Source organism: Bos grunniens, chromosome X, assembly GCF_055505025.1.
Source record: "Bos grunniens cultivar Pamir isolate PY7600 chromosome X, Bosgru_T2T1.0, whole genome shotgun sequence".
In the NCBI taxonomy this organism is placed as follows: domain Eukaryota; kingdom Metazoa; phylum Chordata; class Mammalia; order Artiodactyla; family Bovidae; genus Bos; species Bos grunniens.
In genome coordinates this window covers 38,496,926-38,561,000 of record NC_141194.1, presented here as the reverse complement: position 1 = coordinate 38,561,000, position 64,075 = coordinate 38,496,926, and the positions used below count along the sequence as shown (strand labels likewise).

Genomic DNA, 64,075 nt, shown 5'->3' with positions numbered 1-64,075 from the left:
GCAAGGAGTCTGACATGACTAAAGTGACTTATCACACACACACACATATATATATCTGAATCACTTTGCTGTACAGCAGAAATTAACACAACACTGTAAATCAACTATACTTCAATAAAATTAATAATAATAATAAAGAGTAGAAAAGGAAAAAGACCCCTAAAATCAGGGTGTCTGAACGAGGAGATGAAGACCTTTCACCAGAATGAGTAAGACCCAGGCCTTAGATAGTTGGCATTCAGACACAAGGCTGGTTACTCAGTCCTGGTTGCCCATAGGCTGCAGTGACACCTTTGCTTTTGAGTCCCAGTTCCATCAAACCAATGCAGTAAAGAGCCCGAGGGAAACTCTGACTTTGAGTCCCTAGGGCTCTCCCTGGTTCTCCTGGGGTCCGTCTAACTACAGGACCATAAGGCATCAGTCATCATAAGATCACGCCATCAGCCTGCCTGTAACACACTTGCTGCAAAGACGCAGTGGGAAACTGACCTTCAGTTCAGGCCATGGAAAAATTCCAGGATCAGGGTTCAAGTGGATTTCTCACATACAATACATAGTGTGATGAGTGTCTTTGCTTAAGGTGCTTGGACACTATGATTTATAAGAAATATATATTTCATCGTTTAGATGACCAAAGTACATTTCTCATATCTATTTGGTTTCATCCACAGTTCCTGGCCTACAGCTCCCAAAACTCTTAGAATTTCTTGAGTGATAAGAGCAATGGGAGCATCTTTTGTTAATATTTGGTCTCTTGTCCTCAGTTCCCAAAATCCCTTAAAGCCATAAAGGCAAAATGGGTGCCTTGTTACTCATAATAAACCCTTCTCCATCACAACTAAGATTATGTTAATGAGGTGACTTTTGGAAAGCACCAAAAGTTGGGGGCTGCCAGGGGAACCAATGATGTGATTGGATGGTTGATCTTGTGAAAAAGAAATCTTTAGAAGGGGAGGTGGAGCGTGAGCACATGATAAAAAGATTTACACCCACATGGAAATCCATAGTCCTGAGGGTGGGGCTGTGTTGGAAACCATGTGGGTGGAGATCAAAGGCTAGGGGAACAGAAGTCATATTGTTGTCGGAGCGTGTTACAGGCTGCCAGACCAGATGGGTGTAACTGATGAAAGGTTTCTGACAGACCACACAACTGGCCTGGAGTCGAGACACCTACTGATGGCGGGGGAGGGTAGTGCGCGAACCAGCTGGACAGCTGCTCAGAGTCACCATCAGCTGGAAGCAGAGTCTGAACAAACTCTTGACTTACCTTACTGACAGTTTCACCTCCTGTTAAGACTGAGCATTGACAAGGAGAATTGCTACTCTTGAGTTAATTCAAACCAAGAAGGAGGAACTGTTTGGTGAGGGAGCAGGACGAGACCTTGGGAGGTGAGTCGGTCTTCTCAGAATAAGTGCGTGCATAGTCGCTCAGTCGTGTCTGACTCTTTGAGAGCCTTATGGACTGTAGCCTGCTAGGCTTCTCTGTCCATTGGATTTTTCCAGGCAAGAATACTGGAGTGGGTTGCCATTTCCTCCTCCAGGGGATCTTCCCGACCTGGGGATCAAACCGGCATCTCCTGCATTAAAGGTGGATTCTTAAGAGCCATGGGGAATGGGCTGCTCAGACTTTAAAAGGCTTGGAGCCGTGATTCTCAGGCTTGAGGGTCATAGACAACATCAAGGGCTGATACAACCCCCACCTCCAACCCACCAGGCTCTGCCTCCAAGATTCTGATTGGGTCTGTTGGGAGCAGGGGTCACGAATCTCTGTTCTCATTGTGAGGGTGGGGGGCAGAGGGCTCTTTGAGGGAAACAGAGGTTTTCCTCAACTCACAGCTTGAGATGCCACAGCAGCCACGCCGAAGGTTGGAAGGATGCAAAAATGAAATTCCACATCAACCACAACAAAGGAGCTTAAGGAAGATAAAATGATGGACTTGACTAAGCTGCTGCTATGCCAGGAGCCCTGGGGACCTCAGTTTTGTTGCTCATGCCGAAGAGATGGTGGATAGCCAATGAGGAGCATAAAAACAATTGCAGGGGACAGTACGAGTGGTGTCAGGAAGGCTAAAGAGCGAACTGAGGCTGAAACCATGCCAGGGCATCCACAAGGACTTTCTAAGTTAAATTCTGGGTAGGAGGGTAAAGAGAAAAAGATGTCTGCTCGTGGCTTCGGGTGTCCCATGAACTGCCATTCACTCACGACAGAGGAAGTGAGTTGCACCCCTTTTTCTCTTTGGTGAATGACAATGACCATTATTAGGCACCTCTCTGTGCAGATATTGCCTCATTTAATCCTCAGAACAACTTTACAAGGTAGGCATTAAAAAAAAAAGGTTTCAGCTGTGCTGCATGGCATGTGGGCTCTTACTTCCACCAACCAGGGATTGAACCTATACCCCCTTCATTGGAAGGCAGATTTTTAACCACTGGACCACCAGGGAATTCCCAAGGTAGGCAGTTTTTGTATCAGTTGGCTTTCTTCTCTTTGGTCCTGGGTGCTGTAGCCTAGATGCTGCTCTGTGCTCTGGCATGGGGCCAGCCAGCTGCTTAGTCCGTTCTCTTTTCCAAGGCTGATTCTCCTCAGGAAGCACCTCAACACCTGGGGGTGAATTCTCCAACCTCCTGGGCTGCTCTGGCATGGGGAGCACTGGGCTGGACCCAACTAAGCTCAGTGAGATTTTCTTTCACCTGCTGTTTCTGGTCTTACCTTGGGTTCCCTGCAAAGCAGACTCGAGATAAGGGTTTCGGTGCGAGTTGTTTATTCAGTGCAAGGTGAGTCCAAGAAGCACAGAAATGAGACAAGGAAGGAGGGAAAGCCAGTGATGGGCATTTCAAAGAGCAGTTTTCCACTGTGGGCAGGGGGGCGCAGTCCCATTGGTGACCTTCTCAGAGACTGTCTGATATGTGGCTCAATATGGTTCCATTCAGAAGTGAGCATGCGTGCATGCTAAGTCTCTCAGTTGTGTCCAACTCTTTGTGACCCCATGGGCTGTAGCCCACCAGACTCCTCTGTCCATGGAATTCCCCAGGCAAGAAGAACAAGAAGAACACCCAGGACTGATCTCCTTTCGAATGGACTGGTTGGATCTCCTTGCAGTCCAAGGGACTCTCAAGAGTCCAGCACTTCCACGTCTGGATATTTATCTAAAGGAAATGCAAAACTGGGTCTCAAAGCGGTACTGATCTCTTTTACCCATGTTCACTGCAGTATTATTCATAATAGCCAAGATAGGGAAGCAACCTAAGTGTCCATCAGTGGAAAGTGAAGTGAAGTCGCTCGGTTGTGTCTGATTCTTTGCGACCCCATGGACTGTAGCCTACCAGGCTCCTACATCCATGGGATTTCCCAGGCAAGAATACTGGAGTGGGTTGCCATTTCCTTCTCCAGGAGATCTTCCCCACCCAGGGATGGAACCAGTGTCTCCCAAATTGTAGACAAACGCTTTACCATCTGAGCCACCAGGAAGTCCATCAATGAATGAATGGATAAAAAAGATGTGGCATATATGCATATAATGGAACATTATCTAGCCAGAAAAAAGAAGGAAATCTTGCCATTGGTGACAACATGCACCTTGAGGGCATTATGCTAAGCGAAATAAGACAGACAGAGAAAGACAAATACCACTGGTATCCTGTATAAGTGGAATCTGAAGGGGAAAAAAAGCCTAACTCTTACAAATAGGGTAGAGAAGTAGTTGCCAGGGGCTAGGAAGAAGGGTGATGGGAAGAGGCTGGTAAAAGGATCCCAACTTTCAGTTATAAGATGAATAAAGTTGGAGGGTCTGATATAAAGCATGGTCACTATGGTTGGTAACACTGACAGTGTGGTTGAGGTTTGGGGGAAGGATGGAACTCAGATGTTTTCACCAATATAAAAAAGAGGAAGAGATAGATATGTGAGATGATGGGTATGTTAATTCAAAGTTTGTTTGTCAGTATACTCAATAACCTCAGATATGCAGATGACACCACCCTTATGGCAGAAAGTGAAGAGGAACTAAAGAGCCTCTTGATGAAAGTGAAAGTGGAGAGTGAAAAAGTTGGCTTAAAGCTCAACATTCAGAAAACGAAGATCATGGCATCTGGTCCCATCACTTCATGGGAAATAGATGGGAAACAGTGGAAACAGTGGCAGACTTTATTTTTTTGGGCTCCAAAATCACTGCAGATGGTGACTGCAGCCATGAAATTAAAAGACGCTTACTCCTTGGAAGGAAAGTTATGACCAACCTAGATAGCATATTCAAAAGCAGAGACATTACTTTGCCAACAAAGGTCCGTCTAGTCAAGGCTATGGTTTTTCCTGTGGTCATGTATGGATGTGAGAGTTGGACTGTGAAGAAGGCTGAGCGCTGAAGAATTGATGCTTTTGAACTGTGGTGTTGGAGAAGACTCTTGAGAGTCCCTTGGACTGCAGGGAGATCCAACCAGTCCATTCTGAAGGAAATCAGCCCTGGGTTTTCTTTGGAGGGAATGATGCTGAAGCTGAAACTCCAGTACTTTGGCCACCTCATGCGAAGAGCTGACTCATTGGAAAAGACTCTGATGCTGGGAGGGATTGGGGGCAGGAGGAGAAGGGGACGACAGAGGATGAGATGGCTGGATGGCATCACTGACTCGATGGACATGAGTTTGAGTGAACTCCGGGAGTTTGTGATGGACAGGGAGGCCTGGCGTGCTGCGATTCATGGGGTTGCAAAGAGTCGGACACGACTGAGCGACTGAACTGAACTGATACTCAATAATGGGCTTCCCAGGTGGCCCTAATGCTAAAGATCCCACCTGCCAATGTAGAAGATGTAGGAGAAACGGGTTTGATCCCTGGGTGGGGAAGATCCCCTGGAGGAGGGCATGGCAATCCACTCCAGTATTCTTGCCTGGACAATTCCATGGACAGAGGAACCTGGGGTGTGCTACAGTCCATGGGGTCACAAAGGGTCAGACACGACTGAGTACACATGCATCTGCACACGCACATAGTTAATAATAAAGCTGAAATTAAAAAATAAAAAGGACACTGCCCTGGGACGGGGTTTGCCGTGACCAATTCACTCTCTGAATACCCCTGGGCAAATTATTCAGCCTCTCCGATCTCCAAATCTCTTACCCTTCAAATGAGCCGAGACCGGGCCCTCATGTCTAAGGCCATTCCAGCTCCACAAGTCTATGATTTTATGTGATGTTCAGAGCGATACCGATACTGAGCAGGACCCTGTGGGGCTCTGGGGCACAAAAGCCTTTCTGTGTCCCCCATTTCTTGATTACAGGAAATAGGCTTCATTCAACCTCCGTGACCTTCCAGGAGTTCCAACAGGCAGGTTCAAACAGATGCTAATTAGGGAAGGGAGGAGATGTGGAGATAAGGGAGGAGCAGCCAGGAAATAATAATGTAGTCTTTGGGGCAGGGTCCTGGTTCCCCCAGAAGGCATACACACAATAGCTTTTTGCAGATACTGAAGCTCCCACCAGGTGGGAGAAGTTAAAGGTATGCTGCTCCCAGGCACGTACACCCTAGACCAGTTGGAACCAGAGGCTGATAATGCTGATTCTCAATTACCTCACCACCAACTAATCAGAAGAATGTCCATGAGCAGATCACGCCCTTCTCTTTGAACCATTACTATAAAACTCCTTACTACCCCCTCCAGGTGGGGACACGCAGGTTTTGAGGACATTAACCTGCTGTGGCCTCCCCGCTTCCTCTCAAAGCGATAAGGCTATTCTTTTCTGCTTCACGGTGTCCTTCACAAAGGCTGGAGTGGCTTCAGGATTGCATATAATTCAAACGGCATGTGAGGCTCAGCGGTGCAGAACCCTGACCCGGAATGGGCCTCAGACAACGCCCGTCAGAAGGACAATTACCCTGGTGGCCTGTCTACAGCCTAGTGTGGCTCTCAGCTTTGTAGGCTCAGAAACTCAGTCTCACCATGGTCCATGCTAGTCAGCTCTGGAACCAAGTTAAAGCAAGGCTGCTAGAAGGAGCCAGAAGGTTAAAGCCATCATTTGCAGTCAGAAACTGCTGCCATTCGCTAGCCCGGGCCCTGCAGGTCATAGGACTGCCTCATTGACTAGGGCTGGCAGGGTGGCCCAGTCTCCAGGAAGGGGAAGGATTGCCAGGATTGTGAGTTTACTGGGAGCAGGCTGGGATAGCCCGTCCATAAGGCTCCACGGGTCAGAGGTGACGCCATGTCCTTCACTGATCGATAGTGCTTGAGTGGGTAACCCAACTCCAGTTTCTGCCTCAGATCCCCTCAGGGTTCAAACAGCAAAGGGTGGGCAACACCCACATTTGGATAATCTGCCTGCTTGCCTGCTCAGTTGCTTAAGTCATGTCCGACTCTTTGGGACCCCATGGACTGGAGCCTGTTAGGCTCCTCTGTCCATGGGGTTCTCCAGGCAGGAATACTGGAGTGGGTTGCCAGTTTCTCCTCCAGGTGGGATCATTTAAGAAAGGCTTATTTCAAAGGTGCTGTTTGCAGAGGAATGGGCTTGAAGCATCCTTCAGCCCAAAGCTACTGAATAGTTAGCAAAACCTAGTTGGAGAAGGAACCTCATGAGGAGCACTGAGGGATCCTTGGTGGCAGTGGGAAAGCAGGGGAAAGAAGTAAGTTGACCCCACTCCCCTACCCCCAACCACCTTCTGGGGCTGCTTATTGGCTCAACTCCATCAAAGCACATTGGAAGCCATATAGATCAGCCTGCTGGGGCCAGCACCAGCAAGGCAGGGAAGAGAATGACTCCAGAGAGAAAAAAGCCAGGCGTCCACCCGACCCCACCCCCCACCCCCAGCTTGATGGACACATACTAATTTCCTAACGACTTAAATCAGACTGCTGCCAAGTCTCACTGGCCTGGGCATTCCACTCCTTCAAGGTGACCTCGCTCTGACACATTCAGTGTTGATGGTTTAGATTGCTTCCTAAATACCGGAGTGGGTTGCCATTTCTTTCTCCAGGGGATCTTTCCGACCCAGGGATGGAAACCAGGTCTCCCACATTGCAGGCAGATTCTTTACCATCTGAGCCACCAGGAAGACAGGCTTCCTGTGGGCAAACTTATTTCCCTTATTTTCAATTCTGGTGCAAGGTGTCACTTTCCAGCCCAAGTAACAGAATGGAGAGAGAACGCTTAACAAGGGGGCATTTGAAAAGGTCTGGAGAACATCAGGGGCTGTGGGGCAGTGAGTTAGTGGTGAAACCAAGTGAAGCTGTGAGCCTTCCAAGGCTGCAGTGGCTCCGAATAGCTTTCCCCCCATGTAGGAGTGCACCCTGTGCCACCGGCTTTTTTTTTTTTAACTTTTTGACAATGATGAATTGATGCCAATTTGGTTTCATTTCTATCTATTGGACTGTTCTGAAGCAAATCCCAAACATCCTATTACTTATATGTAACTATCTGTGTGTGTGTGTGTGTGTGTGAGTGTTAGTTGCTCAGTCGTGTCTGACTCTTTGCGACTCCATGGACTATAGTCCACCAGGCTCCTCTGTCCATGAGATTCTCTAGGCAAGACTTCTGCAGTGGGTTGCCATGCCCTTCTCCAGGGGATCTCTGTACGTATCTCTAAAAGATAAGGGCTCTTTTCCTAATGTAACTATATTGTTTAACAATTACCTGTTAATATTTTCAAGTATCCAGTTAGTGTTCCAAGTTTAATTGCTTCATACATCTCAAAGTTTTTTTTTTTTTTTTAAGTTTAGATTGGTGAGAGAAGGCTTAACAACTTCCCTTGACTACATTACATGCTGGCTATGATCCTGGGTCCTCCTGCCTCTCAGAGTCAAGAGTCTTGAATGTGTAGTCCACAGCAGCTGACTCAATTTCCTTTTCTTTTATTTACTTCTCATCTCACTGACATCTAGTCCCATGCACTGCCACATCTCTGAAACTGCTTGGTCCAAGCTCAAAGTTGACCCTCTTTGCCAAAGCCAAGCTTCCCTTTTCTCTCCTTCTCGTGTGTATTTTGACCCTAGTTTAGAGTCTGGTCTTAGTTCAAGGATGGGAGAAAATGACGACTTGATCTGGTCCAAGGTTGTTTTTAGTTTGGTTTCCTTCCAAAGCAGCAACCAAACTATACAAAGGATCAAAGCAAGATGCTGATACCAGTGGGTGGGTGGTTCCCTGCACCTCCGTGGGGGCTCCCAAGTCATGGGGACCCTTGGATGCGTAGGGAGAGTGAATGGAGAAGGGAAGAGAACCAGTAAAGTGACTCACTACAGTGGGCAATTGGAGTTCAGTCCCCTCTGGGCCCTCGAAGAACCTGTGTGAGATCCAGCTCAGAACTGAGAAGGCTGAGGGATTTACCTGATGGTTGCTGCTCCCTACAACCACCTCCCCAAATTTGGGGGTTTCAGCTTCTACCTTCCAACCTGTGCCTGTACTTGGCTAAACATTCTCCTATGGGTCCAGAGAAAGTCCCAGGACACGGGGAGACAGGCACTCAAGGCAGAGGCTGGCCACGTGCCCAGAGGCTCCCAGCCACAGGTGTGCTCAGAGAAGGTATAAAGAGAGGGGCATCGACAGTGTGGGCAGCACCTGTCTCTCTTCCCCTCCTTCAAAATCTCTCTTCCCACCGCCTCTGTGAACCACTCTCTTCTGGTTTCCCATCTAGCTGACTGTTTCTTCCCAGCACACTTTTCAGATTTCTCTCTTCCCCCCAACTTCTAAATGTGAAACTGGTACCCAGCTGAGCCTGGTTAGACCCTCACTCCACACTTCTCCCTGAGGGAACTCAAACCCTAACCTTATATCTAGGGCTGCAATCCTCACTTCTTTGCTGCTGACTCCCAAATCCATGTCCGAAGTACAGAACTCTTTCAGTTACAGTCCAACCCTTCACAACGAATTTCTCCACTTAGCATCTCTGTTTTGGGATACTTCACAGGCTTTTCAACTTATATGCCAGACTGAACTGATTAACTGCCACCCTCGCTTCCAGCAAACCTGTTCCTCCTCTGTATTTCTGGTCTCTGTGAATGGCACCATCATCCCTTCAGTCTCCCAAGCCTGAAATTCAAAACCCATTTGTGGAGTCCACGTGGATCGCAGCTGGAGGGCAAGGGGCTGAAAGCCAGCGGTGGTCAGGAGCACCCTTTTCCAGGTGTGGGGGTCTTGGGCTACTTGACTTCCTCCTGTGGATGTGGACTTGCACGTGGCGAGATGGACACACCCCCTCCCACGCCCCACTCTGAGTTTCGGACTCCGATTCTGATGACTCTCTTGTCACAGATAGAGAGTTGCAGGAGGTGTTTTCCTGAGGGCTTCTGAAGCCAGGCCTCAACATGGTGCTAGATGGGCTGAAGAAGGCCTTGAACACTGTGAATGGCCTGAAGCAGTGTTTGGCTGAAAGTAAAAAAAAAAAAAAAAATTAAAGAATTAAATTAGAAAAACAAACCAAAAACCCATTCGTGTCAGACACTGTTGGTTGCCTGACCCAAACTGCATTCCTGATAATGAATCACATCATGGGAACAGGGGCCATAGTTCTGGCTGATGAGCTGTAAGCAGGCATCTCTGCTGTGGATTCCTGGGAAGGTTTTTGTCTTCCTGATACACGCGTTGCCCTTTCCCCTTCTTCCTGCTGGAATGTAGATGAAAAGGCAAGAGCAGTTGCAGTCATGTTGTAACCATGAGGGAAGGGCCAAGAGAGTTAGAGTCTAAGATGCTCACGTTCTTAGACTGATATTTGCTTACCTCCTCTCTTCTTGTGGTGTGAGCAAAATCCATTTTATTTGTTGAAGCCTCTGTAGTCAGGGGTTTTTTTGATACATGTAGCACTGCACAGATGTACCACTTGGATTCTCCCTTTAACACGGAGGCGCTCATTTCTGCATCTGTTGAGAGTATTGAGTGCCGGACGTCACCCAGTCTAAATATTTCATAATTTCCATAATTTCTTCCAAGATTCCACTGTCTGATTTAGCCTTCTTTCTTTCTGTAGTTTACTTATCTGAGTTTCTCACTGGGCTGTAAGTTTCTGAAGGACAAGACCATGTCTTCCGGGACTTTGTCCCTTTGGAATCTCACACAGGGGCCGGCACATAGCCCACTTCTGTGTTTCATGATCTTTCACGCTCCAGATTATTTTCTTCAGTGTGTGTCCAGTTTGCCAAATGACTTTTTCAAAGTGTGACTTTCAGAAGTGAGCTGAATGTTTCAGGAGTGGTCTTGATAAGAGTAGGGTGGTGTGGGACCATCCCTTCCCTTTTTAGAGACATTTCCATCTGTAACTATACCGTAGGAGCCTAGTTCTTTTTAATTTTTCCAGTCACTGTATCCTACTCTTTACTCAGACTGAGCTCATTGTTCATTATGGTCTTTTTTTTTTTTTAATCTGAGATGTTGCTAAACCACATTGCTCACATCCTGTACCCCGACTTTTGCTTTCTGGAACAAGGATAGAGCTTTAGATTTTTTAGATTTTTAGATTTTTAGATTTTAGATTTTTTAGATTTTTTCCTATTTAATGTCACCATTCGCACCAGTCCTGATGCGAATGCACCAGTCCTACTTTACACCAGAACTGAACCTGACTTTTATATTGTTACTTTAATATTTTGATTAATTTACTACAATTTCTGAAAATCACCTCAATACCTTTATGGAAGAGGAGGAGAAGGCATATATTAATAAATTAATAAATAAGTGAATACCATCTTGATAGACTCGCTTTATTGTTACAGTCTGTTGAAACATAATTGAAGTCCAAGTAAATTATCTGCTTGGTAGATTAACTACTCTACCAGCTTGCGGGCAACCAGGAATTTGATGGGTGTGTGTTTTCTACCGGTCCACCTGCTCCATGCATAAAATTGTTGAACAGGACTGAAGAAAGAGGCCTGGAGGGGAATCTGAAAGTGTATCAGCTACTTTGGATTTTATGAGACTTAACTGAAGCTTCCGTCCCTCCTGCCCCTGGGCCCCACCACCTGGTTCCAGCAGGGCTGCCTATAAGTGAGGGCAAGAGATGGTCAGAGGGGGGCCCAGAGAGGCTTGTGTGTATCACTTCTTGTCCTCATACCAAATCCAAATCATTTCTTTTTGGATGACCTCCTCTTGAATACACTCAGTACCTTCTGGAAAGCAGGCTGGTTCTTGGGCCCAGACACGAGTTATTGCTAGGCTGCGAGGATGGGGTGGCCCTCATCACTTCTGCTCCACAGGCGCTCCCTGGCTGGCCTGTTCTCTTGGTTACAATGCAGCGATGCTGGGCATACTTTTTATGACTGTGTGTTTTCTCTTTCTTCCAGCATTAAAATTTTATTCACCACATGTCAACTTGCTTATTAAGAAGTTCCCAGGTGCTCTTACCTCAGCTGCGTGCCTGCCATCAGCTCTGGCCGCTATTGTTTTCTCATCTATTACGCATTGTACGTGCTGAACCGCCTCACTTGGGTCTCAGAAAATGCGCAGCAGGCAGAGGAAAAGGTCTCAGCATGCAACATACCCAACTTTCCTGGGAGTGTGGGGTGGTACCCACTTACCCCATCTCTTTTCTTTCCACCCCTCCCCCCAGACGAATTGGGCTGCCCCCCCCAACTCATGTTCACCCCCAGCTTCGGCCCCTTTTCCAGTAACTCACTCCCTACGTTAATTTGTCTTCCACTCCAGTGGGCAAACCTCAGGGTTAACCCCCCTACTCCTTTTCACATCGGGGGCTGACCTTTACCTCCCTCCCCTGCCCTTCCTCCTCTGAAAGAAGGAGCGCTTAAGCTTTTTCGTGCTACGCACCCCTGTGTCCTGCTTAACCGGAATTGGGAATTACTGCAGGCTCTCCTTAAAACGCAGATTCAGATTCAGTAGGTCTGGGTGGGGCCGAGATTTGCATTTCTAACGAACTCCCGGGCGCTGCTGCTGCTCCCTGGACCACATTTTGAGTTGCCAGGTCTAGGGGGATTTCAAGATTGTAGGTGGTGGGGGATAGGGTGGATGGAATGACGCTGCACTTGAAGCCTGCTCCCTCTTCGCCCCACCACCCCAAGCGCCAGGGAAAACCTGCGCCCACATTTGATGCATAAACAGAACCCGGCAGGCGCAGAGCATCACAGGTGCGCATCCGGGCCGGCTCCGGCCCCGCCGCAATTCATCAGCTCCCAACAAATGCTTCTTTATAATCAGGAAATAGAAACCCTCTCTGGCCGAGCGGAGAAGGCTGAGCGCGCTCCTCCCACCTTTCCGGGCCGCTGCGCAAGGGGCGGACTCCAGGCGGGGTGGCTTCATAAACCAGAGGAAAAGAGACGAAACAATTAAACCTAGCGAGTCAGGATTGCTCCAAGGAACAGGCTTTCAAAGGCAGGGGAGTCTGGCTTTTTTCCAGGTTGTGGGATCAGCCAAAGGGCGCGGGCCTCCTTCCCTCAGCGTGACAGGTGCGCCGGAGGCAGGCTCTGGGATCCAGGCTTGCCCATGGCCCAGCGTCCCGTTAGAGTGAAAAAGGACCCGCGTCTGGTAGGGTAACCCACCGTGCGATCCCCACGTAATAGGAAAACACAGAGAAAAGCCATATTCCTTTCAGTCCAACCATGGAGCTGTGCCTGCTCCCTGACTCTTCATAGTATAGTTGTAGAATCACACCTTCTGGAGATGTCCTGCCCTGTTCAACCATCTTCCTTCCGTACTTTCTTCCTCCCTCCATTCTGTCCTTTCTATTTTGAGGCCCTTCCCTTTAACCTAAACAGTTATTTTGCTCATTGAATCCAGAGCTAGATACCTGACATGCTAAGTTGCTCAGTCGTGTCTGACTCTTTGCAACCCCATGGACTGTAGACCACCAAGCTCCTCTGTCCATGGGATTCTCCAGGCAAGAATACTGGAGTGGGTTGCCATTCCCTTCTTCAGGGAGTCTTTCCGACCCAGGGATTGAACTCATGGTTCTTGCATCTCTTACATCTCCTGCATTGGCAGGCAGGTTCTTATATTTTTAAAGTCAGATAGATGCCATGGGGTCCCAATTTCCTACCTAATTACAGGCACTAGTCACAGATTTGAGTGGTTAAAAAAATTTTTTTTAAAGAAAGACAGAAATTGTCTTAAAGCAGTGTTCTCCAAGTGTGGCCCCAGGAGCAGCAGCATCAACATGGCCTGGGAACTTGTTAGAGACACAGGTAGGTTCTCTGATCCTTACCCCAGGCCTGCTGAATCTAGCCGCCTTGTGGTGGGGCTGGGCCCTCTCTGTTTTAAGGAGTCCTCCAGGTGGAAGTTTGAGAAGCACTCCTCTAAAGAAAGAAATAGGGAGCCCAGACCCAAGGTCTCCATAATGGATGGGGAAGAGAGCTGGAGAGCAGAGGGGAATCAACATGCTGCCTTCTGGGATGGTTGGGCAGGGGGACTTGGGTCTCCAAGATGTCCTGTGCAGACTAGCCTGCTACTGCTGCTGCTAAGCCACTTCAGTCGTGTCCGACTCTGTGTGACCCCATAGACGGCAGCCCACCAGGCTCCTCTGTCCATGGGATTTTCCAGGCAAGAGTACTGGAGTGGGGTGCCATCGCCTTCTCCAGCAGACTAGCCTGGGTTGTAGCAAATGGGCAGAAGCTGCAGAAAGGCCACTGCTTCAAAGGAGCCATTCCTTATGTTCAATTTTGTCACCCATGCTCCCACACTAACTGCCAGGAAACTCGACTGTCTACTTTGTGCTAATAAGCTGCCTTGGTTCTTCTAACATGCCGAACATAATAAGAGCATGGAGGGATGAAATATCTGGAGTAGTTAAGTAATCAAGGCAGGAGTAATTAGGTAGACTAAACCCCAACAGAAATAATCCATCTTTTAGAAAGAAATGACATTTTGAAAAATTTAGAAATCTTCATCAAGCTATTATGCGGCTGAAATATATAAGCACTTTGCATTCTGTTTTCTTTCTCTGCAACACGCAACACATGTGAGAGTAATTAAGGGATTTCACTCTGTCCTGAGCACTTCATCTCAATGATGGTGGCTCTGGACACTGGAGACTAATATAAATAACTCATCAATTTCCTAAGTGTCTATAGGTTTAAAGAGAATATGATTTTGTATCCAGGTATGGCAAAGAGTTTTGCTAAATGTTACAAGCTTTTAGGAGGTTTGCATTGTGGTATGAGGAGGGGAAGCAAAACATGTCCTATTTCAGAAGTTTCCACAAACCGTGAGGGCTCCTTTTCTTCTCTTGTTCCTCCTGCTTCATCACTTGATGTTTGTGATTAACCTGCTCGGTGAAATATGGGCACTCTTGCCCTGGAATGTGGGAGAAGATTTTAGCAGATTATATCCTCCTGTGAAAAATGGCCTTTGTCATCAGTGACCGCGAGAGGACACCGCGGTGTGCGCAGATGTATGGATTAGCAAGGGGCACCCGTGGTGCCGTAAAAGATAAGAGAGTGCTGGGCTCAGTTCTGAGAGTCCATCTGCGTGTCCTTGAACTCAGTGCTTGAGAATAGGGGAGCCTCGGTTTCCTCATCTGTACAATAAGCAAGGGAGGGGGTCCACTCAAAGTCTTTTGGGTGCCTTTCAGTCTTGATTTTACAAAGATGAATTGCAGGCATTCAAGAAATCTCTCCAAAATTGCCCGAAAAGGAAAAAATCACAGGAACGTAGTCTCTTGCTTCTCATGGGAGTCTGGGTGTGGGGTTGTCGGGATGGCGCACCCTCCCACCTCTTTCAGAAGCTTCCCCATGCATTTTCTTGGCTGGGCTTTCACTGTTCCTCCCACAAGTTTGACATCGCTGCACAAAGATCCACCTGGCCTTAGGAAGCTGATGTGGTGCGGAGCACACATTCCCAGGCATGGCTTGGAGCAGCTGAAGTGTAACTTCCCCTGATGTTCTACAGGAATTTGGAGTGGAACACGCCAGGGGCTGTGGACCTGGATTCGCCACTTTGGGGTGCCATGTCCACCCCTCCCCCCAGCTCTGGGGGTCACCGGAGGTCAGAGATCCTTCTCCCAAGGTGCCTTTTCGCAGCTGGACTCTCCCTGGTGACAGGGGCAGAGGCATCTCGCTGAATCCCACACCAACCGTCGACACGTCTGGTAATGTTCACAAGAGACCTAGTGGTCTCAGCCCACTTTTCAGCAAGATTTAATAGCACAAGACGACTGTGAGGCCTCAAGCTACCGGGAAGAGAAGTGTTTGCAAACCTGTGGTTTGGAGAAAGCTGCGCTCAAAACAACTATTCAGATTTTAATTTACAGCCTGCGGATTTGCAGGGAAGAAGATTTCTGGTAAAATGACAATTAATGGGATTTTATCCCCAAGCCTAATTCATTTCTTGCCTTTTAACTCCTTTGCCGCTGTCTCTTCGGGCCACTACCTTGGCTGGCAGGATCATTTCACCCATGAATGAGGTCATGCATTCATTCATTCATTCAACAAACATCTACGAAGCAGAGACCATGTACAGGCATTGAACTAGGTTCTGGGAGTGATGGATGAATAAGACTTCCATCTCTGCCCTTGAGGAATGGGGTGCCTAGTGGGGAGAGATGAGCATTATAAGCACAAGGTTCATACTAGAAGCATGGTGGGTGCCACAGGTGGAGAGAGGAGTCTTGGTTGCAAATCTGTAGTTCAATGACCAAATCCCAGCCCCCAGATTGGTTTTCCTTGGACTGTGGAGCCTTAACAAAAATGTAGCCAGCATTTGGATATACTGAACGATTTCCCAAAATAGATCACGACTTTGGCTTCTCTTGAATCATCTGAAGATCGGGCTATTGGGGGCTTGTGTTTGGAGACAACAAGAGCGTAAGTGGCGCTGAGTACTGGCTGCCCCCTTTTGATGGGACTTGCACTTGTCCAGCTAGTTAGAGTGACCAGGATGCCCGCACCGTGCATCTGTGCCCTTTATCAGGCCATCTCCCCCCGGCAGCCGGCAGTGTTCGAATGGAGAGGCAGAGAGGGATGAATCCCTTCACTAGGTAGGGCAGTATCTATGTGTCATCGTCCCAGGTGCTTGACTCAGGTCCACAAGCTCCTCCGTGACCTGGCCTCTTTTTTTCTGGCTGTTTCTAGTAGTCGCTCCCAAGCACCCGAATCTTCTGTCTCCTATGCCCACTGGCACTTCTGGGAATGGACCCTGCTGTTTTGTATCCCAGAAACTGTGCTGTCTACTTGGCTAGCCTGCAGCCACATGTGCATATTTAAGTTACAGTGAATCGAAACAAAATAAAGTAAAATTTCATTCCTCAGCCTCACTAGCCACATTTCGAGCGTTCATTTGTGACTGCCTACCATTTGGGATGGCACAGATACAGAATATTTTCATCATTGAAGAAAATTCTAATGGACAGCATGGTTCTGGAGCTTTGCTTCAGTTGATATGCTCTCTCCTTTGAATGAAATCCAATGCCTTGTGGGCTAGAGGACACCCTTCTTTGAAGAGACCATCTAAGTGTCCTCTCTTCTTGGAAGTCTCCCCAGGTATCTCCTTCTAGGTGGACTTGCCCAAAGCCACCTCTCTGTTTCTGATATTTCCCCCTTCCATATTTATCACAGTGCAAAAAATACCTGATTCTGACACCTGCAAACTTCCTGTGGGTAGAGGCTATGTTATTCATGGCTTGTTTGATCTGGAACTTAGCCCAGAGGTAGTTCCACGGGGCCATGCTAGATGTCCCATGAATGTTTCAGGAGTGACTGAGTGGGTGTCTGGCATTTCAGGCAGTGGGCAGTGCTGCAACCTATGGCAGAAGCAAGAGCCAGGGGACAGAGGGAGTGAGACGGCACAGGGTCTTCGCTGATCAGTCTGGTGGTCAAGAGCTTGGGGGCAGGGTTGCTGGGGCTCAGACTCAGCCACCTCCAAAGGAACACTTGACGTCCCAGACCTGTCAGCCAGGTGAGGATGCCTGAGAACTTTTTTTTACAGGCTCAGCCTCGGGTGGAACTCACATTCACAGCAATTTCCAAGTCGAGCGAGCTCTTTCTGCAAACCTCTCAGAAGTCAGTGTCTTGCAACATTGAGCAATGACCAGTCAGCCTTGTGGGGATGAACTCAGAGTCCTTATTTATCAACTCATCTTTTTTTTTTTTCCTTCCCTTCTCTGTTTCCTAGTCTGTCTCATGGGCTCCTTCCTGCCAACCCGTTGACCCTCACTAGCCACCAAACACAGGCAATTTATACCACCACTGTTTACACCTCAGGGTAGCTGGGCTTTTAAGGCCAAAGAATTATGACAAATAGCACAAAAACAGAAACAGCTATTAAAAATAGGATTTTACAATTATAAATAATTAGGAACAGTAGGATGGGCCACTGTGGCTCTGCTTCGTGTGGGCAGGGGTTGAGTTATTTTCTTCATGGGAAGGGATTCCAATGTTGCATTCTAGACCTCAGATCAGGAAAGGTGATGATGGTGGCTGATATGTCAAGGCAGAAAGCTTGAAAGATGAGTGTGTGTGTATGTGTGTGTGTGTGTGTGTGTGTACTTGGGCATACTTTGGGGCTTTTTCATCCTGAAACGACCAATTTTCTCAAATTTGGCCAGAGATACAAAGAAATAGGCATTTCTATTAAAATGCAATATATGTGGACCTCCCTGGTGGTTCAGTGGTTAAGGATCCACCTGCCATTGGAGGGGACACAGTTCGATACCTAGACCAGGAAGATTCTACATGCTGTGGTGCAATTAAGCCCCTTTGCTACAACTACTGAGACCGAGCTCTAGAGACTGCAAGCTGCAGCTACTGAAGCCTGTAGGCTCTCGGATCTGAGTGCCACAAATACTGGAGCCCATGCACCTAGAGCCTGTGCTCGGCAACAAGAGAGGCCGCCACAATGGGAAGCCCTGTGCATTTCAGCTAGAGCGTAGCCCCCACTCTCTGCAACTAGAGAAAGCCCACGCATAGCAACAAAGACCCAGTGCAGCCAAAATAAATAAATAAAATGCACTGTCTGTTGTTTTCAACTGGGTTCCCTAGAAATGGAGTTTGAGCTAAAGATAGGTAGGCTGAAGGTTTTGTTTTTTTTAATCAAGATGGCTTTATCGAACCATGGTTTATATACTGTAAAATTCACCTGTTTGAAGCATATGTTTCAAAGATATTTTTGGTAAATTTAACCAGTTGTGCAACCATTACCACGATCTAACTTTAAAACATTTCTAATCACCCCAAGAAGACCCCTTATGTCCCCTAGTGGTCATTGTCCATTTTCACCCCCAGCCCCAGGCAATCATTAATCTACTTTCTGTCTCTATACATTGGCCTTTTCTGGATATTTCACATGAAAAGGATTACACAGTATGTGGTTTTCACATCTGGTTTCTTTTATTACGTATAATGTTTTCAAGCATCATCCATGTTGTAACATGTATCCATGCTTTGTTCCTTTTCATAGCTGAATAATATTCCATTGTGTGGATATACCACATTTTATTTATCTGTTCCTCTGTTTATAGACATTTGGGCTGTTTCCATTTTTTGGCTATTATGAATAATGCTTCTGTGAACACTTGTGCACAAGTCTTTGTGTGGATAGACATAAGTTTTCATTTTCTCTTGGGTATTTACCAAGGAGTTGAATTGCTGGCTTATGTGGTAAATTTACATTTAACTCTTTAAGAAACTGCCAAATTGTTTTTTGAAGTGGCCGCACCATTTCCATTTCTACCAGCAGACTGTGAGAGTCCCAGTGGCTTCATATCCTCACCAACACTTGCTAGTGTCTGTATTTTTGATTCCAGCCGTCCTAGTGGGTGTGAAGTGGTGTCTCATTGTCGGTTTGATTTGCACTTCCCTAGTGACTAATGCTGTTGAACATCTTTTCATATGGCTTATTAGACATTTGTATATCTTCTTCAGGCTTCCCTTGTGACTCAGCTGGTAAAGAATCCACCCACAATGCGGGAGACCTGGGTTCAATCCCTGGGTTGGGAAGAGTCCCTGGAGAAGGGAACGGCTACCTACTCCAGGATTCTGGACTAGAGAATTCCATGGAGTGTATAGTCCATGGGGTTGCAAAGAATTGGACATGACTGAGTCACTTTCACTTTCGCTTTTTTGATGAAACTGCTATTCAAATGTGTTGGATCATTAAAAAAAAAAAGTGGGCTCTTTGTTTTCCTATTACTGAGTTTTAAGAGTTGAAAATAATATATTTTGTATGCAAGATATATGATTTGCAAATATTTTCTCCCAGTCTGTGGCTTGTCTTTTTATTTACTTAATGGTGTCTTTAGAATTGCAGATGTTTTAAAATCTGATGTAGTCCAATTTACAATTTTTAAAATTTTATGCCTCTCGTGTCATATTTAAAAAAAGACTAATTGAAGTTTACAAAGATTTTGTCATATGTTTTCTTCTAAAAAAGTTTTATAATTTTAGGTCTAACATTTAGATCTACGATCTATTTTGAGTTAATTTTTGTGTATGGATGGTAAGATATAAGGATCTAAATTCATCTTTTTGCATGGGTATCCAGTAGTCCCAGCATCATTTATTGAAAAGATTGTCCTTTCCCACTGAATAATCTTGGTACCTATGTTGAAAGTTAATTGACCATAAATATAAGGATTTTTTCCTGGACTTTCACTTCTGCTCCATTGGTTCAGTTCTGCTCCATGTATCCATGTATACTGGCATATCCTGACGCCAGTAATCCACTATTTTGATTACTATAGCTTTGTAAAAGTGAAAGTGTTAGTTGCTCAGTTGTGTCTGACTCTTTGCAGCACTATGGACTGTAGCTTTCCAGGCTCCTCTGTCCATGAAATTCTCCAGGCAAGAATACTGGAGTGGGTAACCATTCCCTTCTCCAGGGGATCTTCCTGACCTAGGGATTGAACCTGGGTCTCCTGCATTGCAGGCAGATTTTTATGGTCTGAGCCACCGTAGCTTTGTAGTGTATTTTAAATCAAAAAGTGTAAGTCCTCCCACTTCATTCTTTTCAAAATTGTTTTGGCTGTTCTGATTCCTTTACATCTTCATATACATACTAGGACTGACTTGTTAGTTGCTGCACGCAATAGATTTATTGATAGTGTCTTGGGAGAGGCACCTGCAAGGAAGTGAGGGATGCAGGATGGTGAAGCAGTTGCAACTGAGGCCTCAGCCGATATGGGGGCATTGGAGCTGGGGTGGCCCTTCAGAATTGTCCCAAATTGAGGTGAGGGGGCCAGGCCTTTGTACCCCTGTATCAGGTGTGCCACTAGTCTGACACTGGCTACTGCAAGAAATCTAAGATCTTGGTGGCTTAACAGTTACATCAGTAAAGGGTTACTTCCTGTTCATGTCATAGTCTAGTGCAGGTTGGGGCTCTGCCCCAGGCAGTCATTCAGGGAACTCACTGTAGTAGATGCTAATAGGTATTTTCTCAATTTCCCCTTTATCAGTCTGGTATGCCCATCTTGCACCTGTTGTAAAAGTTGGATGCTGATAGCTATTTGCCCTGAGTCGACAGGCAGATACTCCCCCCAAGAAATTCCCGAGAGGGCAGGCAACCCCTGGAGGTAGCCCGTAGCCAATGACTGACTCTGACCCAGAGGACAGATGCCTGGCTCCATGGCCTCAAGTGGACACAGCTCCATGGAGACAGTCATCTTCCTGAGTTCCCTGGGGGATCAGAGCTAACCCTCAACCCAAACTACCTGTTTGCTGAGATTCTTCCTTTAACTTATCCTGCTTCTCTCTTTATAGGTTTCACCTGGGAGCATTCTGTCACATAGTCCCTTGCATCAGAATCCCCATGTCAAGCTCTGCCTTTAGGGAACCTGACCTAGCTTCTAACATGCTTTAGCACTGCCATCTTCAAAATGTGCCTTCAAGGCCATTCTGGCATCATCCAGCAAGCAGATAGGAGCGAGGGAGAGAGAGAGAAGGCACTCTCCTTCTTCAGTACCTCATCCCTTTTGCTCACAGTTGATTGTTGGAAGCTAGTCTCTCATCAAGATAAAAAGGGGTTTCAAAATTAGTTTAACTGCATGCCCAGAAGAGGAAACAGTTTTGGTGAGCATCTGGCCCATCTCTGCCCCAAGGCGTGTGTCTGAAGCCATTCCAGAGTGAAATCTCAGATCCAGACGATACTGTGAGAGCAGGTCACAAGGCAGAACACGGTGACTTTCTCTGTGAGTGGAACAGCCACGGGGGCTCTCACGTCCTTGAGTAATCTTCTCTTGTTGGCCTTCCCAGCTCTTCTTTAGGGGCGGCAAGCATGATGGAATCACCTCCCCCGCACCTAGCCCAATGCGTGGCACATAGAAGGAAGTTAATAGACGTTTGGTGAATAAAACTGCTGTTCATCAAGGCAGTAAGCAACCACAAAGGTTTGGCTCCCACGAAAGTTTCTCTCTTGGCTTTGTCTCTCTCCTGAGGTTGTCTCAGTGACCTCTCTCCCCAGTGCTGGGCTACACATTCCTAGTCTGTTTTGGTCTCTCTGCCAGCTCATTAGTTTCTGAGTCTGGATGTTTCTTGGCTTGATAATCAACAGCCCCCTTGGCTGGGGGCCTGCCTGGCTCTCATTAGCAGCTGTAGTCCTTGTGGAGATCACAGGGAACCCCCCTAGAAGTCATATTTGTAAATATCTGCTGGAATGATAACAAGGCCATGCAGACGTCAATGGGAACACAGTAATTAAAAACATCGCCTGGTCACCAGTGGTGGCTTGTCCTTAATGAATTGCATTAAGACAAATACAGAGGACATGGAGGTTTGCTTTGAGAGCTAGCATGGGGAGGAGTCCATTCTTCTTGCAAGCCAGGGGCTTTGGGGTTAAATCTGGCGTTATCTTCTCAGGATCTTGTACTTCATTTTATTAAAACCTCTGCGAATATTGTCTTATTCATCAGAGACAACTTGCCCTACGTTCCTGATGGCGGGTACCATGATTTGCATCTTGGAAATCAGCTCCCAGATGCCTAACCATTGGCCAAATGCTTGGAATGCCATTTTTGAAATTCCTGATAGAAGAGTTCCTACTGCCCTAGAGATGTCTCTTCTGCATATTCTTAGAAGCAGAACAAAAAAACAAGAACACTTGAAAAAAAAAAAAAAGAGGGGAGCAGCTTTCCCCGATTGCCAAGTGAAATACAGCTTTGTTATTGAAGTCTCTTGCTCCGCCTTTGGAAAAGCTGGGATTACATGTTCTTTTCTCCAGTGTCTTAAAAGAAAAGTAAGACGTTGGCTTCAAATTAATCCACCAAACTTTGAACTCAAATGAGGTTCCTTTCTAGAATACCACACTAGAGAATAACAGAGAAGGCTGCTGGAAGCTGGAGTGGGGAGGAATGTGCTGTCCTGTTTCTCAAACTGGGGTTCCCCGGATGGCCTCCACTGGCCCCACCAGCGGTGACTCACTCTCTGGATGCCTTGCTGGACCACATTGGGTGTCTCACAGCCAACACACCACTTGGAGTTCCCGAGGAGAATTCAGATTTGTTGTTCCCACTTGGCCACCTTCACGGGATGGCTTCTGACTCAGGGGGCATTCGATAAAGACTTGTCCATGGGGTCGCAAAGAGTTGGACACGACTGGCAACTAAGCACACAGCATAGACCACTCTGGCTGTAATTTTGAACAAACACATCTGCCTGAAGGGGGTTTGGAGCAGAGAAAGAGGAGAAAGAAGATTCTGTAAAGTTGCATGGTCGTGGTTCTTGTCTGAAGGCTATTTGATTCATGATTATCTTATTTGGTGGCTTACAGGTACCTCCTGCTTGCTCTAAAGAAAGCTCATCCATGGACCACCCCCCAAAAGGAAAAACTGGGTGGACAAACCTCTCTTTTGTTTGTTGAAGCAGCGGGGTGTGGGACTCGGGCCCGGGGCATGTGGATAGGGAATGCCGGTTGGAATCCCCGTCTGGCCTCATTTAACATCCTGTGAATGTCCTGCCAGCCTTTTTGTCCCCAGCAACGCCTGTGCCCATCACCCTCCAACAATAGAGTGGCTGTGGAAAGGGACAGGGCTCCACGAGGCTTCAGGAAGACTGGGAGGAGGAGGAGAGTGCAGACCAGCACGTAGGGAAGGATGCTGCATATCACCCACTCTCAGTTCCAGCCCCTCTCCTCCTACCCAGTGGCAGGGTGGCAAGGTTCTTAATGATAATTTTTAAAAGTGTCAGGCCTCTGCTCATTTGCAAATCTCTGTGTCTCATTTGCATACCAGATCCAGGAGGCCCCGACTCTGCATATGGAAAATGGAACACAGTATAAATAAGATAAATGGATTAGGTCAGTTGACTGCAACTGTAGCTGCGGCCAACCCACAGGCACAGTGTGCATGAACTACAGGGGAGGTTTGTCAATCAGGCAATTTATTCCCACCCTAGAAGTGGAAAAGCAGGATGTGCACGCACGCTCGTAGACTCACTGAGAATTCCCGCTGGGAAATAGGTCATCAGACAGTCCCTGCACGTTGCTGGCAGGGCCTGCCAGTCCCCTGTGGAGGCGAAGGGAAGCTTGGGGAGACCACCTAAGGACCGCCACCACTGTCCAGGACTACCGTCAGGAAGAAGGTTTGTGTCTGCAGATTGCGGGCAGTCCATTGAAAGCCAGCCTCCCTGAACTTGCTGACTTAGCCAGAGAGCAGAGTTGCTGGAAAGAGGGGGTTGGGGACCTTTCAGGTCTTCTCCATGTGCTTGTCCTTGGAGAAGATAAGAAGACAAGAAGATTGTTGGAGCCCCGACCATCCTAGGACAGTGGTCTAGGCCAGCCAGCCTGGGGACACAGGAAGTCTCAGCTCCTTTTCAGCTGGCGGAAAAAAAAAAAAAAAAATTCACCCTGGCAGCCGGCCACTGGCTCCGGCCTGCCTACCTCTCAGCCCCTTCTCAGCCTGACACGTGAGTCCCCGAGGCTGACCTCCACCCTTTCCGGACACGGGCCATCCATCATGGCAATGCCATCCAGGACAGTAGCAGGCGACTCGTCCTTTTGATCAGCACAACTCCGGAAGGGAGGTTCAGGCGACGGACTGCTGTAGGGGGATTAATATGATGGGATGTGCGCACCTTTTGCAATTAGTTAATGGCTTGGCTGTGTGGAGTAGGCTTCTTTGGCCTTCTGTCTTGGGATTAAAGACCTCACATGACAGCTGGAAACTTAAAATCACTCAGGAAAAGAAAACAAGCCAGGGGTGGGGGGGGGGAGGAGTGGGTAAAACGGTCCCGCTTGAGAGGAGGGGGTGGATTGGGGCAGCAACGGGGAGGAGAAATGACCTGGGGTCAGCAAGGAGGGAAGGAGTTTGATCATGCAAGTGTCCTCGATAGGGTTCTGTGAGCTGGGATTTCACAATAGACAGGTGTGTTTGTGAGCACAAGCATATTTGGGTGTGTATGTCTATGCATATGAGATTGTAAGTGTGTGCGTGTATATATGGGCATGTCAGTGCATGTGTGAGTGTGTGTGTCTTTGTGTGTTCATATCTGCACAGGAGCGAGCATGGGGTGTGTAGCGTGTGGGGTGTGTATGGTTTATGTTCATGCATGGGATGTGTTTCTGAGTGGTGTATATATAACGTGTGTGAATGTGTCTGGGTCTTGGACTGCCAAGGCCAGACAGGTTCTGGCTCAGGGTTGAACCCACTCCATCTTCCGGGGCCCTCTGCTAGCTGCTCTCTTAGCCTAGAGCCCCTCGTTGTCTACACCGGGCCTGCCTCCCTCTCTCAGACACCTGGGGCTCAGTCCGCTGCCCTCTGCCTGTGGTGGGGGATCCTCCTTTCCCCACCCAGGCTGGGCTACGGGATGAGTCACAATCTCTCCCCTTCTTTCTTCTCATTACTAGTAGGAAGACTCGCAGAAACCTCTGATGTCAGGGTTTCAGAGCTGATCACCATGGAGTTGGCGAGGGGAGATAGGGGAGGAGGGGTGGGTGACTACCCTGTGGCCAAAGAGAGGGATATTCCTGATCGGGGGTGGTAGCTCAGAAATGACACGAGTGGGCACTTCAGAAAGGCTCAGGGTTTCTCAGGATCGTAAGAAAAACTGGGCGCCTTTGAGGCCCGATTGCACAGGATGCCCTTGATGGAGGGGTTTAACCTGTGGCCTTTCCTGCGTTGGGACTGAGGCTGCCAATAGCCTGGAGCGCATCGTAATTGTCCCGGGGCAAAGATACTGGAAGGACCTCTCTAGGCCATGTAGAATCAAGGTTCAGTGATAAGGGGGTCTCCTGTGGCTCGCTGGCTCTGCTCCTTCTGTGAGGGCCGGTGGGCACAGCTGCTCTGTGCCAGCGGCATGGGTAGGATCTCTGCCCTTGGAGATTTTCTCACTGGAAGGGGCTGTGGGGGAGGAAACATACTTTTCCTGCTACCCTCTTAGGTTCTTGGCTGAGACCCCCCCTATAATAGAGAGATCAACAGAAGTTTAATAACCTGTATACTGTCTGTGTACATGGGAGAGCCCCAGGAAAAACGAGTAATCCTGGAAATGGCTCGAACCACCACCTTAAATCCTGTCTCCAGATAAAGACAAAGGAAGATGCTGGGGGTGGGTGGTACGGTCGGGCCAGCCGGGCCGTTTGTCGGGGGGGGGGGGCGGTATTAGGAAAAGCACAGTAAACGAAGGTAAGGTTTTTATACAGATTTAAGTCCATGCCTGTTTCCTTCATAGGATTTTCTAGAGATTTCCACTCATCTTCTTGGTACAGAGGAGACACACTGGTGAAGGGAGTTTTCCTTTACAAGGAGACGTCTCTTACAAAACTTCCGTTTTCAGAGCTTCCCCAGTGACTGCTGTTTCTTGAAAGCAATCAGCCTAAAATAATCTTTATGCCTAAATGGCATATTTTGGGGGTAGCAGATTTGGCTCCCCTTCAGGGCCAATTGTATCTGATTCACAATAATAGAAACCAGAGGGGTTCAACCTCAGCTTCAGGATGGCGATGATGGCAGTGCTGGAGATTCTCCAAGCTGATCACCCAAGCCCTGGGGCCCCGAGGTTGGGACCTCTGCCCATGGCTGAAGGCGTGGGTCTGACACTGGCAAGCCACACCCTACATGCCTCGCACCCTGCTTGGCAAGGGTTCATCAATCTCCATCTCCTTGCACCCCGGAACCAAGAGAAGATGGATCTTCTTTTGCACTGTTTCCCCTTTTGTGCTGATAATTTTAGGAATCCCAAAGCAGAATATAATTTTCTCCTAAGTTTCATTTCAGTCAGGGATCTTAAAGTTGCCTGGGGGTGTTGGGGAGGAAAACATTTTCCTCTACCCTTCTGTTGGTCTAATAGTCAAATTAACACAAGACAGATTAACAGGAGAAAAACAAATTTAATTTTGTACATATGGGATCCCCATAACAATATAAGACCCAAGGGCAAATAGGGCAGTTGAGACTTGTATGCCCTCCTGAGCTACAAAATGAGACAGGCACTTAGGGTTTCCAAGGATGGGAGGGTCATTCACAGGATGATAATAAAAGCAGATGTTTGGCAATTAGATGTTTGCATGGCCATGCAGATGGGTCATTCAGATAAAACTTATCTTTGGTAATAGCTCTTTCTCTGAGCCAGGCACCCCCTATCTATGTTCTTCTAGGTAGTTAAAAAGGGGAGTAAAAAGCTCTTCTTCAGTCTTTTAGGCCTTAATTATATTTAACTCTAAATAGTTCACATGCCAAAGTGGCACATTTTGGGGAAGCTCCTTCTAAATCACTTCAAGGGGGAAAATCCAATTCAAATTGGCAAATGCAAACCAGGCAATTCTTTTTTTTAATATAATCACAGTAGGTTGCTGCCTTCAGACCCTTCCAGTTTTGCCACTTCATGGAAACAGAGCTTCTCTTTACCATCCAGTTGTATATTGGTAAATGTTTAACAACCAAGTCTCCAAATGAAAAAGCTGTGATGTGTAGCATTTGCTGAATTCTCCATAGTACACATATTCCCACTGTGGTCCATTTCAAGGTACCCAAGGGTTGCACATCTTTGGCTCTCAAAAGCTGGTGGAAGGAGGGCTCCAGCACACTCCTGCTTTGGTGTCTGCGAAACCATTGCAGGAAATCAGTGTGACTGCCCGTGCTTGGAACTCAAGCCCAGCCCCAAGCTGAGCCTTGTGTCCAGGGAAGTGGGCTGTGCTGATTGGTCAGGACGAAGTCTCTTGTTGCCTGGTGGGTGGGGTTGGAGAGGGGGCATAGGATGGTGGGACGAAGAGCCAGACTAAAACCATATGGAATGGTAGTGATGACACCCAGAAGGGGCCCCAACAATATGTGTTCCTGGGACGCCTTTGCGCTGTGGATACTCCCTAGGGCATCTCAGCTATTACTCTAGTAGCTGCTTAGCAAAGATGGTGGAGAGGAGATGCTGTCAGGGTGATATCCTCAAAGCAGAAAGCCAAGGAAAGGGGTAAGTCAGACGAGGAGCTGGATGAGAACAAGAAGGGGGAGAGGAAGCAGCTCTCGGATGGGTCTCAGCCCATTAGGGGACAGAAGAGGGAACACGGTTGACCCAGTTTGGCAGGAGCCCAGCAATACTCTGTGTTCATTTCCCCTAAAACAAAGATGTCAGGCGAAGCCGCAGACTGGCAGGGCTGCCTGCAGAGAGGCAACATTGCGTGACCAGGAGTTGTGACCTCCTGGCCTGAGCACAGGATGTCGCACGGCCCCGAGGAGTGGTTGACTCATCTTCCCCTAGGAAACGGAGTGAGATTGTTCATGCACGTGTGTTTTTTGGTGTGTATGTGTGTGTGTGTGTTAACCATGGGCAACTGGGCAGGCAGAACAGGGAGCCTTAACAAGGATTATGCAGAAGACAAGGCCTGGGGGGAGCAGGGGGTCCCCCCTTGCTCTTTGTGACCCGTGGACTTCAGCCCACCAGGCTCCTCTGTCCGTGGGATTTCCCAGGCAAGAATACTGGAGTGGGTTGACATGTCTTCCTCCAGGGGATCTTCCCTATCCAGGGACTGAACTCACATCTTCTGCCTGCGTCTCCTGCATTGGCAGGTGGATTGTTTACCACTTGAGCCACCCTAACCCCCTCTCCCTAGAAGATGCAAACAGACAGCCATAGTTGTAACTGGAGTTGAAAGTTGTCCAATGGTTCAACGTGAGGAATATGAGAGACATACTCTTTCTAAAACAGCCACCCATCAATGACTCCTAACATTTTACCCAGAATTTCTATTTATATTAAGCCATGCCCCTTTCCTGCCATTAGCTTAAAAATTCAAACACTTCTGCGAGGCAGGTGATTCTGATGACAGCTCTTTAGTATGAATGCATTTCAAAAGTATTCTCATAAGATTATATAATTATACTTACGTAACCATTCAGGATGCATTTTCAAGTGCCTGCTACCTTGCTGGGTACAAAAGGTGCAAAGATACGATGCTGCCCTCAAGGAGCTCTGGGCTAGTGAGGGAGGTGTTTCATGTCTAGAGCTTTACATGGGGAGGGGTGGGATATGACAAGCACTTCAAAAGAAATGATGATGATAATAATGGCCCTGTGCAAAAGTGGCCACAGACTCTTCCTCTCCTTGGATGTATGTTCTTGAAACGTGTCAGGAGGAGAAGTTTTCTCCACCTCTTGAATCTGAGCTGTCTTTGTGTCTCTCATGGCCACGGGGGACATTAGCAAATGTGCCAAGAGCAGACACTTGAATAAAATTTGCACATCAAAGCTTGCCCTCTTGCTACACTTGGCTCTACCATGTCACAAGCTGGGTAGGGTCTGCTGGAGGCTGAGAGATACCCAGCCCTGTCACCACTATTGCCAACAGCCAGCCAACCTCCTGACATGTGAGGCCGCTCTGAACTAGGCAGCCCATAGCTGATACTCCTACCACAAACACCTATGTGAGCCTAGCCACGATCAGCAGAGTCCAGCCCAGCCCAGGACTGACTGGTAGATTCATTATTATTTGAAGGCACTACATTTTGGAGTGTAAGTGAATTACACAATAATGGATAGCTGATATAATAGTAATAACAGCAACTTCTGTTTTCTGTTTGCTTATGAAGTCCTGAGCATATACATGTTCATTTAATATGCATTCGTTTAATAATTACAAGAGTTCTATGATAAAGGTCAGATTTTATCCGTTAAGTCACTTACCCAAGGTTACACAGCTAATTAGTGGAAGACACCCCTCCCCCCCACATCAGACCCAAGTTTCTGAGTCTCCATGCTGTTGTTTATAACACAGCACCAGGCCACTTACTGCAGGGTTACAGAGAAGAGCCCTTTCTTCTTGAGGGCCAAGGTGACAGTGAGCAGAGGAGGTGGGGGTGCCCCCTCTGCCTGCCTCAAAATTTTGTTCAGGGCCAGCCCTTACTGCTAAAAGCAGGCCCATCCAGAGAAAAGGCAAGGCCCCCTGTCCTGTCTCTTTTCTCCCGGTGACAAATGTCCTCATCTCCCTTCTTGCCGTGCATAATCAGCTCCTTTCTAGAATTTCAGCTGAGCATTCAGCAGTCCCTGGCTATTTCTGGGGGCCTGGTTTGGCCCACCATCTCTCAGCTGCCAATCCTCTGTGACAAGCTCCCCACCTCAACCACCAACCGCTGTTAGGGTGATTTGTCAATAATAAATTCTGGAGCAAATTGAAATATTTTTCGACAGCATAAAAACAAATGGGAGAAAACGGTTCTCATCCCCAAATGCTGATTGAATCAAATATTGCAATATCGATTGTATGATACATTTTCATATTTAATTCAATGAAAACCGTGGGGTTCGAACACTTTCCATTACCCTACAGAATTTTTCAGTTTGCTGGAGAATTTATGATTGGTGTGCCACCCAAATCGGATTACTATTGAATCAAAACCCTACCATGTTATTCAATCAAAGACCGTGATTCTAACCCCAAGAGTCAATCATGACCACTTTTCCCAAAGTGTATTTCCTTTTCCCTGTTTCACACAAGAATGCCCGGCCCTCTTGCCTGTCATTGTTTCCCCATCCCCCACCCCCTACTACCCGAGGTCACCTCCCTGCAATTAAAATCTACCACTGGCAAAAATCTAGCAAAACAACAACTGGTTTTTCAATATCAACCTAGGCTTGTCTGGGACTTCATGCTCTCATCTCCCCGTTTTCCCCTCCCCTTCATATCCTGGTGTGGGCATGTCAACACACCAAAGAGGCAACTAGTCACTTCTGGGTAGAAACGGGACTTGAAAGCTCACAGCAAATGTCAGCACTCTCCCTGCTCTCTCAAAATCCATCTTCCATTTTCTAGCACATCCTTCCCTATATGCTTTCATTCCCAACAGCCAGCACCCATTTTATCTGTGTCCTAGGAGGGCTGAAAGTACCTGGCAATTGAGGTCCCTCTGGGGGCCTCCTCTAACTGCTACTCCAGCTCACTTGTACCCCCATCAGGCACCTCTGAGGGTGACCTCCCTCCCCTGCCCCAGAATGCCGTTCAACGTTAAGCTCAAGTTCCCCTCTAAGGGGCTATGCTTGATATCACACCCTCACTCGATCCTTTCTTTGTATCACTTCCTCACTGCTGCTAGGGATGGAATTGTGTCCCTTTATAATCCATATGTTGAAGTCCCTACCCCCAGTACCTCAGAATGTGACTTCATTGGAAGGTAGGGTCTTTACAGAGGTGATCAAGTTAAAAAGAGTTTATTAGGATGGACCCTAATCCAATTTGACTGGCGTCTTTATAAAAGGGAGACCTGGACACGGACAGTCATGCAGGGAAAACGAAAAAAGTGAAGACGAAGGCAGGGATGGAGGCGGTGCTTCTGCTGGGTTGGCCAAAAAATTCGTTCTGGTTTTTCCATCACATCAGATAGAAAAATCCGAATGAACTTATTGGCCAACTCAATACAAGTCAAGGGATGCCAAAGACTGCCAGCAAGCCACCAGCAGCTAAGGGAAAGGCATGGGATAGACTCTCCTCACCCTCAGGAGGAATCAGCCCTGCCAACACCTTGACACCTTGATCTTGGACTTCTAACTTCCGTTAGCGTGGGACAATACATTCTGTTGTTTAAGCCACTCAGTGTGCGCTATTTTGTTGCGGCAGCCCCTAGCAAATGAAAACATTCCCATAGTCCTTTTCCTGGCAGAATTTCTTAATAAAATCACTCCTACATGAATCCTTGTCTCAGGACCTGACATGGGAAACCCAGGAAAGCAGGGCTCCATCGGTGCCCCGCATTCTGGATGTATGTTTGCAGGCCTGCTTGAGATGGAATCTCTCAAACCCACTTAGAAAACCTCCACTTAAATAAAACCCCCATGCAGGTCAGCATCTCTGATGGCAAACGGCTCTGAACCAGGACAGCCTGGACAGCCCTGGGCTCGCAGTCTTCCTCTTCTCACACATCTTTCTCCCGTGCCCCTCGCAGCTGTGGCCCTGGCTGCTTCAGCAAAGTTGAATTGAGTGTCCCTGAAAAATATAGCGTAGCATCCTTTCCCTGCCGCGAGACACTAAACCAATAAATTATAAATCAGCCAGCAGCCCCGTGACATGCGGATGTAATGAGAAATGCAAAATAAGAAAAGACACGGAGAGGAGGACACGCAACTCTCTCTCCCTTGGCTCAGCTCCGGAGCACCGGGGCTGCTCCCTTTGGGGCTCAGAGAAAAACCATTGTTTTCTTTTCTCCATGTATCTCTGTTGTTACACAGCCACATCACACCACACACACACACACACACACACACACACGCATGCATGCATGCACCATGCACAGACAGTCACTACTAACAATCGACCAGAGGCTGTTATCAGGAACCTGGGAACAAAACCCAGGATAATAGAATTATTTAGTGCCTGGGGCTTATGAAACTCCAGGGCCAGATAGTTCCCCCAGGCCAGTTTTCTTTGGCCGAGGGGTCATCCCAGCTCTGTTTCCTTCTGCCCCAGGGCTGGTGATCGGGAGATGCTCACCTTGACCAACACCTTCCAGCGGGGTGTCACCAGTGGTTTACCATGGCAGCTTCTGGAATGCCCAATGGAAAATGGGTGTCAGGCTCATCTACGTCTCTTAGGGTACAGAACGCAGCCACTCTCCTCTCTGTTTGTTTATTTATTCATGGCCTTGCATCCATTTATTCAGCTATTCAGTGGCTGATAGAAGGGGTCTGGGAATGAATATTTTCCAGGCCTCTGGGGGGCAAAATGATGCTACTCAAAATGCAGGAACAATCTGTGCTCCTTTCCCACCACCCTTGGTCAGTTTCCCATTGACTTTCCTTCAGCTTCTACCCCAAAAGGGTGCTTGTTGAGCCACAAACAGAAGAAGCCTCTGCCCAACACAACCTGCCTTTCGCACTCGTTGGCTCCTTCCTCTCACCTGCAGTCTGAATGCTGGTAACCTACTAATACAACTGATCCCCCAAAGAACTAAAACTCATTTGATGGGAAAACCTGGCCTGAATTGCCGTGAAATCACTTAGAGCCTTATATAATCCCAGTGAATGTGGGGGTTCTAGAAGTTATAGTTCTTTGGGGGACCAGCTGTATTAGTAGGTTACCAGCATTCAGACTGCAAGAAAGAGGAAGGAGCCAGGGAGTGGGAAGGGCAGGCGGTGCTGGACAGAGGCGTCTTCTGTTTGTGGCTTGACAGCTTCCCCACCCCTGTCAAGAGGGGAGGATGTAGCAGCCCTCGAGTCTGATATTTACTAGAACTAAGTCAGGGCAGATGAATACAGGCCTGTCTACCATCTTCCCTCTCTGAGCCTTACAAGAAAGCTGCATCAACTTCATCAAGGAATGTGATAAAGGGTACTTCCCTGGTGGTCCAGTGGTTAAGAATCTGCCTTCCAATGCACGGGATGCAGGTTTGATCCCTGGTGGGGGAACTAAAATCATGTATGCCATGGGGCATACCACTGGGATTATGATCTCCAATGATGTGTTCCCCCCAAAACATATATTTAAGTCCTCACCCCAGTACCTCAGAACATGACCTTATTTGGAAATAGGGTTGTGCCTGATGTCGTTAGTTCAGTTGAGGTCTTACTGGAGTAGGATGGGGCCCAATCCAATATGATTGATGTCCCCAGGAGAGGAGAAGAGACTCAGAGACATACTGGGAGAAGATGTCCATGGGTGCTCACCTTGACCAGCACCTTCCAGTGGGGTGCCACCAGTGGTTCACCATGATATCTTCTGAAATGCCCAGCGGAAAATGATGTCAGGCTCATCTATGTCTCTTAGGGTATAGAACCCAGCCGCTCTCCTCTCTGTTTGCTTATTCATTCCTAACAAGAGGTCATGAGAAAAGTCTTCATGGAAGAGGAAAACTTGACCTATGCCTCCAAGCAATAATTCTCTTTATTGCGCAGATGCACCTGGGAATTGTGCCCACATGCAGATTCTCATTTGGGATGTCTGGGCAGGACCTGAGAGTCTGAGACTCTCTGAGATCTGAGAGTCTACAAGAGCAGCTCGTGTGCTGCAATTAGAGAAGGCTGAGAGAACTGCAGCTAGAGAAATTTCACATTTTGCAACAAAGACCCAGAGCAGCCAACAACAGCAACAAAAAAGGAGTGTGATAAAAACATAGACTATCAGGTCCTGCAGCAGCCCTAGGAAACCAAAAAAAGTCCCCAAACTGTTGGGGGGCTTAGTTTGAGTTTGCTCTAAAGAAGACATCTCAAGTAGGCCTGCAAACATGCATCCAGAATTCAGGGCACCAACGGACCCCTGCTTTCCTGGGTTTCCCACGGCAGGTCCTGAGACAAGGATTCATGTAGGAGTGATTTTATTTAGAAATTCTGGTGGAAACAGAGATTAAAGTGATGCACCTACAAGCCAAGAAATGCTTGAGGCAGAAGCTGGAAGAGGCAAGGAAGGATCCTTCTCTAAGGCTTTGGAGGAGCATAGCCCTGCCAACACCTTGATTTTGGACTTCTAGCCTCCAGAACTGTGAGACAATCCATTTCTGCTGTTCTAAGGCACCCAGTTTGTGTTTTTTTTTTTTGTTGTTGCAGCAGCCCTAGGAAACAAACAAACAAACAAATCCCCAAACTGTTGGGGTTCTTAGTTTGAGTTTCCTCTAAAGAAGACATCGAAATAAGCACAACGGGCACAGGTTGTGGGAAGCACCGATGAGGATGGGAAGAAGACCAGTAAAGAATATATTCATAAGCAATTTGCTGCTGTGGGCAGCTGGGCTCCATCCCACTGTGACCTGTGGAGTAGAATAAGCAGAATGTACCTCAGAATTGCTCCACTGGACGGCAGGTTGGCATTTACCTGCTGACTGTTGCCCCCGTGGGTGGTGGATTGCCCCCGTGGTTGTTAATTTCCTTCCACTTTAGGATTGAGCTTTGCAGTCATGATCTTGCAATTGTTAACAATTTTACCTTTGAAACTAGGTTTTGTAAGTGAAGTCTGGTGGGACAACGGAGCATATATGCTCATGGTGATCCTACCTTGTCCGCTTCCCCGCCTCCCCACCTCCTACCTCGTGGAAATGGGTTCTTGGCCGCCTGCTCCATCACCCCACCCTGGCATTCTGGCTGTTCTCTGCCTCGGCTGGAGCCTGGAGTGGACATGGGAAGGATTGTGCTGCACCAGGTTGTGAAGCAAGGCTTCGCTTAGGTCCGATCTTGTCTGGAGAATAACACTTGTGCCAAAGGGAATGCAACATTAAATAGCAATTAAAATCACTATGACGGGTCAAGAGAGAAAGAGCGAGCACGCTCCATCAAAAGTTTGTGTCATGCTTTTTGGAGAAGAGGCCATGGGGCCACATTTTCTTTTGGTACCACGTCTTACAAATTATGTAGCTGGCTCGCCCCTGATTCTGGAGGAAGCCCTGAGACAGAGGAGGCAGGCAGTACAGGTGGGAAGCTACTAGAGTGCATATTCACCATCACAGGTCTAGGTGAACTTGGGCATCCAGAGAGGAAATGGGCTGGGGTGTCAGCAGGAGCTGCTGTAGGGGTCTCCCCCTTCTTGAAGCAGCACCTTATGTGCCTTTATGCTGCCTTCTTTCGCTTTTATGGGTGTTGGTCTCTGATTCTGGGTTCTGCCAGCACATTTAAATGGACTTGCGATTCTCTGCAAGCTCCCAGGATTCCTAGTCCGCACCCAGCAGGAGCCTCATCACCTGCTTCTGAAAGAATGAATGAAATCTGCAAAATCTACAAAAGCTTGGGAAGGCGCGTGCCTCCCCAGGTGCAGAAGAGCCAATAGATGTTAGTTCTCTTTTCATCTGAGGGCAGAGGCAAAATGTTTCCCCAGGCTCGAGCCAGGGTGTGTCCACCTGCCAGACTGTCACAGAGTGCTGGGCATCAGGGCAGCAGGGCCAGCCAGCTGTCACTTAGGAGGCTGTGCGGCATCTAGGACTAGGGGGACTGTTTCAGCTCAGCCTCCAGCTGGGACCCAAAGTCAGCAGAGGACACTCAAATGCAATGGAATGGGCGTGGGGGGTGGCTGGGAGAGCGACAAGAGAGACTGGCTAGACAGGAACAAGGATGGTAAAGGTGTGAAGGGAGATGGGAGCGAGTAGGGGAGGGGGCTAGGCTTGGTCTCACAGGGAGGCTGGGGGTGCTGCTGGTCGGCCCTATTGTTAGAACACAGTGAATAGCAGTTGTGTAATGGAGCCAGACCTGTGCATGTATGTTAAGTCGCCTTAACATACGACTTATGTTTGTGTCCGACTCTGCAACACTATGGACTGTAGGCTACCAGGCTCCTCTGTCCATGGGGATTCTCTAGGCAAGAATACTGGAGTGGGTTGCTATGGCCTCCTCCAGGGGATCTTCCCGACCCAGGTATGGAACCTGTGTCTCCTGTGTCTCCTGCATTGGCAGGCGAGTTCTTTACCATTAGTGTCATCTGATAAGCCCAGAGCCAGACCTGCCAGGGCTCAAACCTCAGTCCAGCCACTGCCTAAGTGCAAATCCATGAGATAAAGAGGATGCTAAGAGTTTCTCCCTCATGGGGGTGATGTGAGGGGGGAATGTGCTTGGTCACACGCCTGATGCCTAGCAGGCATTCCTCCCAAGTTCTCATTCACACCAGGACCCCTGGGCAGAAGGGGAGCATGGAGGTTGTTATCCTTGATCACACTTCTCCTACATGGCCCACTTCTTTCCTCTTTGGCCTCTTCTCCCTAAGGGCAGAAGGTGTCAGTCGATGGCCTAGGTTTCCTGGTGCCAGATGTGTGTGGCCAGCAGGAGGCCTGGCAGGGTGAAGGCAGATGAAGCCTGGTCTAGTTGGAGGCCACTCTGGAAAGCTCAAGTTTCATCCTACTTAGATGGACTCTGCTTGGTCAGAGTCCCTTCCGTGAACCAGGCCTCAGTGCAGCCACCAGCCCCACAGGCGGGGAGACAGGGGACCTGGTTGTAGCGTGGACTTGGGAGTCAGATTGCCCAGACCCAAATCCTAGCTCCACTGTTTAGTAGCTGTGTGTTTTGGGCAAGTTACTGAACCCCTCTGTGCTTCAGCTTCCTCACCTGCCAAGTGAAGGTAAGAATAAGACCTACCTCATGGAAATGCTTGGAGAAGGCAATGGCACCCCACTCCAGTACTCTTGCCTGGCAAATCCCATGGACGGAGGAGCCTGGTAGGCTGCAGTCCATGGGGTTGTGAAGGTTGGACATGACTGAGCGACTTCACTTTCACTTTTCACTTTCATGCATTGGAGAAGGAAATGGCAACCCACTCCAGTGTTCTTGCCTGGAGAATCCCAGGGACGGGGGAGCCTGGTGGGCTGCTGTCTATGGGGTCGCACAGAGTCGGACATGACTGAAGCGACTTAGCAGCAGCAGCAGCAGCATGGAAATGCTATAGGGCTCTAATGACTTAACCTACATCAGGTGTTTAGAACAGTGTGCAGGAGAGACTGCTGCTGCTGCTGCTAAGTCGCTTCAGTCGTGTCCAACTCTGTGCGACCCTGTGGACAGCAGCCCACCGGGCTCCTCTGTCCACGGGATTCTCTAGGCAATAATACTGGAGTGGGTTGCCATGTCCTTCTCCGCGCGGGATAGAGTAAATCCCCATAAAAGTGTGAAGCTTTATTACTGCTCAGCATGGGAGAGAGTGCCGGTGAGGGCTTTCAGCCAAGAACTTTCTGGGACGTGGCCTGGGAAAGAATTCGGTTTATTATTATTATTATTTTTTTTTTTGCCTGGGGCCCTGGGATTTTTTAACCTCCCACACTGGCACTGCCCTAGGTAATCCCAAAGTCCAGGGGTCAGAGGGCAGGGGGCTGAGGACAGAAAGAGAAGGCATAGGGAAGTCTCAGCATGAACAGGCATTAGCATCTCCAAAATGTGTAGGGGAGGCAGCTGCTGGCAAATGAGGCTAAGTAAGAGGAAACCACGTTTGCAAATTCCGAGTTGTGGCTGGAGGGAGGAATGGTCCATGAAGGCCAGATCTAGAATATTCTTGTCTACCCCGTGAAAAGTTTGGACTTTATCCTCAAGGTCACAGGGAAGCATTGGGGTGGTAGTGATGAAGTGATACATACTAGTTTTGATCATTAGTTCATTCATTTATTCATGAAGTATTCAATGAGCAGCAACTGTGAGCCACGCACAGTTGTAGACCCTGCCGATAAAAGGTGGTGAACAAGACCATCGAGTCTCGGCCTTCAAGTTGCTGATGCAGTCTATCTGGGGAGCACCAGCCCTCTGGGTGGGAATATAAACCCTAATTCCAAAATCCCCTTCTCAGAATGGACCCTGGGGACTGAGGGGCTTTTTCTTCATCAGATGTAAGCCCTGCACTGGCCATCCTGGAAATTCCTTAAAGAGTGGCCCAATTTCACACTGGTTTCACCTCCAATCATTCCAAACATTTGGCCTGGCACTGGCCCTTGGTGGGCAAACCCCCCTAGTGTTCCTGGTACCCAGCAAAGCACCTAATAATATATTTGCATGAACTAGTCGAGCCGTGGGGAGGTGTCCTAAGGCAGCGTCCTAGTCCAAGCCAAGGCTTTACTCAGAAAATAGCTTTGGCCTTTCTTAGTACAGAGGGGGAAAAGGCCATCCCAGACTTGCCAGTCGAGCTCTAAAAAGTTGTCAGTTTGGGTTTTCCGGGGAGATGGAGTGATCATGAGAGCTGCTGTAATTCTTTGGTGACTTTTGGGAAGGATTGAAAGTAATTGGGCATAAATGATAACACATGGGGAGCGCCCCTGAAAAGAGAAGCGAGATTAGGCAAGGGAGCCAGCAGGCCATCTAAAGAGCCTCTGCTCTCCCAGGAGGAGTTCCCAGCGAAGGGTGCCCATTAGAGCCCTAATTTGGGTGCACACGGCCAGTCCCAAATGCCACCAGCTTGCTCAGCCATTGGAAATGGCCACCCTAAAATGGAGGTTGCTTCACCTCCTAAGGGCTTCCCTGGTGGCGCAGATGGAACGGTAAAGAATCTGCCTGCAATGCAGGAGACCTGGGTTCAGATCCCCTGGAGAAGGGCATGACAACCCACTCCAGTATTCTTGCCTGGAGAATCCCAGGGACAGAGGAGCCGGGTGGGCTACAGTCCATGGGGTGGCAAAGAGTTGGACACGACTGAGTGACAAACACTTTCACTTTTTTTTCAGTGCCTCCGCTGAGGCTGACCCTACCCAAGCTAACAGCTGACCCTACCCAAGCTAACAGCTGGAGGCTGTCAGCTCACCCTACTCAGGGCAGCTGGGCGGAATCCTTTCCTGAAGGCTCTCTGAGTGATGCCTCCGTGTCTGTCACCAGACCCCAGTGGAAAATTAGAAGCAGTCCCGGGAAATGCATGCATCATTAAGGCAAGGTCCCTCCCTGCCTTCCAGGCTCTCACCACCCAGCAGAACTGGTCAGAATTCATAATATCTTTAGAAGGGAAATCCAGGCAAGAAAGCCCCAGATGGAGCTCCGAAGAGGCTGAGCTGATTTGGGGGGAAGCTGCCCCGTTCGCCTGTTCCTCTGGGGATTTCCCCACCCAGACCAATGAAAAGGATCCTTCTACCGGCAATGGAGATAACCTTTTCTATTTTCCTTTTTCCTAATTTGGGGAGAAGATGCAAATAGATATAGATTCCATCAAAATGCTCTCACCAGTGATAGATATCCCCTATTTTGTTTCACTCCCGTTTGGGTTGTTAGCGTGGCAGCAATTAAACTTGACAAAATAGTGATTAAAAAACAATGAGAAGCAAATGTACCAGCATAGCGGCGCGCATCTAGACCATTCCGAAAATGATCTCTTAAGTGTTGGAAATCTGCTTTATTTTCCTACCGCAGGAATGAGTTTTCAAAAAACAGCACTTAGGAAGGGCAATTTGCCACCAGCATTCCCCAGCCCCAACAAACAGTATTTCTTTCTAATGGACTCTCCCCCTCCAAATTTTAGCTGCAGTTCCCAAATCAGATTCATTACACAAAGGAGCGAAGGAAGGCCGCAAAATGCCCAGAAATTGAGCCTTTTCCTGCCACTTTTAATAATGGGAAAAAAAAAAAAAACCCAAGCAAACAGACTAAACTTCTCAACAGTAACTCAGCTTCCAGGGTTTCCAGGGCACCACCTGCTGGGCTGCCCTGGTCTGGAAGGTCACGGCCACCGTGGAGCTGAGAGGGCTAGAGTCAGCTGTTGAAGCCTCATCAACAGGATCTTTATAACATCTGCCTGCTTTTATAGGACTGAAGTGTGTGACTCACAGCGAACCTTTTAGAGGGAGGAATTAATAGCACGGGCACTTTCAGCTGTGGGGTTTTTGTTTCGTGCAATCCTGATGCAGATCTGGCTTCAGCGAAGCCACGGTCATGTCTTTCTCGCTCTTTCTGATGCGCAAGCAGCTTTCTGGGTCTAATTATAGATGGAGTCTGTGCATCCTTGATCAATAGTTCTGAGTGTCCTCTTGCTTTAAGAGCTGTTTAGTCCTTGCTGATGGGCTGGTATTTCAACCTCTAGTTCTGTGCAGGAGTTTTCAGACTCTTCAAGCCCATCAGCAAAACCCCAGGCTTCTCCCAGAGCGCCCTTTGAACTTTGCAGAGCTCAGATCAACTCTTACCTCGAGAGGTCCCATCTGGGGGAGGCCTAAGGAGGCTGTGGGCTACGCTGATAATGGCGAGAAGACCCACCACAACAGGGGACTAGGGTTCAAAGTGTGATGACAGCCAGAAGCTGGAACAAACATCAAAGAAGGTTCCCCCCACCCCTCACCATGGGGGCTCCTCAAAGGAGGGGCACAGGAGATGTGCTGGCAGTGGGGATTCAGCCTTGGGAGTGAGGCAGTAATCCGTGTGCTCATTCTCCGGGGTCCTGGTATAGCCATGATCATGCTGGCGTGGGAGACCCAAGGAGGTCCTCTGTTTGCCGGCTTTCTGTTTAATACTTTGAGATGCACAGCACTGGGTTGGCAGTTAAATGAAGAGGCAGAACGCAGTTTGACCTGTAGGGCACAGGAAGCCGTGGAGCAGAGAGGTGCCTAATAAGAGGGTTTTCCTAGATGGGAATGAGTGGCTGCCACCACCTCCTCTGAGCCTGGCCCCGAGGATTCTCTGGATCGGCTCTCTGTTCTTGGCCAGGCTGGGAAAGCTAACCCGGGCATGCTGTTGAGTACCCTGTGGAGGAATTCAGGGGTCTGGGGGGAGCTCCGAAGCTCCCCTATACCTGGGCATGTTTCCGGGCCTGTGGTCCTTCCCAGGGCAGACCTGGGCGCAGGGAAGGGAGGCGAGGGGAGGTACATGGAGGGACCACTTGAAAAGCAGCCAGCGTGGGTAACGCTCCCACGGCCGCCAATCCCGGGCCTGCCCGTTCCTATGGAAACAGGCGCCAAGAGAGGAGCCTGCGGCTGGGAGCCGAGTCCTGGGCGGCTGTCAGGCACAGCTGCCCGGCAGCCCACTGGGACCTGGAAGTGCCCTTTCTCAAAACCATCCCTGCTGGCTCTGAGCTCAGAGTCGGCATGGACGAGGAGAGGGAGGAGAAGAAGGGGAGCGAATAAAAATATTTACACTTAACAAACACTTTGATGTTTGAAGACTGTGTGTACAAATGAGGGCTGGGAACATCTTTGGTGAGGGGTTGGCGTTTCCAAGCAAATCCTTCACACACACACACACACACACACACACACACACAATCTCATGTTCTCTTTTTCTCTTGATGGGTTTGCGTTATTACTGCAGAATGCAGAGCTGGTTTGGGAAGGCAATGGGTGGTGATGGAGAGCACCCAGTAAGGGGACTCCACCTGCACCCCTTGGTGGGTCTCCTTTGCAGCCCCAAGGTGGCCTGGAATGGCTGGTCGGAGGATGCTGGGGGCAGCTGGATCCACCCGGCCAGATGAGGCCAGCTGGGAAGGCTGCAGATTGCAGGTGTTGTGTGGTGGGGGGCAGTGGGGCTGGGGAGGCCTGGGTGCCAAGCCCCGTGACTATGAAGAGAAAGCCTTCGGGCCCGGCATTCTGTTGCTCAGGCGAGCACCAAGCCCTCTTCAGGGAAAGCAGTGAAGACCTGGGTGGGGGGTGACTTCTCATGCGTTCAGAGAACCAGAAACAGCGTTTCCAGTAGACCCTACAATAGAAGGAAGAGGGATGAGGAAGCAGCCAGCCAGCCATGCTTTCTCTCCCAGATCTGCCATTTCCTGGCTGTGTGGCCTTGGGATTGTCACTTAATCTTTGTGAGCCTCAGTTAAGTTGCAGATAAAAATAACAGCTCCCTCTTGGGGTTATTGTGTGGAGTAAATAGTTTGCCTGCTAGCCAGGATCAGAGATACTGATATTGGCAGTCAGAACTTTGCTGGAACACACCTAAACTGGAAAGTCTGGTACAATGTGAAACAGCACCGTCAGCCTCTCCTCCACTGAAGTTAGAGGCGGGCAGGGAGTGAGATGGGTTGGGGTAGGGAGACTCAGGGGACCGGGACACACAAGAAGGCTTTGGCTATGATCCAGGTGGGAAGTGCCGGGGGTCTGAGCTGGGACAGTGAGGAGGAAGAAGAGGTGACAGATGGGGGAGAGAGAGACTGGGGAAGTATCATCCACAGAATTTGGCATCTGATCTCGAATGTATGCATGTGGGAGGCAAATTACCAGAGATCGATTCTAAACAATGCTCAACCATAGTATGTTTCAAAACTGCTCGTAAAGCAATCACATTCATCAGCAGTCCTGCTGGGTTTCTCTTGACTTCAGAAGCTCAGCCAGACCCTCAAATGCTCAGAGGTAGAAGACGATGTGACATCATGGGATCCCACCAGGGGCCGAATCACCCCAGGGGCTGGCATCTCCTTAGGTGTTGGCTACAGGCCTGGCTCATTCCAGATTGTTCCAAGCCATGCTGTAGCTAGGTAGGGCAGCGAGTGCCACTGTGTGACCTGGAGTAAGTCACCGGACCTCAGTTTCTTCATCTCTATGATGGGAGGATTGTAGGTACCCTCCCCAGCACACAATCTTGGGAGGATCCAAGATATTTATGTGTGAGTTTGGCCTTTTTGATTGTTCAGGCCACTGGTTTTGTCTTCAGCACCTTCAGACTAAGGAATTCTGAGGCTGCCATGGCCACCTGCTCAACCTCTGCCCACTCAGTGGTTTTGCTTGTGCATCTTTGCTGTTCTGCTGTTTACTGTTAATGACAGTTATGTTTCTCAGTGTCAGCGCCCTGCTCATATTCCTTGAACCTTTCAGTGTATCTGTTTGTCTGTACCTGAGAGCTTGTCTGTACACTGGTCCCAGAAGGCAGCTCTAGAAAGTCCCCGTATGGTGGGTTGAGTGAAGGCTCCCAAAGATGCCCACATCCTAATCCTGAGAATCTGTGATTACCATACCTTTTGGTAAGAAGTGGGGGGCTTCCCAGATGGCTCAGATGGTAAAGAATCTGTCTGCCAAGCAGGAGACTCAAGTTTGATCCCTGGGTCGGGAAGATCCCCTGGAGAAGGAAATGACTACCCATTCTAGTATTCTTGCCTGAGAAATCCCATGGAGAGAGGAACCTGGAGGCCTACAGTCCACGGGGTTGCCAAGAGTTGGACACAACTAGGGATTAAACACTACCACCACCATGGTAAGAGGGGATTTCCAGATGTGATTAAGTTAAGGATCTTGCGATGGGGAGGACTATCATGGCTTATCCAGGTGGGTCCTCATAAGGGGGAGGCAGGAGGGTCAGAGTCAGAAAATGGGATGTCATGAAAGAAGCAGGGGAGGAGATGTGACAAGAGTTGATCAGAATAATTCAGGGTCACAAGCCAAGAAATATGGTCAGTCTCTAGAAGCTGGAAAGGGCAAGGAAACACAATCTCCTCTAGAGTTCTAGGAGAAACAATCTAAGGCAGCTAACAGAGAGGGTTTCCTATGGCCCAAGACCTGTGTTAGCTACATTTAATCCTCCCAACCCTGGGAAGTGGAATGCGTTCCCATTTCTCAGATTAGGAAGGTCTGCGCAGATTCTTGAGCTGAGTCCCACAGCTGGGGCTTGGTTCAGTCCAGATTTGAAAGCAGGGCTACCTGCATCAAAAGCTGGTCCTCATGAGTGGGAAAGCTGACCAATGGGCCCACAAACTCCTGACCTTCAAGGGAGCCCACCTCAGGGATTCACATCTTCTTCCATTGACCACCTTGCCTTTTGGTGGTCGCCTTGGGCCAGCTGCCCCCTTAATTTTATTGTCTCATCAAACTATCATACTGGGTGAGTATTTGCACCTGTATTCGCTTGCCAGGGCTGCTACAGCAGCGTGTCACAAACGAGGTTGTTTGAAACAACAGAAATGTATTCTCTCACAGGTCTGGGGGCTGGAAGTCTGAAATTCACATGTTGGGAGGATTGGTTTCTTCTGGAGGCTCTGAGGGAGAATCTATTCCAGGCCTCTCTTCAAGCTTCTGGTGGCTGTTGACAATCTTTTTTTTTTTTTTGGTTTTACACAAAAAGCCAAAGTTTTCCTTGGCTTTAGACACATCACTTCAATTGCCTCCTTTTTCATGTCACCTTGTCCTCTGTGTTGTCTTGCCTTCTCTTCACTCTCTTTTCCTTGAAGTATAGTTGATTTACAGTATTACAGCAGTTTTAGGGGTACGGAACTGTGATTCAGTATTTTTACAGATTACGCTCCATTAAAACTTAATACAAGATTATGGCTATAATTTCCTGTGCTGTACGATATGTCCTGTGCCCTTCTTTCCTAAGGACACATGTCATTGGATTTAGGGGCCACCCTAATCCAGGATGATCTCATCTTGTGATCCTTAACTTGATTAGGTCTGTAAAGACCTTTTTTTCCCAAATAAGATCACATTCACAGGTTCTGAGTGTACACATCTTTTATGGGGGTTGGGGCACAATTCAATCCACCATAGTCTTTGATGTTGGCCCCTTTGAGCTTGGACTGAGGTTGATGGGAGAGAAGCTGTTCTCCTGAAAGGTTTGATTCTCCCAAGGAGGGGCACCAGCAAGTGGCTCTGGTGCCCAGGGCTGGGGAGGAGGGCACGTTCCCTCCCCTGTCCCAGAGCCCAGTGTGAGATGGAGACAGGGGGGTAGGCAGCACCCTTCCGCCTCCAGAGCTGAGCTGCCCAGTTAGAACATTAAATTGTACATTTCACCTGTGGCGCCAAAGACAATAGCTAAGAAATTTCAATGTGAGACCAAAATGCAGATATCTTCAAAGGAAATATCAAAGAACCAGTTAAAGGACTTCAAAAACCAGAGGAGAATGTAAAACGGGAAAAGAGGGTACACTGGGTGTTCCATGGGCAGATTTCTTTGGTCTCTTGCTGGGAGCCCCCACCAAAAAGAGAAGGTAAAAATATCTGGACAGGGCAATGGGGGAAGAGCATTAGCCAAGAGCCTAGAAAGAATGACGTAAGCGCTCCACCTGGAGAACCTGGTGATGCTGAAACTTGACCCCAGCAGTGATCCGGGAGCTGTGGACTAAAATCCCACATGTGTCAATACTCCTACCCGGGTGGGGGCTGGTGGTGGTGCAGATCAGAGGTGGGTGAATCACAGGCAGCAGGCACCCAACCTGGGTAGTGTCCAGATGCATCTCTAAGAGGGATTCAGTTAGGAGGGCTGCATTGGTGTTCTTGGTCTTTGCAGGTAACCCCTTAGCACACATCCCTTATAAGCCTAGATGTTTCTACCTGAAAGCACTCTCTCCACTTAGAAATGTGCTTGGGTCCTGGCTGGGTGGTCTCAAAGTTCTATGGAGCACATGGCCCTTGGGAGCAGGGCTCCACTTGGACCAGGTGGGAATTGATGAGCCATGCCCTCACTCCCAGTTTCCTTCCCTCAGGTGGGACACCCTGATGTGTGCTCTCTACTGCCTTCAGGGGATAAACCCAGCTGTCCACAGCAGCGACCTGTTCAGAGCACAACCTGGACTTGCTGTCTTCCCTCGGCTATGATAACTCCTGGGGTCCCCTCCCTAATGAATGACTTGCATCAGAGTCCTTGTCCCTGAGTCTTCTGGGAAAACCCAAACTATGGCCAGGGCTTCTGTTAGAGGCTAAGGGGACCACTCGCACATATCTATGAGGGAAAGATACACCTGAGGGCAGCAGGAGTGTCCATCCAGAGGCGGACCGCGTGCCTGCTCACAGGAGATGCTGCTGGAGGGCCCAGAAAGGCTCCCATGGAAGACCCTTCCCTTTCCATGGAGGAACCAGTAGCTTTGAGCACTGGGCAGTCAGTCCCAGGAGTGCATCTTACATCTGTGCTGTTACATAAGAACCTTCTCCACCCCTTTCTCCTCCTCCCTACTCACCAGGGAGAAGACGCGAATTTCCAAGACAGGGTTGTCTGCCTCAGGGGCTCCTCCGACCTTGCTGTCCAATTTCAGAGTGTGAATGCCCCCTTCTGCACCGGGTGGCATTTCAAAAAATAAATAACTCCTCTCTTTCCTCCTCCCCAATCCTGGGAGACACAGAATATCTTGTCTTTAACCACTGCCTAAAATGCAGGATTTTTCTTTTCTGGATTAAAAACATGTTTCTGTCCCATAGAGGCCTGATGCTCCTTCCAGGGAGCCCTTCCCTCTTCGTTTGATCTTCTGGGAGCCTTTCTCCTGCCACCGGCTCCTGATGAATTAAACAAAAAGTGAGAAGCTGGGGATTCTACAAGAAGAAAGTCAAGTGGTCCAAATAGTGCAGGACGGCACCCACCACGGTGCTGGGAGGAAGCCGGGAGGAGATTCTGGGCCTCCCCTTACAGCTTCTTCCTGCAGCTCACGTGAAGGGGCTCAGAAGGTAACAGTTCGCTGGAGTCACCTGGAGCCCTTGGAGGATGAGGCTGCAGGAGAAGGAACAGAAGGGCAAGGATGGATGGGAGAATTGGCTCTCACCGGGTGGTAGTTGCATTTAGCCCAGGGCAAGCTAATTGGAGGGCTTCCCTGGTGACTCAGTGGTAAAGAATCCGTCTGGAATGAAGGAGGCATGGATTTGATCCCTGGGTTGGGAAGATCCCCTGGAGGAGGAAATGGCAACCCACTCCAGTATTGGTGCCTGGAGAATCCCATAGACAGAGGAGCCTGACAGCCTATAGTGTCGCAGAGTCGGACATGAGTGAGTGACTAAACAACAACTCGAGGACGTGCCTTTGGGGCCTGTGCCATGCTCTTCCATGTGGCTTCAATGATGGCAGATTTTGGAATCTGGGTCTGCCTGGCTTGTTCCCAGGAGAAATTTATGGGATCAAGGAATGAGCAAACCGTTTCCAGGATCCACAATGAGGTGTGATTAATTACCACAGCTGGATGACCTTGACTTTTTTGCTTGGCCGGTTGATGGCCCTGGAAGAAGTTTTCAGAAAATAGTTGAGTGATATGTCAGCTCTCTAGCACAGCCCCGGAGTTCATAGCACCGATACCCACTGCCAGAAGGAGCGCCATGTTTCCAAGGGAGCCGCCTTTGCAGATTCCTCGATGGTTGGGACCATCATTCTGTGACTCGGGGCACCTTGCCAGGGCTTACTGTGCTCCGAATCTCCAGCTCTGAGCACAGTGTGTCGCACGCGGTGAGTAGCCCAGTCTGTGTTCTCTCAGAATAGACCCTGAGACAAAGAGATCCCAGGGTTCACAGTGAGGGCATGTGGAAATGAGGCAGCGAAGAGACGCAAGCTAGTGCAGGTGTGCTGAGGGGCTGGTGGGTGACGGGCTCAGGGTGGCTGGTACCTTTGGGAGAACTGTGAGGAATGTGCCCCAGGTTGCCCTCCACAGAGGGGCAAGGAAGCTGCAGTTCCTCTGTCCCGACTTCCGCCCTATCCCATTGGTTGAGGGTTGTTCCTTGGGTATGGCCTCTCAGCACTTCCGGGCTGTCTGTGTGTGGCCTGAGCACACTTCCGCCACCAGAGAAAACCTGGAGGCAGAGAGATGTATGTCTAAGATAGGAAGTCCTTGGAGTGTCTGGAACTATCCACCTGCAGGGGCTGATTCTGAGGTCTGTGTCATTTATTTTCCTAGAGGCTCTCCAGGGAAACTGAGCCCCAGTTGCCTTCAGGGGTGTATTAGTCAGGGTTCTCCAGACAAACAGAACCAATAGGACAGCTCTCTCAATATAAAGGTAGATTTACTATAAGAAATTGGCTCACGTGATTATATAGGCTGAGAAGTTCCAAGATCTTCAGTTGGCAAGCCAGACTCAGGACTGAGTTCAGAGTGTGAGTTCCAGCCTGAGAACTAGCAGGCTGGCAGCATGGTAAGAGCAAATATTTCAATCCAAGCTCAAAAGTAGGAAGAGACCAATGTCCCAGCTCAAACAGGCAGGGGGACTTTCCTCTTACTCAGCCTTTTTGGTCCATCAGCCCTTCAACTGATTGGATGAGGCCCACCCAAAGGCCCACTGCTTTACTCAGCCTACAGGTTCAAATGTTAACCTCATCCAGAAACACCCTCACAGATACACCCAGACTAATATTTGATCAAATATCTGGGTACCCGGTGGCTCAGCCAAGTTGGCACACATAATGAACCATTGTAAGGAGTCATCTCTTATTGGCCTCCTTCTCTCTTTGATCTCACTCTCCCTGCTCCCTCATTGTAATCCCTGGGATGATCTCTCAAATAAATGACCTACATCCAAATCCTGACTCAGGCTCTGCTTTGGGGGGAGCCAAACTATGACTCAGGCAAAGTATGACAAAAGACCTTCAAATAGCTTGCTAAGGAATGATGAAAGTGGAGGAAGAAAGTCTGTGGGAAGATCTGGGAAAACTTTGAGGAGGTGTGATTCAATCTGGGTTTTGGGAGAAGAGTAGGAATTTGACAGGCATCAAGGATGGGAAGGGAAGTCCAGGGAGAGCAGAAGTCCAGGGACAGCAAAGAGAGAGATGGGGGAAATATCAAAACAGACAGGGAATTGGGAGAAGGGAAGTGGGGATCAGAGCACATGCATAAAGCTGGGAAGGTGAGGAGAGGCTATAGGATTAAGACTGGAAAAAAGGTCAAATCCAAGTTGTGATGGGCATCGTGTGCCCATCATAAGGTAAGAAGTTTTCGTTTTATTCTGCAAATGTGTTCACTTTGTCCTGCAAATATCCTGAACGCGGGGTCTAGGTGACTGCAGTGGGTATCCAGGCAGGAGTAGGATGGAGCCTGCTCTCCAACTGTTGGCTGGTGCTCCTGGAAAAGAGGGAGAAAAGACAGCCTGTTTCTTTACACCTGATGCACTGCTTCTGTTTGCCCTAGTTCTTTTTCCTGAGGATTTTTAGCCATTTTCTCCCTTCAGCATGATGGAGTCCTAGATAAAATTATGACAAAAGCTCGGTGTGTCTGCAGGATACCTTTTCCTTTTCTATTCCTTCCTTGAACCTCTCTGCCTATCCTTTGTCATAACTCCCTCCCTCCACTCAATGTCTTCGTGTTCTCTTTCTCCCTCCTTTCCATGCAATTTACTTTTAGGGTAGTTTCTAATAGAGCCGAATAGAGACGTGTATACTAAAGTGTAAATGACTGGTAGGAAACCAACATATTAATGTACATCAGGTAAAAAGCATAATTACAACCTAAAAGGGGACACGTCCCTTGTTTGGCTTGAACCATAAGAATCGATCTTATAGTGGAATTTAAGTGCGGAATGAGCTGAACAGTTTGTTGAACTTCCCTAACTCCATGCAACTGTGCCCTTTCTGCCTCCTGGCAGGAGCAGTGGGACCTGTCTCCCCGCCAGGCTGATTTTGGAGACATCTTTGCAGAACTTCCTGCCTGAGTCCTCACCAGTGGAAGGAATCGCTGAAGTGAGGCAAAAAGCCAGACTCCTGTTCTGTTCTTCAGTTATTTGGGTCCTGCAGACTGTCTCCTCCTTTCTCTTATGTGAGCTTCTTCATGGGATGCTCTCCCCCTGTTCCAGGGGCTGAACATGCTATCCTGGGCTACCTGGAACCTATGGCCCAGCACAATCTGGCTTCCCAGCTGAGGACTGACTGGCCATGACAACTGCCTGAGCTTAAGCAAGACTTTTGATAATGAAAAAATGGGAAAAAAACTACTTTAAAAAGGTGAAAACACTGCCTTGAGTCTGAAATTACCCGCAAAGTCACCTTTTTTAGTGCTCACAGACACACAACGCACTCTGCCTCCGCTCTCAGCAAACCATATGTTGCCGCTGCTGCTGGCCACGTCCTGGGGGATGGCTTTTTTCCCCTTCAGCAAGCCTCCAGAAATGTCATAGAAATTTATATGCTTATTCACAGAGCCGATAAAGCAGAAAACCGGCGTTTCAGCTATTTTTGTTTTGCTTTGCAGATGGAGAGTAAGAGGCATAAATCTCTTGCTCGTTGGACTCTGTGGCCCGCCACTCTCTGTTTTGCATCAGACGCTGCTCAGCCCATGGGGGAAGTTCTCTGGGGCTTGGGACCCACCCCTCCCATGCCACCACCCCAGTAGAAGAGTTGATTGAAGGAAGGGGCAAAGCCAAGAAATCTCTACTGTCTCTTGGGGTACAGAACGCCAAAGGCCCATCACCCTGGGTGCTCAGTGGGGATTAAGCTGGAGGAGAAGAGCCCCCAATGGATGCTTCCCTTGTGGCCTCTACCCCTGAACATATGTGTTGGGGATGTCATGTGACCAGTCCTAGTCTACCTACAGATGCTTGGTGGTGAGGCTCCAAAGTCAAGGATGTTTCAATTATTACTATTGGGCAACCATTCATCCCGAAACTTTGCAGCTTTTCTTTGCTCATGGTTTCCTGGGCTGGGAAATCAGGAAGGGCTTGGCTGAGAAGTTCTCACTTGGAGTCTTTCATACTGTTACACTCAGCTGCCAGCTGGGAGTCATCCGAAGGCTGGACCATATTGGACGTTCAAGATGGCACACCCCCAGGGCTGGCGTTGACTTGGCCTGTCAGCCTGGAGCTCAGTTGACCCTGTGGATGGGGGCACCTCTGCGAGGACCCTCCAGCATGACAGTCTCAGGGTGATTTGACTTCTTCATGGCAGTTAGCAACCCCCAGAGTGAGCATTCTGACAGCCGGGTGGAAGCCACGTGGCCTTTTCTGACCTGCCTTTGGATGTCATGCAATGTCACTTCTGCTCCATTCTCTGGGCTATGGCGAGTCGCTGAGGCTTGTGTAGGTTCAAAAAGAGGGGCCTAGGCCCTACCTTCTGACCCAGGGGGTCACAAGAGGGTACTGAGCAGAGGAAGGACATGTCTGACTTCGATTTAAGGATTTCCCGATCTGCCTGTTTGCTCCAGAACTGGCTCTGAACCCCACAGGAACTTTGCTGTGAATAAGCAAGGAGGGGGAACCAGGGAGAACTTCTGCCACCATCCTTCACTGCTGAAAACCCCTTTGGTGGGGGCAGACCTTCCCCCTCGTGGCTGACGCTCATGTACATAATTTCTGACAAGGTGGGCTTCCAGGGTCAGTAAGTGCCTACCATGCCAGGCAGCTCGAAAATGACCTGCCAGCACAATATTTCTATTGGAGGAAAAACAGGGGAAAGGGCAAAAGTGGGTAAATGCACTCTAAGCCCCATTCTTGGAACAAGCATGCTTGCCTCTTGGCTCCACATCTTGCACAAAACAGCCCAAGTCTGACCACTTCTCCCTGTCTCTGCTTCCACCTGCCTGGTCTGAGACACCATCACCTGTCACTTGAATTGTTACTGGGCTGCCTGCTGCTCCCCCGTGACCCCTACAGCCTGTTTCCCACACAGCAGAAAGAAGGATCCCTCAGCCCAAGTCAGACATGTCCTTCCTCTGATCAGAGCCCTGCTGTGACACTATATCTCTCTCAGAGTAAGAGCCAGAGTCCTTACAATGCCCTGCAAGACCTTCTGGGATGTGAGCCCCTGTGATCACCTTGGCCTCACTTCCTCCTTGTCACCCCCCCCCCTTCTGTTCCAACCACCTTGGGATCCTTAAAATTTTTTTTAATTGGAGTATAGTCGATTTACAATGTTGTATTAGTTTCTGCTGTACAACAAAGTGATCCAGTTATACATGTATACCTATAACCACTCTTTTAGATTCTTTTCCCATATATGTCATTATGGAGTATTGACTAGAGTTCCCTATGCTATACAGCAGGTCCTTATTAGTTATCTATTTTATATATAGTCGTGTGTGTATGTCATTCCCAATTTCCCAGTTTAACCCTCCCTCTTTGCTCCGTGGTAACTATGTTGGTTTTTTACATCTGTGACTATATTTCAGTTTTGTAGATAAGTTTATTTGTACCATTTTAAAAAAAGATTTTTTAGATTGTACCGTTTTTATATCATATGCGTATAAGTGATACCATACATTTGTCTTTCTCTTTCTGACTTCACTTAGTATAACAATCTCTAGGTCCATCCATGTTGCTGCAAGTGACATTATTTTGTTCTTTTTTATGGCTGAGTAATATTCCATTATATATATGCACCACATCTTCTTTATCCACTCCTCTGTTGGTGGACACTTAGGTTGCTTCCCTGTCCTGGCGATTGTACATAGTGCTGCTGTGACCACACTGGGATTCTTACGTGCTATGAACAAACCAGCTGTGCCTCTGCCTCAGGACCTTTGCACTGGCTGTTCCTTCTGCCTAGAATGCTTTTACCTTAGATATCTACATGGCTCATTCTCATGCTTCCTTCAGGTCTTGCTCCAATGCTACCCCACCAGAGGAGTCCTCCCCAACCATTCAACTTAAGATCTCAGGCCTGTCTTATCTCTATCCTTCTCTCCCATGCTCTGCTTTGATTTTCTCCATAGCCCTTATGGCCCCTTGACATATGGCATATATTTACTAGTTTGTTTACCATCTAGCCCCTTCACTGGAGTATAGGCCCTGAGGGAGCAGGTTTGTTCACTACTGCAGTCCCAGTGTCTACAACAGGGACTTGTACCTTGTAGGTGTTCAATAAATATTGAATGAGTGGGCAGATTCCAGCCCTAACTCTTGAGGCAAGACATACAACAGCACCTTAATTCAACAGACCAGGGAGCAGCCAACTTTTCCTGCAAAGGACCAGATAGTAAATTTTAGCTTGGCGGCCAGGGGTGGGGTTGACCTGCTGCCGCCGGGACGCCGGGACTCCTCACAGGTTGGAGGCGGTAAAATAAAAAAAAAAAAATAAATTTTAGCTTTTGTGAGCCATACAATCTCCACTACAATTACTAAACTCTTCCATTATCGCCTAAAAACAGTCATCACTAATGTTGAAACCGATGGGCATGGTTATGTCCAAATAAAATTTTAATTATAAAAACAGGTGACAGGCCAGATTTGGCCCATGACCCATAATTTGCCAACCCCTGATTTAGCAACAAAAATGCCCCCCACAGTCGAAAGGGTGGTTGAAACATGTGAAGCTCAGAGAAGTTGAGTGGCTGCTCTGAGGTCACACAGCATGCTGGAGGCAAAGTGGGGTAAAGCACCCAGATCTCCTGATTTTCCCAGGTTACCCAAGTTGCCTCCTTGGGGGCCACTTGGAGACGGCCAGAGAAAATACTAGGTAGCGCTCAGCTGAGAAGCTTCCATTAGCATCCCGGGAAGCTCATATTAAGAGCTAATTGCGTTAGGTGTTAATTGCACCCAGTGTCAGGTGTTGGTGTCACTGGCCCTAAATTGCTATTAAGAGATGGAGTGGGAAGGGGAGGCTTAAGGATTGGAACAGAGGCCAGGGGCCAAGAAACCAGGGTGGTTGCAGCTTGGTTCTAGGAATCAGTCTCTGAGATGGAGTTTAAAATTTAGAACAATAAAACTAGGGAGGACCCTTGAGACTGACCCTTGATTTTCCCCTCCCCTGGAAGGGAGGTGGAGAAAACAGGAGTGGGCAGGAGAAGTTGATGTGCAATGCAGACTCCCAAACAGCCTTGGTTAATGCCCCAGGGAGCTCTGGAGCTAAGGGATGGTCCACTGGACGGGTCCTCAGTTGGGCTGAGATGGTGAGGCCTCCCTATTTCTGCACTGGTCAGTCATACTGATAAGAAGCATGACCTTAGGGGAGACACTCGCCCCTAAAAGACTGATATGTGTGCATGCTAAGTCGCTTCAGTCATGCCTGACTCTTTCCGACCCTATGAACTGTAGCCTGCCAGGTTCCTCTGTTCATGGGATTCTCCAGGCAAGAATATTGGAGTGGGTTGCCATGCTCTCTGCCAGGGGATATTCCCGACCCAAGGATCAAACCCACGTTTCTTAGGTCTCCCGCATTAGCAGGCAGGATCTTTACCACTAGTGCCACCTGGGAAGCCCCAAAAGATTGACAGTCAAAGGCTATTTGCTGACACCACTTTGAGAGGCCGGGGCAGCAAGTCCTTCCCTCCTGAAAAGGGCTCTGGTCAGTGTACCCTGGAACCCACTGCAGGGGTTAAGAGAGAAAAAGCAGAAGTACTAATGGGAAATTGGAAGGGGAAAGAAAAATAATTCACACAAGCCATAGCCAGGGCCATGGTCATCCACAGCCTTTGCATTTGCAATAGAAGTGCTTGGCACTGGCGACCCACTGCAGTACTCTTGCCTGGGAAATCCCATGGATGGAGGAGCCTCGTAGGCTACAGTCCATGGGGTCGATAAGAGTCGGACATGACTGAGTGACTTCACTTTCACTTTTCACTTTCATGCAATGGAGAAGGAAATGGCAACCCACTCCAGTGTTCTTGCTTGGAGAATCCCAGGGATGGGGGAGCCTTGTGGGCTGCCGTCTATGGGATCGCACACATAACTAATGCGACTTAGCAGCAGCAGCAACCTTCACTTTACCTGTTACGATTCATTTTGGCAGTGAGTGATAGAAAACCCCAAATAATGGTGGCTTCAACACAGTAGAAGTAGATTTCTGTCAATGAAGCTGGAGTTACACAGCCCAGGGCTGTTGAAGTAGTCTCACAAAGTTGTCAGAGACTCACGCTTCTTCCAGCTTTTTGATCTACCCTCGTTAGCGTATAAGTGCACTTTATGGTTCAAGGTGGTGGCAAAAGTGCCAGCCATTAGCTCTGCAGTCCAACAATCAACAGGAAGGAGGGAGAGATGAAGAAGGCATGGCTTTTCCATTTAAGGACATCTCCTGGAAGCCACACAGGGCAACTTAATCCCATTGACCAACAACTTTAGTTACATGGCCAGCCCTAGATGGAAAGGAGTCTGCGACATGTAGATTTTATTCTAGATGACTTTTTTTTCCAACCAAAAGTCAGGAAAAAGTGTAGGACAGTTATTGGTAGGATGTACACAGTGTCTGCTTCAACCTGAGAAACTCTTCATCTTTGAAGATCAACTCTCAGAAAAACCTTCAAGACCCCTTACCCCTAATGCCCTGCCCCACGTCCCGCTGGTGCTTTGTACTCTATAATTCCTCAGGACTTTCTCTGGGATTTATCTGTCTTTGTGTCTTGTTTGTGAACTCTCTGAGGCTGGGGGCCTTGCACTATTCATCTTCTCCCCCCAGCAAGTAGCACTGAGCCAGCTGTGCATAGTAGGTGCTCCATAAATGCTTGTTGAACAAATTCCCGGAAAAATCTAATATGAACCTTAGGAATATGTTGTATTTGACACCTTTATTCATTCCACAAAAGCTATATTTTTAAAGGGATTAATTAATTACTTTCATCAAACTTGATACACTGCTAAGGAGTCCTAAGAACCCTCGCAGTATGAAAAAAAAAATGACAGGTGATAGGTGGTTATTGATGATTGAAGATTTTCTCAATTTTCTTAAAGTTTAGCTAAATGTAGAACTGTGGCTGGTGTGCTATTCTGATCCGTGTTGTTGACAGTTCACAGAAGCACATATTTCACCTGGAGCCTTGTCACCTACATCAAAGAGGCATTGGTGAAAGCCTCCAACAATGCCGTTAGCTCCTGTAGGAGGCAAGGGACTGAACCAGCCTACCTGGAAACATGCCCCCTGCAGCTCCCCAGGACATGCACCTCTGTCAACTTTGCTGTCTCTCAAGGGAGAAGGCAGGTGACTTGTGACTTCAAGGGGTGAGGGGCCATGGGAAGAGGTTGTTTTTCAGAAGCCATGTTCTTCACATAGTGGACACTGTTATTGCCTTGCCCAGATCCCCTTTATGTAGTTGCTGCACCTACCCATAGGTAGGGGCCGGTGTCGGCTATCATCAGTTCACAATTGCCTCTTTCTTGGGGGATTGTTCTCAGTCAATAGGATCCACTTTTCCCAGCGGTATCTGGGAGGTTACTCCCTACCCGGGGGTGGGGGAGAGGCACAGCCGATGAACTCTACCAGGGATGTAAAAGTGTGGACTCTGCTTTCAGGGGAGGGACAACTCCATAGTGACTTTCCTGGTCCTGAGCTCCCTGTGGGAGGAGAGAGAGGTACGGAGCTCAGTTCGTCTGTTGGAACTGTCAATTTTCACTCTGAAAGTCCACATCCCGGGAAACCTTCCTTCCTGGGCAAACCAGGACAGTTAATTGCCCCCACCTTCAACTAAGCACATCTCTGTTTCGCCCGTTGCCCTCACTCCTGTGCAGGTTTCTCCGGAGAGCCTGCCTTTAATAAATCATGTGCACAAGCTCCGCCCCCACTCCAGCCCCGCCCTTTCCCCCCTGGTCCTGACCGTCTGAGTGCTGGCCAATTTTCACAAGTGCTTTGGGCTGTGGGCAGGGGCTCCCATACTCATGAAAGGAGTTCACAGCTGAACTGAGCCTTCTGATTTTCTGGTGACTCATCACGCCGCTGCTCTTTTCAGACTTTCAACTGGTAGTTGCCCTCATGATCCTGCCTCCGGGTCTTCCTTTATATTCTCCACCCTTGGTGGGCACCAGGCTTCTGGCCTCCCACTATGGCCACTCCCACTATGCCCCTTTGATCTAAAACTGAAGGCCCTTTCTCTCAGGCCACTGTTGGTTTCTAGAAGATTGAGCTCTATTCCTTCAGAGAGATGGCTTGGTGTGGAGTCAAGTGCAGGCTGGCTTCTAGCTCTGGCCCAGGGCTAGTCTGTGAACCTCTGTGTCAAGTTTCAGGATCCCAGAAAAATGGCTCAGTGGGTTCTGGCGCAGACCCAGAACTCAACAGAGTCACTTCTGGGCTCTGGGCAGTTTCCTCATCCCTGAGACAAGGTGACTGGCCTGGATGTTCTCTAAGGATGCATCACTACCACGCATCTACATTTCATTCTGGGTGGGCTTCAGAAGGAGACCACTGTCTTGACTTCTTTGCTTGCCCAGCCTTGGAGCTTGCCCCTGCCTCTTGGAGCTTTCCAGACTTTTCTCGTAGGTCTGATCCTCCTCTCCTTTCTTCTGGGCTAATATGGAACCCCTCACTGGTCCTCTGGCCCCAGGCTTTTCTCTGGCACATCTTCTTAAACTTTCACTCTGCTTATCTAGTTCACTCTTCAAGAACTTTCAGTGGTTCTCAATTGGTACAAATCAAAGCCCAGATATATTGGTAAGATGCTAAAGGCTCTCTATCTGGGATCCAGTTCCAGGTGTGGCCCCCTTGCACTGCTCATGCCGTGACCTCGCCTAGCACCTCTTTGGACCTTTCTCGGTGAGAGGTCAAATGGGACTTGAAGAAGGATGCTCCATTCTGTGCAGTTTGATCCTGCCCCAGCAGAAAATACACGGTGCCCAGGTGCTGGAGAGAAACACCCCTGTGCCCCCTTTCATCACTTTTTCGACACCCAACCCAGAGGGAGAGCCAAGACATGGGATTCATCCTATCAACAAGTGCCCAAAGGAGCTGGGTCTAGAATCGGGGAATGAAATGGGATGGAAACTTGCAAAGTCCTTGAAGGTTTTTTTTTTTTTTTTCCAGGTCCAGTTCCAAGGCAGGGAGGCGGGGGTGAGGGGAGGGAAGGGATGTCCCTGAGGAGCCACGGGAGGAATGGAGGGCTAAGTGGCAGCAGATGAGCTCGCACACCGCAGTCACCTTAGGGAGCAGGCGGCACTGCAATGAATAGAGACGGGCTGGCTCCACGTGTCAGGAGCACAGACGGGTTAAACGTGGGGTTAACAGTGACTGAGTCACCATTTCACCTCCCCTAGGAGAGGAAGACTCAGTCTGCCACCTCAGCTGTAAGGAAAAAAGACATTTTGATGGTTGGATCCGAGCCACACCGTACATCAGCAGCTGGCCCGGGAGTGACGCTGTGGCTGCATGGGGCTGTCAGTCCTCCTGGGGTGGGGAAGTGATAATAGAGGGCTGTCTGCAGGCTAGTCAGCAACTCCCCTCTCTGCCTGCAGTCAAGCTTCAGAATCTGTTGAGGCTGCAGATGGGGGGTGGGGGCCTGACTCCTCCCTGACTTCCTCCCCTGTCTGGGGAGCAGGACACATGGGCAATGACAGCTGAACAGGAGACATGGCTGTTTTATCCATCACTGGGTAGATTGGTCTTGGCCTGAGACGGCTCCTCCCCGGGCCTTGTGCCCTCTCAGGTTGTGGGTCATTGGCAGCCTTTCCCATTGGGCCTTGGCTCAGTCACTTCTGGGCAGAGCTGCCATGTCACACAGCTTTAAGGAAAGCAGGTCTCATAAAATACAACATGAATGATGTCCCCAAGAGCAACATGGCAGCCCTGCCCATTGTAACCTCTTCCTTCGGGCACATTTTCTGCACAGGAAGGGTATCACTTGTATCTTTAAGGAGTCAATTGGTCTTAGGGTCTTGCCCTGGTCTAGCTTGTACGTAATTATGAAATAGGAGAAGTTTCCAGCTTCTTCCCCTCCTGGTTTGTCCCCACTATGGTGGAAGGTACACCTTACTGCTAGTATAGGTTCCACCTGCTTTCCCTTAAAAAGTAACAATACACCAAAGGGGTAGTTTACATTAGGCCCACAGAAAGAAAACAGCACACACACATACCACACGTATTAAAGTATATGTATGTGTAAGTATATATATAATATGTATATAAAAGTATATATATATACTATTCAATTAACAGAGGAATAACTGCATACATCAAATTCATAGTAATTCACAGTGCATTGTGCTCTCTAGTCCTAACTGCTCTTCCTAGTAATGATTTTCATTACTAAGATCCTTACCCCCCTCAATACATACAACCCAGGAAAGTCTCTTTGCTAGATAATTGTCTTCCAGTTTTCCCAGAGAGACATGGAGAAGGACTCTGAGGTCTTGTCCCATCTTGGAGGGCCTTGATTGATTAGTGATGTCTACCAGGGGTTTGGCAGGGAAATTGGGGGCATGTATGCTGTGTAAGTGCCATCCCTATCTTGAAAGGCTCTGTGTGCCAGACTTGCTCACTTACTTCAGCTCATGCTTGAAGGCTCCTCTCGACCCAGGCATCTGCAGGTGTCTGCTGCTGCTGCTGCTGCTAAGTCGCTTCAGTCATGTCCGACTCTGTGTGACCCCATAGACAGCAGCCCACCAGGCTTCCCTGTCCCTGGGATTCTCCAGGCAAGAACACTGGAGTGGGTTGCCATTTCCTTCTCCAATGCATGAAAGTGAAAAGTGAAAGTGAAGTCGCTCAATCGTGTCTGACTCCCAGCGACCCCATGGGCTGCAGCCTACCAGGCTCCTCTGTCCATGGGATTTTCCAGGCAAGAGTACTGGAGTGGGGTGCCATTGCCTTCTCCAGCAGGTGATGTCTAGGAAAGTCTATTCTCTTGAGGACTGGCCAGATCAGCCCCTCCTCTAACTTGAGACCTTGGTTCCCAACTGTGGTCAGTCCACTGCTGTAGAGCAGGGAGCACTTAGTTGCTTAGTCCTGTCTGACTCTTTGTGACCCCATGGACTGTAGCCTGCCAAGCTCGTCTGTCAGTGGAATTTTCCAGGCAATAATACTGGAATAGGTTGCCATTTCATACTCCAGTAGAGCTGGGAGAGAGAGTTTAATTTCCTTTGGGTTAGGATGAGTCCTTTTCTGATGGGGTCTGAACTAAAAATGGACATTCCGTTGGAGGGATGCAAAGATGCTATGATATTTCCTGTGAAATACCATTAACATAGCTTCTACACCACCCACCTCCCATTACTGCAGCAACTTAGACACTATTCCAGGTCGATAATTTCATGTCTGATATTGAATATGTTACAACAACACTGATCAATAGATGAATTTGAGCTGAGAAATTAATGGCTGACAATGACCTTCATGTGATAGCCTGGGCATTGAGCATCATGTTGAATGTGCCTTAACTTTCACTATTGGAAACAAAATGAATATAGATTTTATTCAAATGTGAGATAATGATGACAAGTGCACAAATCATAAGTATACATTTGATGGATTTTCACAAACTGAACATACCCGGGTAACCTCACCCAGATCAAGAAATGGACCATAGAGAGTAGAATAAGACTTTCCTACCATTCCCCCCGCACCCCCCACCCCCAGATTTTGATATTCTCTCATGGATGACACTGCATTTGTGGAAGCCTCGGAGTCAGCACATTGTTGGGGCTAAAGTTTCCGAGATTAGATGTTTTGAAGAGGATACAAGGAATAGGTTCACTTTACATAAATCACCCCTCTCCCAAGGGGAGAATCATCCCTCTCCCAAGGTGGCACATCTCAGTACCAAGAAAGATCCCATCAGCCCATGCTTTCTTCTGCAGAAGAAGTGAGAGTGTGTGAGTAACTGCCCTGGCAGTGTAGGGTGCTGCCACAGAAAGTCACTTCTTTTTTGGTCACACCTAGAATGCAAGGTGAGCAGCATAACTAAGGGGCAGGGAGGAGCTGAAAGAATAGCAGCCAGAGATTATAAGCTATCACATTCAAGGCAACGCCCATAAGGCTATCAACATATTTCCTAGGAGAGACCTTGCAGTCCAGAATAGCATGGGCTGATATATTCAAAGTGCTAAAAAGAAAAAAAAAAAAAACAACCAATAAAACTTCACCCAGCAAAGTTCTCCTTCAGAAATGAAGAAACAATAAGATTACCCTAGATAAACAAAAGCTGAGGAAGTTTATTACTGCTAAAGTGAAACTGAAGTCGCTCAGTCGTGTCCGCCGATTCTTTGCGACGCTATGGACTGTAGCCCACCAGGCTCCTCAGTCCATGGGATTCTCCAGGCAAGAATACTGGAGTGGGTTGCCATTTCCTTCTCCAGGGAATCTTCCCGACCCAGGGATCGAACCCAGGTCTCCCGCATTGCAGGCAGACACTTTAACCTCTGAGCCACCAGGGAAGCCCACTTATTACTGCTAGACCTGCCTTACAAGAAATGCTGAAAGTAGTTAGTCAAGCTGAAATGAAAGGATGATAATTAGTAACATGAAAACATGAAAATATAAAACCTACTGGTAAAAATAAGTATATAGCCCAAACCAGAATACTCTAAAATTGTAATCTGGTGGTATGCTAATCACTGAACTATAAAAGTTAAAGGACATAAGTATTAAGAATAACTGTGGCTACAATAATTTGTTAATGAATACACTGTATAAAAAGATGTAAAGTGTGACATCAAAAACATAAAATGTGGGGGGAAAGTGAAAGGGCAGAGTTTTTGTATGCCATCAGAGTTAAGTTGTTATCAGCTTACAATAGATTTTTATAACTCTAAGATGTTTTATGTAATCCCCATGGTAACCACAAAGCAAAACCCTACAGTAGATACACAAAAGATGAAAAGAGGGGAATCAAAGCATACCACTATAGAAAAAGGTATCAGATTCACAAAGGAAGATGGTAAGAGGGGAAGAAAGGAACACAGGGACTATAAAACAACCAGAAAACAATTAAGAAGATGGTATTAGGAGGTTCTTATGTACCAGTAATTATTTCAAGTGTAAATGGATTAATTTCTCAAATCAAAAGACATAGAGCAGCTGAATGGATAAAAAAATAACACCCAACTATATATGCTGCCTACAAGAGACTCATTCAAGTTTAAGAACACGCACATAGGCTAAAACTGAAGGGATGGAAAAAGATATTCCATGCAAATGAAAACCAAAAGAGAGCAAGGGTAGCTATACTCACATGTGTAGCTATGCTTACACACACACACACACACACACACACACACACACACAGAGGGAAATTATTCAGTCATAAGAAAGAAGGAAATCCTGCCATTTGCAACAACATGGATAAACCTGGACACTACGTTTACTGAGTGAAACAAGTCAAATACTGGATGATCTCATGTGAAATCTTTAAGAAAAAAGTCGAACTCATAGAAACGGAGAATAGAATGGTGGTTACCAGTGGTGAGAGGTGGGGAACTTGGGGAGATGCTGGTGAAAGGGTACGAGCCTTTTGGTTATGAGATGAGTAAGTTCTGGAGGCCGAATGTACAGCATGGTGACTATAGTTAACGATACTGTATTGTATACTTGAAATTTGTTACGTGAGTAGATTTTAAGAGATGACGGATGTGTTAATTAACCTGATTGAGTAATCATTTCACAAAGTATATGTATATCGAATCACCACAGTGTGCTCTAAATATATAAAATTTTATTTGTCAAGTATCTCACATGGGCTTCCCAGGTGGTGCTAGTGGTAAGGAACCCACCTGCCAAAGCAGGAGACTTAAGAGACGTGGGTTCCATCCCTGGGTCGGGAAGATCCCCTGAGGGGAGGGCATGGCAACCCACTCCAGCATTCTTGCTTGGGAAATTCCAAGAGCAGAGGAGCCTAGCAGGCTACAATCCATAGGTTTGCAAAGAGTCGGACACAAATGAGGCGACTTTAGCTTGCACATCTCAGTAAAGCTGGAGAATAAAAAAATCATGACCAGTGCATTGGGGTTGTTTTCCGAGTGGGCGTGGTCAAACTGTGCTGGAATGAATGTCCTTTGCACACGTCTTGGTGAGCATATGGATACATTGCTGTGAGTATATACTTAAGAGTAGGATTGTTAGGTCACAGCGTATGCTGATATTCAGTTTTAGGTGAACTTTTCAAAATTATTAAAACATTGAAAAATAAGAAACATTCCAAACACAGAAAATTATGGGAAGTAACATGAAACACCCATGAACCTACCACAGAGGTTGGATGAATTTAATATTTTGCCACATGTCCTTCATTTTTCTTTCATATATTAAACAATACAAATTCCTAAATACAGCTGACCCTTGAACAACATGGATTTGAACTGCCTGGGTCCACTTATATGTGGTTTTTTTCACATCCAAGTTGGTTGAATCTGCAGATGAAGAAGCGTGAGTATGGAGGGATCTCAGATACGTAGGGCAGACTCTAAATTATACTCGGATTTTTGACTGTGAGGAGGGTCCATGCCCCTACCCCTGTGTTGTTCAAGGGCCCTCTCTCCTTCCCTCCTTGCTTTCCTCCCCTCAGGGGCTGGTGTGTCATCTTCATGTTTTAGACGTGTACTACAGAGGTATGTATCCATAAACCACATACATCATTCTATTGAATGTTTTTAAATTGTACAAAAGGTGGAAGCATCTTTCCATACCCTATTGAAACTTACTTTTATTCACTCAACATTGTTTGCCATAGCAAAGCAGTGGAAATCTTAACATCCCATAATATTCCATTGACAGAAGTAAATCAACACATATCAACACGTATAAATATAGAACACATGATGTGTGCCTTGATATGGGATTTTTGGTACTTTGACAGGCTAGGTGTGAGAGGTGGGTGAGAGAGATTGCACGGATGTGTCTGTGATTGTGTGTGTGTGAGTATATAAGATTGTGTGGGTGTGTATGTGATTGTGTGTGTGTGTGTGTATGTGAGCCCTTGCATGTGAGTTCAGCGTGTCTTGCGCTGCCCTTTGGAGGTTCACTTACTCTGGGAGCTTAAAATGCCAAGTGTCTTGGAGACTGGGATGGCTAGGCACAGACGCCCACTCAAACCAGGCCAGACTCAAAGGGAGAATTGTCACCAGGGCCCGGAAAGCCTTCACAGCAAGCTGTGAGTCCTGGGGAGAGGCATGGGGCAGCACCAGGCCCAAAGCCCTGGTAGCAGGGGTTGGTGGACCCAAACCCTGTGCTCTGCCCCCGCCGTGGCTCGTCTGCACCCACATCTACGCTGCTTTCTTGTCAGATACCTGTGACTTGGCCTCTTGGCTGGCTGCGTCCGTCAGGACCCGTGGTTGCCACTGACAAAGCAGGCTGATTGGTCAGGCCGCCGCCATCAGCGTCAGGCACAGGGACCAGAGTGCTGCTGGGCTCCTCAGACCTGGGGCTGGAACCCAGCCCACTAGAGTGACATGTGTGCTCTCAGAGGCTGCCCCTGCTGGTTTCTCTGGGACTTCTCTGCCCCCTGGCTCCTGGCTGCCACAGAGTCTCGGTTAAGCAGAAGCCAGGAGTCTCATTTCGCTTGGATGGGTGGTCTGTGTCATTGGGTGGGTGTGGAAGTCTTGTCCAGAACAGCATAGCCCACTCCCAAAGTTCTTCACCCAGCCACACAGATGGGGCAAGAAGAGGGTCTCTTGCTCAAGAATGCCAGCGTCCTGGCTATCTGGGTGCTCCTTTTTCAATGAAGTTGTCAACCGTGGCGCGTGTTGCTGGTACTCTGCCCAGATTCACTCCCATCTCTTTTGCTAGGTCTGAGGGACAAGCCCCCAGCTTCAGGGGGCTCTGCTGCCAATGGCTGAGATGTTCGGAGGGTTGCCCTTGGACACTGGTGTCTCCCCTTTCCACCTCCACCCCAGGGTACCCATCAGCCTGTGGCTGGTGTGGAATAAAGAACTCCAGGTCCATGCCAGGACCAGCTCTGGCATGTAGGTTGTTTCCCAGAGTCCTCCTGTGGCATCAAGCTGAGTCTGGGACTGGAGTTGACACCCTCCCCTGGCTTCCTCTGTTCTGCCCTTCCTGAGGCACAATACCAAACTCTATCCCCCGCCTCGTCCTCCCCGAGGGAAAAGTAGTGCCCTGGAACCAGGCAGACCTGGCTTCCTTCTGTTTCCCTCTGTGAGATTTTCCTCATGTTTTACCCTCTCGAAGCCTCAGTTGTCCTTATCTGATACATGGGGACGCTAAAAAAAAAAATCACCTCAGAGGACTTCGTGAGGA

General features: G+C 48.3%; 2 long non-coding RNA genes across 2 annotated transcripts; one reads left to right on the top strand and one right to left on the bottom strand.

Moving 5' to 3' along the window:
• Window positions 1–12,804: 12,804 nt before the first annotated feature.
• On the top strand, window positions 12,805–23,932 carry LOC147340169 (uncharacterized). Its single transcript, XR_015159497.1, has 4 exons — window positions 12,805–13,103; window positions 20,607–21,022; window positions 21,099–21,232; window positions 21,755–23,932. It is a non-coding gene; the product is annotated as an uncharacterized LOC147340169 (long non-coding RNA).
• Window positions 23,933–39,139: 15,207 nt separating this feature from the next.
• On the bottom strand, window positions 39,140–46,013 carry LOC147340168 (uncharacterized). The gene is made up of 2 exons (XR_015159399.1): window positions 45,486–46,013; window positions 39,140–41,302 (listed from the first exon to the last, which is right to left on the bottom strand). It is a non-coding gene; the product is annotated as an uncharacterized LOC147340168 (long non-coding RNA).
• Between the last annotated feature and the right edge of the window lie 18,062 nt (window positions 46,014–64,075).